Source organism: Solanum stenotomum, chromosome 12, assembly GCF_019186545.1.
Source record: "Solanum stenotomum isolate F172 chromosome 12, ASM1918654v1, whole genome shotgun sequence".
Classification (NCBI taxonomy): domain Eukaryota; kingdom Viridiplantae; phylum Streptophyta; class Magnoliopsida; order Solanales; family Solanaceae; genus Solanum; species Solanum stenotomum.
Genome location: NC_064293.1, coordinates 15,115,466 through 15,187,554, shown reverse-complemented (window position 1 = coordinate 15,187,554; position 72,089 = coordinate 15,115,466). Strand labels below are relative to the sequence as shown.

General features: G+C 34.3%; 6 protein-coding genes across 6 annotated transcripts; 2 read left to right on the top strand and 4 right to left on the bottom strand.

The window, feature by feature from the left end:
- Positions 1-1,569: 1,569 nt before the first annotated feature.
- Positions 1,570-4,002, bottom strand: LOC125849332 (uncharacterized). Its single transcript, XM_049529403.1, has 2 exons — positions 3,867-4,002; positions 1,570-2,564 (listed from the first exon to the last, which is right to left on the bottom strand). Exons 1-2 carry the CDS (start codon positions 3,881-3,883, stop codon positions 1,787-1,789), a joined length of 795 nt encoding a protein of 264 aa, XP_049385360.1. The 5' UTR covers positions 3,884-4,002; the 3' UTR covers positions 1,570-1,786.
- A 1,341-nt stretch (positions 4,003-5,343) lies between these two features.
- LOC125849343 (protein GET1-like) lies at positions 5,344-11,781 on the bottom strand. The gene is made up of 7 exons (XM_049529415.1): positions 11,540-11,781; positions 10,687-10,766; positions 9,828-9,898; positions 6,684-6,754; positions 6,518-6,599; positions 6,249-6,298; positions 5,344-5,719 (listed from the first exon to the last, which is right to left on the bottom strand). The coding sequence occupies exons 1-7, from the start codon at positions 11,636-11,638 to the stop codon at positions 5,648-5,650; spliced, it is 525 nt and encodes a 174-aa protein (XP_049385372.1). The 5' UTR covers positions 11,639-11,781; the 3' UTR covers positions 5,344-5,647.
- Positions 11,782-17,388: 5,607 nt separating this feature from the next.
- Positions 17,389-21,205, top strand: LOC125849341 (uncharacterized). Its single transcript, XM_049529412.1, has 5 exons — positions 17,389-17,689; positions 18,203-18,287; positions 19,974-20,028; positions 20,524-20,662; positions 20,925-21,205. The coding sequence occupies exons 1-5, from the start codon at positions 17,507-17,509 to the stop codon at positions 21,015-21,017; spliced, it is 555 nt and encodes a 184-aa protein (XP_049385369.1). The 5' UTR covers positions 17,389-17,506; the 3' UTR covers positions 21,018-21,205.
- Positions 21,206-23,586: 2,381 nt separating this feature from the next.
- Positions 23,587-27,833, bottom strand: LOC125849319 (uncharacterized). Its single transcript, XM_049529387.1, has 4 exons — positions 27,425-27,833; positions 25,000-25,788; positions 24,614-24,661; positions 23,587-24,517 (listed from the first exon to the last, which is right to left on the bottom strand). Exons 1-4 carry the CDS (start codon positions 27,611-27,613, stop codon positions 24,197-24,199), a joined length of 1,347 nt encoding a protein of 448 aa, XP_049385344.1. The 5' UTR covers positions 27,614-27,833; the 3' UTR covers positions 23,587-24,196.
- Positions 27,834-32,715: 4,882 nt separating this feature from the next.
- On the top strand, positions 32,716-56,612 carry LOC125849306 (uncharacterized). The gene is made up of 13 exons (XM_049529369.1): positions 32,716-33,136; positions 36,840-37,950; positions 42,897-43,115; positions 49,027-49,253; positions 50,138-50,212; positions 52,718-52,789; positions 52,866-52,964; positions 53,090-53,158; positions 53,234-53,348; positions 54,011-54,079; positions 54,369-54,690; positions 54,861-54,981; positions 55,468-56,612. The coding sequence occupies exons 1-13, from the start codon at positions 32,990-32,992 to the stop codon at positions 56,293-56,295; spliced, it is 3,474 nt and encodes a 1,157-aa protein (XP_049385326.1). The 5' UTR covers positions 32,716-32,989; the 3' UTR covers positions 56,296-56,612.
- A 441-nt stretch (positions 56,613-57,053) lies between these two features.
- LOC125849322 (amino acid transporter AVT3C-like) lies at positions 57,054-58,817 on the bottom strand. The gene has a single exon (XM_049529390.1). It carries the CDS (start codon positions 58,567-58,569, stop codon positions 57,304-57,306), a length of 1,266 nt encoding a protein of 421 aa, XP_049385347.1. The 5' UTR covers positions 58,570-58,817; the 3' UTR covers positions 57,054-57,303.
- Between the last annotated feature and the right edge of the window lie 13,272 nt (positions 58,818-72,089).

Here is a 72,089-nt window from a genome sequence, read left to right as displayed (position 1 = left end):
GGATTTTTGTATTTTAGTAAAAAAGTAGAGAAATATTGAGAATAAGTAAAGTAATGTTGTGTACTTAAGTAATTTGTCCATAAAATTATTTATCAAATCAAACCATGCTTCAGTTATCTAGGTACAACATGAATTAAGCCTCAATTCCAGATTAATTTGAGCTAGACCTATATGTTTTCTTTAAAATACCATCTATACATCTTGGTTACTCTAAACACCACAGGTCATTTGGTACGCGGGATGAAATAAGCATATTCTATGAAATTATTTTATATTATTATTTTAGTACAAATGGTGAGATCTTAGTTAGCTAATACCTCAAATCAAATATGAGATAAAGTTGATCTTAAATTTCATATCGATTGTTATTCTTATTTCACGTACCAAACGACCCTAGCCCACAGGGTTTATTCTCTAAGAGCCACATATTGAAGATTCACCAAAACGGTTGCTTGGTCAAACCATGGGCAGTTCTATCAAATTAAATTGTGTTGTGTAGTGACAGTACAAGTACATATAATTAAAGAAAGATGCAGTCATATCACTTAAAACATAATTCATGCAACTCTCAATAGTAAGCATTAATTAGTACCTAGAAAAAAACCATCAATAAAAACTGCTACAAGCTGATTTATTTCTTAGGAAAACATACAATAGTAATCAAATTCTAGGAGGTTAACCACTAACCATTTTTACCCAAAGATGAGATGAACATATCACACCATTTTTAAAAGGCTCAACACATACAGAACCTCTTTAATTTGAAAATTAAACAATTGAACTATGACTTACTTCATGATAAAGCGTTCATATTATACACTTCCAATTTAATTCTGCACCCAAAGAAGGTAACATTATCGACGTAATGTGCACTTAAGAACACACACAAAAAAAAATTCACAACTTGAACTAAAAATGTCTAATATAAACATTCACAGCTTCATCATGTGTTCAATGAACAAGTTAAAATTCAAGTGCCACAATAAAATTTACTAGCAAATTCAAGGGATTATCATTGTATTAAGCAGTTTTAGAACATACCATTCACTTTAAACTTGTTTCTCAATCTCTTGGAAATTACTGAATCCCCTTCAGCATTTCACTCTAGCAAGACAGATTTAAATCACCCCATTACAATAGCATAAATAATCTCCTATGATAATAGAACATTCAATATCTCTCTCTCTAATCCATCAGTCATCATAATTACTATAACATAACACTAAATATATTTCTCTGTTATACATCAGTCATCATAGTTACTATAATTGACACTTGAAAAGTAGAAATCGAAGACCTCACACCTCACACCTCACACCTCAATCGAGTCAAATCATAATAAAGAGAAAGAAGGAGAAGTGTACTAGGAAGCAAACGAGCAAACGGAATATAAGCATACAAACAGAAGTACCCGGACAAGGAAAATAGTAACCTGGACCTTCCCAACCCTTCTGAGCAAAACCAGAAAGGCTAACAAACTATATAATAAATTGGAGAAAGAAAGAAAGAAAGAAAGGCATATAAACTTGTAAGTAATTGACTTGCAAAGCAAGAATACTCAGCATAACGAAACTACAGAACAAAGAGACAATCAATTGATGGCACAAGAGTTGAAAGTGAGTTGGCCAATACCACAACTAAGACATCCAAGACGGACAGTCCGATAACTTCCACAGGTTCATATATATTGTGTAGAAAACATAGCAAGGGAACGGGGTGAGAGTCTTTAACAGGACTAAACGTCTAAACCCAAAATGAAAAATTCCATACTAGAAAATCTTCTCCATCATCGTCGTGATCTTGATCCAGCTTGTCTTGCTTCATCTGGATATGAAGGAAATAGCTCGATGTACCTTGATCCAATCTCCATATTGTCCTTGCACATAGCTTCCTTTGCCTCCTCAGCCGATGCAAACTCCACATAAGCATCACCAGTAGCTTTTCCATCAGAACGGTAGGTAATGTTTATCTTGTCATCTGTAAGGTTAAATTCCTTACCAAAAAACTTGAGAATATCAGATTTCTTACAGCGGTATGGGAGACCGCGCATCTTCAATATCTCTGTGTACTCCATTTGATCTTTGTTCTGGGCCCTCTTTGGACGAGGTGCAGGGGAAGCACGGTAGTCAGATTCATAACCTCCTTCCTTCACCTCAGCAGCTATAGCTTGGTAATAATCTTGCTTCTTGCAACTGAAAACCTCTACATATCTCCTCCCCATGTTCTGCCTATCCCTCCGAAGAGCATAATCCACTTGAATGTGACCAGCAAAGACAACAAATGCTTCTCCAGAGAACCTACCATCCTTGTTGACCACAAAAATATCCACAATGTCCAGGCCAGCAAAGAACTTGTAAATGTCAATTTCAGTGCAATCAAATGGAAGACCCCTTAAACGAACAACAGGAAAGGCAGAAGGCGGAGATCTGTTATCATAGTCAAAAGCCTGCTGATAGCCACTTGCACTGCTGTTCACTGCGAAGTAGGGATTTGATTCCATCATTCTTGGTCTCTTTGAGCCGATCTCGTACCCGTCTGAAAACCCCCCGCTCCCCAACATTGCCCTTCATTATTGATACCCAGAAAAGAAAAAAAAAACAATTCCCCCACTCAACCTTGTTAATAAGAAACCAAACCCAACCCATATTTTCTCCTACAACCTAGTTTCATATACTACTTTTCTCCAAACAAAAAACAACATTTCATGCATGCTTCCAACCAACAAGCATAATTACAAGAAAATAAAACACGTAAATTGGAGTCATCACGATAAATCAATACCTAAGCATAAACCTGAACCATAAACTTCTCAAGTTTAAAGGGGTTATTTTTTTACCTTCAATAAGTTCTTAATATATCTAGCAACACAAACAAAGTGAGCTAGATAAGACAAATAACCATGCTGAAAAAGACAATCATAACCCAAAAGTTTCCCTACCATCATATAAAAAAAAGGGGGAAATCACCTAAACATTCCAAGCCAGGATAGTCTCAATAAGTCAATCCTAAAGCAAATGTACAGGTCAAGTTTATTGCTAGTAAAAACTTCCTAGAGATCAGTAACTTTACTTTTGAGCCAGAAATCCACAACTCCCTAAAAACATGGTAGTCGTGTACACTGAAAAGGTCTACAGGCAAACCTCTCTATAACGGACATTTCTTGGATGCTATATCGAAATGTTGTTATAAAGAACATAAAACATGAGAAATTGGTTCCAAAAGAAAAAAACTTGGGCGTTATAATGAAGTGTTGTTATATAGGATAACTGTTATAGATACATGTAACTGAAATTTATCCTTAAGTGTTTTTTTTTATGATAAGGGAAACCCGCAGCCGCTATCCTTTGGGTGCGCACGGGGTAAAACCCCAACTCCTATGCAATAGCTCGCAAACCACACACTAGGCAATCCCGGTGCGACGAGCTCGACCCATAAGGAAAACCCCTTGCTTTCGCTAGCAAGGGGTTTCGAATTTGAGACCTCCAACATGGAAGTCCCAAGACCAAATCACTGAGCCACCCAGAAAGGTATTTATCCTTAAGTTATGGTGTTGAAACAATCAAAGGATAATCTTGAAGTAACAGGCATGTTCTAACCCTCAGAAACCCCATGTTATCGAATTCACCCTCCCATATATAGCAAAAGAAAGTGTTTGTTTTACAATCTAAAGGCAAAATCAACCCTTTCAACACCAGAAAAAGATTCAATAATTATTAGTTACTACATGGCACTAACACAAAGCAGCATCGAAATTCGCCAACAGAATTAGAAAACGAACATCAAAATAGAAAAAGAAATACAAGTAAACACACATGAATAGATAGGAGAAGAATGAATTAAGAATTAATCAAGTAAGATAAACTTACCCTCTTGATCCGTACATAGCTCCGCAAGTTTGCAGAAACCCTCTGACGATTCAGATGAAACGAAAATCAAAATCTGCACCGAAACCCTAGCGAACAAGTGTTGTATAAAGGCCCAGAAAACTCTCAATTGTTGTATGAGGAGATTATATACTCATTATTTAGACGCAGAAATTACTTAGGGCAGCTAAATCAAAACGACGTCGTTATTTGTGCCTATAAAATAATTAAGATATAAAGTTTTCAAAATACGGAACTCTTTTTTTACTAACAGCAAAAATAAACTAGTTTAAATATGCCCTTAGAATTTCAAATAACAAGATTGTTATCATTTGACAATAGTATTGTTTTCTTTTTTATAAATACATATGGTCAAATCTACGGTTATTAAAAAGACGTGCTAGATTGATTTATCCTTATGGACTTAAGATATAAAGTTTTCAATACATGAACTCTTTTTTTAGTAACAGCAAAATTTAAATTTGCCCTTGAATTTCAAATAACAAGATTGTCATCATTTGGCAATAGTATTCAAGCCATTAAATAGGTCCTTTTTTTTCTAGCTGAAATTAGCCACCCTCAAACCTCAACTAAATTTTAATTGAACTCAAATAGTACCATCAAATTAAGTTGGACGACATTTTGTGAAAATGGAAACAATTTCATCATCAATCGTTCTCAAATCACCAATTGCGATGTCAAAGCTAGCTATTTATCGACGTCTTAATACTCAAGTACACACTATTCAGCTCCTAAATTTTTTGCGACAAACTGTGGCAGGGGAAAGCACTACTAAGTAAATTCGATGAAATCCATGCAGAATGTTTGTTTTACTTCTAGTCATGCTCAGTTAGGACATGTGTGAAGAAGCCACAAAACACTACCAATTGATCCAAGAGGCATTGCTTGTAGCGCTTATATTAAGTGGTCTTCTGGAGGAGATAAAAAGGTGAATGATAAAAATGAATAGTGTAAGTTTGTATAGAATCTCGTTTGTTATTTCTTCGAGTGTCATGTGGTCTAGATTAATGATGGCTTTTTTAAGAGTGAAGAAAATCAATAGAGATTGGTTTGGAGAATCGAGAGACTGTGAATGAGAAAAATAAAATCTTGACCATTTAAAAGTTTAAGAATAAAATGGATTCATCATTAAAGTTTATATTATATTTTTTATTTTGAAGGTTGAAAAAATAAATAAAGAAAAAGAAAGTACAACGGATTGACTTTCAACTCAAGTATTTGGGGACAGTTTGTTTTTTTTTTTCGAAAAATAAATTAGTAGTATGAATGACTTTTCTCCCCAACATCAATCAAAAGTTCTTCCTTGACTTTATATCATATGATTTTTCTACATTTATTTGTATCGTGTTTAGATCATTTCTCTTCATCATATAAAATCTCATCAATCACTTGAGCAAAAGTATAGCTTCTACTGTAAGTTTTACAAGGCACCTGGATCTGGATATATATTGATAAAAAGAAAAAAATGTTACCTATAACTATGTTTATTTCAGTTACTATTCATGATTCCACACCTCTATAGCTACAGTGAGTATAGCTTTATGCTTTCTGTGGCAATGACACTGTTGGCACTACCATACAAAGGTTTACGAGTTACTCTTCACACTAATGTATCTTGTCAAAAATGATACAGTATTATTCGACTCATTCAGGACAAAATTTCATCTACAGATCGATGTGACTATTAATTGCAATCAAATAAATACACATCAGTAGACTGGCCATCTTCTTTTCGATTGATGTGTATCTAGAGCCTTACTCTCCTATTTGAATATTTTCCGGCAGATAAGTTTGCTGACTCTAGTGGACAATATTAACCATGGAATGACTCCCACCTGCAGTTGCATACACAGAGTTTGTCAAACATTCTTCAATAAAAAGACATTTTTGGAAGTGACGTGATTCATGAATACTGGATTTGGCACACCACTAAAGAAGGACAAGATTTGACATAATAAACGTTACAAATGAATCACAGAAAGTAAGAAATGGTAAACAAGACTGAGATCTTCAAACTCTCAGTCACATTTTTGTAAGTGAACGGACACCAAAATTATCGATCAAGGAATTCTCATAGCTAATTGAACTTGGGATTTCATAGGAAATGAGGACTGATGGAAATACGAGAGAATAAGCAGCCCCCCACCCCCGCGCACACCATCAACAAAAACCAAATTATCTTTTCCTAACGTCTTAAACTTGTCTCAAGATATCAGCAACTATACCCTTCCCAGAAATTGAGTGAGTACTCCCACCAACCTTCAAAGGTTCAAACTCAAGACCTAAGTTCATTACTAGTTCATACAGTCACAGTTTTCCTTAAAAAGAATATTCCAATCAACACTAAATCCTCACAGTAGTTACCATCACATTTTCATTCGATGGACCTCCAGATCGCCAAGACAATATCCTACCTGCAACATGGAAAGTTATAGCAGATCAGTGACACAGTCACACAATGGCGGTGAAAGAAATAAATATATATATTTACTGTCTATCCCATTGAAAGGCATGGCACAGCTAATTAGTGAAATATAAAATCAATATTACTAGAATATATCACAAAAGTCCTAAAGTTGAAAAAATGACGCTCAGTGTCAAGAAACCAAAAATACCAAGGGATAACAGATTACCGAATGGTTGCAGGAGCTGCTTAGGTATGGAAGCTACAGGGATACGCCAAAACCAGATAATCATCAAGAAGTAAGTCAAGACCTGTGTGATCAGTAGCTGATTAAGTATTTTACAATTTTAACAAAGGTTATCAACGTCTTGACTAGCAAAGCTCACATTCATTACCTTTACAACCATTAGGGCCTTTCTGTTTTTATCATATGACGATTTCATCTCTTTCATGAGCTTTTCTTGATCTGTATGGAACTAAATGTAGTTATTAGGAGTAAACGACAACAGGAACACCAAATACACCTCAATCTCATAATATTTGAAACAGGTGTATGAATCCTCGCCTTGATACCCATCTGAGAATCATGTACTCAATAATTTATTTTTACGACAAATTTAAGGGCATTCTAATACTAGAGGATCTCTTTATTCTTTCACTGATGTACAAATCAAAAAGTCAACTAGAATACTTTTTTTTGATAAAAGTTAAAGTTGTATTCTTCAGCATTAAGGGTATGCTGGCTACCTCCAAAAAGTTACAAGCTGAAACCATAATTACATAGATCCTAGGAAATCTACCAACTGTTCTCAACTAGAATACTTTTGGCAAAAATGAGATGAAATGTAAGTATACCAACTGCCAACATGACTAATCTACACTCTCAACTTACAAGAGCGCCACCAATTTGGTTCTTATGCATCCATTAAGTTCTTCTCTTTGCTAAGTCTGCATGGATTCAATGTGTCATATCGGCATCAATCGTACCATTCTTCTAGGAATCTGAATCAAGATTGAATTTGTCTGCACATAGGTGCCACAATCCCATTTAATCTCAGATCACCTTTGTTCTTCTTATGAGGGATGTAACTTGCAGCACACAGATGCAGTTTTACTTCTACACATCCTAATACCCTTATTCTCTAGATTACCTAGCTTCAGTTCCAACTTTCTTGTTGACTCCTTCACTACTTTCATCAATAAACAAAGTCAAATTTGTAAATAGCATGCATCATATGTGTATATTATTGGTTAGTTCTTTTTCAATACATGAGATACTCGTCTACATTTTCTGACTGTTTTTACACTAGCAACCACTCATGTGCACATATCTTTTGTTCCATTTATATTTTCATATGAATTACTTTCTTCTCAAACCACCACCATTAGCTTTTTTGGTACTCAATCATTGCTCCTCCTAAGTGAATGATTATCATGTGGAGATCTTTCTGCATCTTCCTAAAAAAAATCATAAATCGTCTTAATCTATGTTACTTAGACTCTCCAGAAATATTGCCGCACCCGTGTAGGATCCTCCAACAATACACTAGCTTTGGAGGATCCTACACACACCCGTCAACATTTTTGAAGAGTTCGAACAACATAGATCTTAATAGAAAATCACACCAAGTTGTCATTAGTTTTTAACCATAAGAAGGATAGTAGACTTGGTTTCTAACTATTTATGCTCTAACTGGCAGGAAAAAAGTGTCAATAATCAAAGAATTATGGAAACTTGCTACTTAAAAGGATAGTCGCTCAAATAATTTTAAGTCCTAAAAACAGGCTGGTATATTTGGCCCTTTAATATTCCTAGCTTAGTATTCATGGGGTACAACACGTGTTAATGGAACTGACCATTTGTTATGACAGCCATTGAGAACGCCTGTGTTATTTTGGAACTGATGTTAAGTTTTGATGATTTAACAAACTTCAGGATCTAACAAGGGACCAGATCCAGTCAAGACTCAGTCTTCTGGCATTTGGACTGATGATAAAGGGAATGAACGAAACCAAGGGACGAAAGTTGAAGTGGCTAGATATTAGTTTGTCATCATCAAAAAGGGGGAAATTGTTATGTTAAGTTGATTTGAAGTTTTGATGATTTAACAAACTTTCGGATCTAACAAGGGACCTGGTTGAGGAAAGACAAAAGACAGGTTGATGCACGACTTTTTAGAGTAGCAAGCTCTCAGCCAATGGCTTTGTCCCAAGGGTTTGTGTCCATTTGATAATAGTCTTTTCTCCAAACACAAATCCAAGATTTGACAAACGAAGTTTTGTATTTCTGAAAATTCATAAGCTCACTAAGAAAAAGCCATCTTCAAGGAAGAACACTCTCATGCTCAACAAGGGATCAGATGAAGTGTTGAAGCGTCTTTGTTGTATTTTGAGTTGTATCTTATGTTCTTATAATATAAGTCTACTCCTAAGTTATAAAGGATAGTAGATCGGTTGCGGCTTTAGGTTGAGTCGGATTAACTAGACTTAGTTAGTCGAATCATTTATGTTTTAGTCAAGCCTTTTTACATTATTGTTTTGATGTTTTCTTGGGTAGAGTTGCCTAGGAGTGTCAACTAGAGTTAGTTGATGTTTGGGTGCAGCAGAGCTGCTGCTTGTTTAGCTCTTATCTTCAAGATCCGAGTTGGTGGCTAGAGTTAGCCTTGTTGGGTTCTTAAAGTCTAGATCAACTAGAGTTAGTTGGTTTAGTGGGCAACACAATTATTGCTTAGTTTCCTTTGTAGTAGAGTTGCTACAATAAGGGGGAAGGGATTAAAGAGTTTTAATTCCTAGGTTGCAAGAATTTGTAATCTAAAACTTTGCGGAGTTTGGGTTGAAATCCTGTGAGTACAGGTCGTGGTTTTCACCTCCCTTGAGCAAGGGGGTTCCACGTAAAATCCTTATGCCTGATCTACTTTGAGCTATTTATTTTCCGCACTATTATTCTGTCTAGGGACCTGGTCCAGTCATCACTGGTGGACGCATACATTCTAACACCCTGTCCCCCAAGTCCTCCAGAAAATTAGGAAGCAATTTGCTGGATGCGTGCACGCTAATTGTGATGTGCTGAGAGGATATCATGGGTCAGTACGAAAAAAGATAAGATGTTGAAGTAAAACTGTTAGCACGCCAAACCTTGTTCCTTTATTTCTGAACCTAAAAAGACGGATGTTTTGCTCTTAAAGACATCTCTGTTTGGTTGTTTCACCACCCATATACTTTAGGAATATTAGTACAAGACTAATTAGTACTGGCGTAGCTAAATTTGATAGAAGTATCTCCAGGCATTCTTCTATTAGCTTGCTTTCAATGGTAGCCCAAGTACACCAGACAAAATAGAGAATTCGGGACTCTGACTGCCATTTCTAGTGTTTTCTACTATGAGTGCCCTAAGTTTCTTTCTACATGCTATTTTACTTGTCCAACTATACTTTGATGGAGAATTACGAACCTATGTAGAAGCATTCCCATAAATCAAGTCTATAAGAATTATGGATAAACAATAGTATCTATTCTTAGTATGGTAGTATATGCCATACTTTTTGCAAGCTCCTGCTCCTTGACTGCTGCCGTCCTCCTTAGTTTGGCAGCTTGTGCAAATGTTGAAGGCCTGAAATCAATATGAAAACAACATAAGCTTTTACATATCATATATACTGTACAAAATTATTATCACCTACAAAGTGAATTACCAGCCTATGACAACTCTCACTTTCTTAACTAAAATCCCAGAAGGAACAGAAGAAATACAAGTATTTTGGTTGGAAACCTGAACATTTCCTAAGACACATCATAAGTTTTATACAGCATAACAGGGAAATTATTGATATCATGTGTCTACTTAAAAACAGCAACTTTTGTTTTCACCATCTACCATTAACTATCAATATATAGTTTTCCATTCCGTATAGATATGAAGATAAATAATACTCCACCCTCTCCAATGTGACACCCTTCTGGTGTTGTAACATTCAAAAATGTTAGAGATAGTTTCATTTAATTACAATTTTTGCAACCTTCAAGAATTCAGATTCATTAAACTATTCAAGTTTTTAAACTTTGATACATGATTTTCTCTATCAAACTTACTCTAACATTCTAATCCACTATCATTGTTATAATATAAGTCAAACTAACATATTGTTTTAATCAGGTGAGGTAAAAGTCAAATTGACATCTTAAACTCTACCTCGAGTAAAATTAAAGCATATAGAATGTGACAGAGGATTACTAGAAGGATGTAACTTGTCATATTGATAGAGAAATTATCAAAGATAAATATAGATCAAGAGAGCTTTAACAGATAGAGAAAATATAACACTCATGTGCAGAACTCTTGTTGAATTCCTATACAAGATCACATAAAGATTAGTTACTTGAACAATTGGAATCACTTACTGTGACATGGCATTCGCTTCCTTTTGCAGCTGCTTAATTTCTGCACGCAACTTCAACTCTGCAGCATTTACAGCAACTCTCTGACAACAAAGACTGTTATATTAGAGATAAGACAATAGCAAAACAAAACAATTATTGTTTAAGAAAAAAGATTAGAAGAATTGTGATATATCTGAACAGGAAGAAAAAAAAGACTTTGACCTACAAACAATATGACTTCATTTGTGTTAAAACTCTTGACAAATGGATATTCAAATAACAGAGAAGATCAATAGTAAGCAATCGGTTGTCTGTGTGTATACGTGTGTGTGTATATCTATATATTGGTAGTACAGATAAATAACTCAACATTCAACCAAGTGCAACATTTAGCTTACTTGTAGCATGACTGCCAACAGATAATATTATATCAATTTTAGAAAATATAAACATAAAATATCCAGTTTCTCAGAGAGACCACGGGTTCACATGCTACATATTTTAGCCATATATTCATCTAGGAGGGGCGCATGGTTTAAACCACTACACCAATTAGTTTAAGTGTTTTTAAAGTGCCTAATGAAATATATCTCATATCTCAAGCTAAATATACACATACATACATAATTTTTCCCAAAGTTACACCTCATACGTACACACATAGGTCCGCCTCTGTCTGGATATGATATGCAAGTATAAATTATTGTATATGTGTACGTACACAGTTTCTCTCTCAAAAACAGATAAATGAGGTGACAAAATCAACAACGTATCGGATGAGAAATAAAAACACAGAGGTACATGAATCCAAATATCATACACATTGTGAAGTTAATATAAATTTTTGATAAGAGGTGGGAAATGGAGAAAATACACTGGTATTGAGTTCGACATAACGGGAAAGGTACTGAACGGCGACGACGATAAGGAATATAATCGGCGCGGCAACGGATCCTTCCATTGATTTCTCCATTTTCTTCTCCAACCCTTTCTCCTGCTTACTTTATGGATTCCTCATCTTCCTTGCGGAACCAATATCTCCGCACATCTTTCGTGTTTTCTTCTCCTTTCTCTGATTTCTGATGCAAAGTTTTGAAATTTTCACTCTTTTTCTTTTATCCTCGCTTATATTTTGGGATCAAAAAAGTTGCCATTAAAACTCATTTTTTCAATTATAAAAGGAAAAAATGACAAATATATCCCTGAATTATCGTAAATGGTATGCAAATACCCTCCGTCATATTTTTGAGACATTGGTGTCCTTGCCGTCTAAAAACTAGAGCATATATACCTTTTATAACGGACATACACGTGTCATAGTCTTATCCACCGATTTGATATTTATCGACGGATAAGATTGCGCCACGTGTCCTTATTTAGTCTTCCATTAGAGTGAAGGGCATATATGCTCTAGTTTTTGGATGGCAGGGGCATCAATGTCCCAAAAGCATGACGGATGGTATCTGCATATCATTTACGATAGTTTTGGGGTATATTGATCCTTTTTCCCATTAAAAAATATGGCAACTAATTTTTGGTTATGACCTAGGTCAAGTCTAAAATTAATATAGATCTACAATAATATTATTACAAAAAGCACTAAAGTTACTCCTCAACTCAATGTTTTATTGTACATTTTATGTATTTAAATATGACATAAAAATAAAACAAATAGTATCTTCAAATGCCTCCTCAGTCGACGTTATTTGTGATTTTTAAAAAATAATATCCCTGTTATAAAGAAAAAAATATAAAATCATTTTTATAATCTAATGATGAAAATTAATGAAAATATTTAGTAGCGACATTTTGGAATTTTGTGGTGACTTATGTCACTGCTAAAGATCCAATTTTTTGTAGTGAATTCTAGTTAGGAACGCTTTGGTGGATGGGTGGGTTAGTTCTACGTGGCTTGTCAAGGCGATAAAAATTTGGGTTGTTAACTCTTGAGAATACATTTTTGATCTCTTGAGATAAAGGCTGAGGCATTTTTTATCCCAAAATATAATAGAGGATATAAGTAATCTATTTCATATAGTTTAGGAAATTTTGACCCTTTTCCATTTTTATTTTTAAAAGTAATGCTAGTATAATCTTTAAAGACTATTCTTTTAGATAACATCATACTCAAAAGTCAAATCTAGTATTTGTGTAAGAATTAAACAATACTCGGTACAAATTTGTGTAGATTTGATTGTTACAGTGGAATGAACTTTTGAGCCTTAAAATTGAATATGAATTTTATGGTTCGCAGAAACTTATACTGTAATGACTCTTTCGAAATAATATAAGCCAATAACTCACGAGATTTTTATGCATATATTATCCTCACTAGTAAAAATGACATAAAAAAAATATTACCAACTGCCGAGTATCCAAACTAGGTCGTTCATGCTTCACACAATCATTCAAAATTAGTGGTAATTTAATATATTACAAAACTTGGGCTTACACACCCCAAAAGAACAAAACATAAAGTCATACTTATATCACAACCATGATGACATGATCAAATTAGTCCTCAAAATTTCATGTAAATATACAACACATAGATCATGTACAACTCTCAAGGTTTATACAAAATATAGATGCCTATATGCAAATGTGATCTTCCTTAAAGCTCTCAAAATCTCCATCTCCAATGGTTGGCCCGCTTCATGCATCCACTCAATCATTCCCTACGATAGAAACAATATCTCTAAGCATATAGCTTAGTGGTGTAAAAACTATAGGTTCAGAGCCATAAGATTCACCAAGTTAACTTTCTCAAGCCATGAGCAGCACTATTGAAACATAATAATTAAATCAAGTAAACAATATAATAAGAGTATCAAGTTCGATAATTAAAGATCCAAATGTCAAAAACGCTCATAGCACCAATTTTCAAGAGATTCAATAACAAGGCTCGCCCAATATATACATCATGTCGTCACACCAAGCACAAACATGTATCAAGACGGGCCGACGCCCTGTATCAAGAAGGGTCAAAGCCCAATAATCAAGAGAACCAAGAACCATATTAAAAATGGCTTTCTAGTTCGTACTTAAAATGGACAACTTCCATTCTTAAGACGGACTAAAAATCCAGAGTCAAGATGGCAAATGATCTGAATCAAGAGGTATGCCAATAGTGACAAAGTCACAGCCACAAGAAGGACAAGGTCCCAACAAGAGTGCCAAGTGATCAAACAATCCGTACAAGTGGGAGACACAAGCGTCTTTAACATCTTAAAGGATACCAACACGACAATACAAAGTGATAAGAGGTAACCAAGGTACCAAGATCAACTTTAAGATATACCAGCAGTTAAAAGAGTGCAAGTAAAAGTTTATACACAAACCTCAGTGCTTTAGCATAGAAACAGTCCAACACAACTTCACGAGTTCAAACCGTAAACCAACCAACGTATCAAGGTCCTCAACTTGTTCACGAGTATATAAAACCTTAAAAATATAATTAAATAAATTCTTTCATTCCTAGCAGCTCAATAATGTTGATGTAAAACATGATTATCATCACAAGTAAGCTTTGCCTATACAAAAACGACTATGCTCCCAAAACAGTAATTTTTACCAGCCTAGTACCTCATGTCGCAACTTAGATTTGGAAAGGAAAACGTCAAAACTAGACTTTATAACCTTCATGAAAGATGTAGCTAAATCTCTTAGGGTTGCAAACAAACAAGAATCACTGCAAAATGTATTTTGTATAAAAAGATATATTCAAAACACTAACAGCTGTTCATACAGGATTTCTAATTTAGAAATCTGGACAAAATTTGTCCTATGTTGCGTCCCATATTTCGAATCCATAACAGCTAAATTAGAGTTTTACATAAACATAAGAGTCGTAAGTGTTCGAATTAGCTTTCCAAATCATATTTATTCACTGTAAACTAAGTTCTATAGAAAGAGATATCCATAAAATACCAAACACTACCTAACTCAGAAACAAATTTCGTCACTTACCAAAAAAAAGTGTGTGTTCTCGAATTCCAGCCAATAGGGCTAAGTTTTTCTCTTGTGATTTTGAAGAACAACTTACTAGATAATGTTCTAAGGTTCTTATACTTCAGGTGAGACAAATTTGACTAGAAGAGGTGTCAAAATATAGTCTCACAAGTGAAGTTTATCACAATGCACAACTGTCTCCAAAAGGTGGTTGCCCAAAATGCATACATACACACTTATATATATATATATATATATATATATCCCTCACCTCCTTTTGAAGTTATACATAATTCTAATTAGAATATTACGGAAATACCCCAATACGATACCTTAAATTACGATCACAATTTATGTTAAGCAAGTTAGCAATTATCACAACATTTCAAGTTCCCAAAATGAGAGTAAAACATATTGTAGTAATTAAGCAACGGTAAATCGACATGCGACTCTTGGTTAATATTTAGGGGTGTTACATATATGGATCGTAGTTTAGACCCGTGGAATGAAATTTGAGCCTTAAAATTTAGTATGAATTCCAAGGATGGGATCTACGGTTCGTAGAATAAACCACGAACCATAGATGACCTCGTGAAAGGTTTGTATTTCAAAATTTTCTCACCCATTCCAAGCCTAAAATCCGACTTGTTACTCTAAGTTAAGGTTTAAAACAATGTTAGCTGCTCTTTTACGTTCATTAATACTCCAAGTCATTAGAGAAAGGTTCTCCGAAGACATGATATGCATTACCAAGCATACATAGTAAAAACCTTTAAATAGAATTATAATCATAAACATGATCAATGCATCTTGAAATCATAAGAGGAAGCTTCATAAAACATTTGAAAATAACTTAGTTCGTTTTGTGGGATATTTATCGTTAACCGACATAGACCATGTGAGCTATAACATAGAATTTGGTGTCTTGCTCTCACACTGAAAAGAGATGGCATTGCTGGCCAAGACAACAACTTTAAACTTCTAATTTAGGTGGATCCAGTAGTTATGTCACTTAATACAACCTATGGAGGAACATAGTTAGGGACAAGAAGATTGCTAGTAGAGACCCGATCTCTACTAACGGGAGATCCTCCATCTCAATATCCTCTCGGTGCTAAGTAAAAATCCCAATAGAATAGTCATGAGCATAAAATCATCATCATCCATGAAAAAACACAATTAAGATACTAATCCAAGCTAGAAAACATCACAGTATAGCTCCTTAAACCATGTATGAGAAAACCTTTCACCATTCATGATTTCTTATGTATGTGAGAAAACCTATCACAAATTTATGCATATGTGAGAAAGTCTTTCACAATTTCATAGATGCTTATCTTAAAGTAACCTAATCATAAATCATTCTTTGTCATAAATCATGCACAAGTTCATGAAAACATATTCATAGATTCATGACTTTTTTTCAAATTCATGCAATTAAGGTTTATAGCCAAAAATCATTATTAATGCATGGGTTCACATTGAATTGATTGAAAAACATGTAATTGAGTCTAAATAGTCATAATATGGTCAAAATCAAACAAATGAATCCATACAAATAGAACCCATGAGGAATTGAATGAAAATCTAATCAATTGAGTTGGAGAATCTTAGAATCTTTAGAGACTCAATGGGTGAATGAAACTCATTGATGAACTCCCTACATACCTTGATGTTGAAGCCCTAGAATCAATGGTGAACAAGGAGACTTGACCTTGAAGAACCCTAACTTCTTTTTCCTTGATCTAGAGAAAGAATTTTAGAGAACACCTTAGAGAGAATTTAGGAATTTGATTAAATGAGGAGTTGGAGAATTTTCTAAGGGGGAAGGATAGTTATAGGGCTTAGAATCAGGGTCAAAACGACGTAGTATAATCATTAAATGCATAGAAAAAAACCCAAAAAAATACCCTCCAAAAATAACGGTTGGACAGACCTATGGTTGCGACCTACGGTCTGTAGGTATTTCTACGGCTCGTACTGGTCAATCGTAGAACCAACTTCAGAATCCCAAATATTCAATCATTTTCCATGAGACCATTCGACGGTGTGTCAAACTTTCTACGGTCCATAGATTATCCGTGGAACTCAATTTTCACTTTAAAATTTCGCTAAGTTTGGAACCTTACTACGGGACCTTCGTACGACCCGTAGAACAAATAGCGGCCCATCAAATCCTTTTGTAGGACTGAGGTCCTAAATCAAATCTATGAATCAATCCTACGAGTGTCATCTACAGCCTATCAACCAACATACGGTTCGTCCTGTTCATCTGTAGTCAAACTTTAGAAACTTAATTTTCTAAAATCTCATCTCCAAGTCTACGACTCCTTTCATACTGCCCATTGGACTTTCTACGTCTGTTGGTTGAACTCGTAGAACCTCACTTCAGTCAATTTTTCTACATTTTTCCTTCCTTTTCGACATTCCAACTTCCGGGATATCACAATAACTTTATCTTGTTTTGAATGTGTATGATCTATATCAATCGTGTGCGTTATTTTCATTATTAACGTGCATAAAAAGTCAATGAATAAAAAAACATCGTGTTGATATAAAATTTGGTCAGTTATTTCAATATCAACTTGAAATAATAATTTGAAGTTAAAAAATTAATTTAAAGAGTATTTAAGTGAAATAATAATTTCATTTGCCAAGCTAAATTAAATGTGCAAATTCAATTTCTAACTTCCAAAATTCCATTTTTAACTTTAATCACTTTTTTATTCCTTTTCAAATGCCTAGTATTTACTAATAATAGTTATTATTGAGTTTAAACAGCATATCTCTGTTTTCTTTGATGGGTCCGGATCAACCCGTTGAGAGTTATCTTCTTGAATCCCTGATCAAATCTGCAATTCGTCGACGTTGATGCCGGAGTAACAGTGGCATGGCGGAGGCATTGGCCATTGCAGTAGGAAAATACACATACGTACACGAAGTGGGTAAAGGCCCACCTGAAGCCATTGACGCTCACCATATTGTGGTTCGAAGGAGTAGAGAAAAGGGTTTCAATTTGTGCCTATTTACTCTTCTCCTTTTTGCCTATCCCACCTTTCTGTTATTCTGGCAGGTAAATTATACTTTCATCTTCCTTGCCAAGCCAATCTCATTGTTTTTTCCAACGTCAATCATTTCATTTCAAATTAGAGTTCTTTAAACCTAGAAATGAAAATCTCTAATGGAACTCTTAGTTCACGTAATGCTGGTATTTATGATATAAGTAATAATAGTACCAATTTATGTAAAGTGTAATTTTTTTTCCAATTTATACTGCCTCTCTTGCTAGTTCTGAAGAATTTATTATCTGGCTTGAGAATTGCAATTAGGGGTTTTCGTTTTCCTGTAATTAGAAGGAAGAGGGTAGGATAATACTCACTTTTTCCATCCTCAGTAGCTTTAGCAATGATAATAGTTTGTAGTTTGTGGTGGTTAATCATTTGGGGTTTTAAGTCTGTTAAATGTCGTACGAAGATGTAGCTGGGGTCAAAACTTGGTTCATCTCAATTATGTAGTAAGAACATGGTTCATCTCAATTGTGTAGTAAGAACATTGTGTTTAATTTGATGAAGGTCTTTTAATGCAGGGAAAGCTAGATACTCTTCATATTTGGAGCTTAGTTATCATGGCATTGCTTATGCGGTTATTTCTAAAGAAGCCAGTTAAGAAAGGTGAGGATGTTTAACTTCTATGAATTTACTTAATGTACATCTTATATTGTGCATTTTCCAGATTTAATCACACCCACTGTTATATGGGTCGGTATGAAATCCCTTCAGCTGGAAATCACTGCCGTTGCACTTTGTATTGATGCACATTGTGTGAGAAGGTCAAAATCTGAGACCAAAACTAATTAAATATTCTATGTCCTTCTCACTCAGTAACTTCAGTTAGTACCTTGGATATAATACCTTTCACTTTAGAATTGTCTGTCAATAGGAACTGAAGTATTATCTACTATAGAAGGTAAAAGTTCTTGACAAAGTTTTAATATGGTTGTGGGTATAGCTTAACCTCTAATCAGGTTTAAACCCAACATATGCAGTGCTAAAAATTGATTGTTGTATGGTATCATAGAAATGCATATACTAATATTTGCTGTATTTTTGTAGTTATAATGTTCTAGTTTCTTGCAAACGATTGATTCAAGTTTGATAATCAGTGTCTGACGATCTGGGGATCATTATTCATTCCCCTTATCCTTGTATATATATGTGTGTGTGCACGGATTTGTATGTACGTATTTGTTTCCAATCTACTAGGATTTCGGGACCTTAGCATCCAAAGCCAGCAAAAGGAGCTGGGTAAATATAAATAATGTGTGTGAGTTTGTTTGTGCGTGTAATTCTGGCTTGTTTCCGGCATCAAAAAGTTTGCTGGAACACAGAAATTATATGCTAAGAGGAAATTTTACTGGGAACCAAGATGATGGGACATTCATTTGTGGTTCATGTACAATCTATCAATCAACTACATCTCGGTCACAAGTTAGTTGGTTGCCCGTAATCATTTGTTATTCTGCTCTATTTGGGACAATTTTGTTAAATCTGGTAAAGAGATTTTCTTCCAACTCAAATTACAGGCTCTCTTGAAAGTTGAAACTAAAGGTTTTCTGAATCACCCTTACCCCTGCCAGGACATAATGTTAAGTGTAATAAGAGCAACTAAACCTTAATCTTAATTTGTTGTTATTGCTTATATAGATCCATTACTATTACTATGTTCTTATTTGTTAAGTTCAAACTGGTCCTAGAGATTGTAGGTCATGTGAAGACAACTTCACTCCATGTAGTTCTAGGTATACCTTGTCCTTCTTAGCACCTTCAAGCAACATAGTGTCGCACCGATGGACAAGTGCATTTTGAGGTTGACGTAAGACATGCCTAAACTATCTCAAACAATATTCTTTCGTTTTATACTCTATTTGTGCATTTGCGGTCTGTGTGTAATCATTTCTGGTCTTTATCTTATATGGCCCCACATCTATCTAGAAATCGTTATTTCTACCGTGCTCTTCTAGTGGATATATTTGGCCTTGCTGCCCAATATATCACCTCAATGACACATTGCTGGTCTCACAGTTTTTTTACAAAACTTGCCTTTTACTTTGTTAGGAATATTCATATCACATTGCAGTTCATGTACCACATCTTCTTAAGTCTTAACTCCACCACTCCACGGAAGTATCAAATTAACGACCGTCTCTTAAGATAATGCTCAAATATTTTGTGGATGCTTTATTGATTTAACTTCTTCCCTTATAAAAGATAGTATAATGAATACACTAGTATCATTTGGTTCTGGGATGTATTCACCAACTTATATTTCATTCTGTATCTTGTGTTTGTTTATGACAGAGTCTGTTCTAATTCTGCCAGCTTTTGGAGTTCAACTTGAGACTCAGTATGGAAGGTACTTACTGCTCCTGTATAGAGGTGAATGTTTTGCTAGTTGCTTAAAGTGAATTGTAAAATAATTTTTCAACACTGTTAAAAGATGCTTTTAAAATCAAATAACTTGTCATATATTCTGGCATGGATTTATTATTTTGTTTATGTTTCCTTAAAGATTGTTGTGCATACAGCCACTTGTTTCTTAGTCTCTTTTCTGAGATGAGTAACTATGTTACATAAACAAGTAGATGTATTTAGTGTATTACTTTTGTTCTGTACCTACCTTCTCTGTGTGCACTGCTCAAGTTATTTTCCTATATGAAATTGGACAGATGAAGTTCTTATTGGATCCAAGTTGAAAAATGATTAATTTCTTAGAATCACTTGAATATATTTTGATGAGGGGTACCATTTTACACTTCTTGTATCTGATCTGAGAAACTTCTAATTCTGCCTGTTGTTTTCATTTTTATGTTTATCAAAATAAAATTCTAATTCAGCCCTTTGTATATAGTGGGAAAACAGTTCGCCAGTTTGTCCCCATTAGCAGGATTTTGAAACCAGTGCTGACAGAATGTGTCACACCAGTCACCTGTTATTGGAGTCTATCTTTGATTATTCGAGGAGAGGAAGAACTTATGCTAGTATTCAAGGTGAAATTCATATCCCTGCTATATTTGTCTAGCAAATCCTTAGCAATCTTCATACTTGTATCTTTGTGGTAGAAAAACAGTTTCCCGTCAAAATGAGATGTCCACTCTCTAGCTTCGAAATTTGTTTGCTTTCTGGTTGGAATTTAAGATAGAACAAACAACGGAAAGGACTTTTAATCAACACAAAGGACTTAGTAGAGAATATAACTCCAGTTTTTTTCTCTTGCTTACACAATTTGCTGTATCCAAATATAATTTCCAGGAATTGCGTCCACCAGTGAAAATGCTAGCGCCCATCTGGAAGGCTTTATGTGCTGCCATTGAATGTGGAGAATGCACGGAGACGATTACATAGATTGTAATAGTATAATATCAACCAATTCAATTTCTAGTATAAATTTTTTTTCAGCATTTGTATTCTTTAGATTTGAAGTTGTAAATGGCATTGATATAGTCCTCCATATTATCATCACACATGCTTCCTGCAAATGGCTAAATCATATGAGCCTGTTACTGCATTGGAACCACTTTTCATACAGGATACTTCCTTTCTAGAAAGTTTCGTTACCCTTTTCGATTACCTTGTAATTAAACCAGGTGCAGATACCACAAAGCTGTAGTTCCATTTCTTTTTCAGATCTAACATGAATGTGATTTTGATAATTTGATATCAGTATGTTGTCAATCCTAAACACCAGCACAACAGGAATTCACTATTAAATTTTATCTAGTATACATAGTTGCCAACAATAGTACAAAGTATGGTTCTGCAAGGTAATTTCTATTGACTGAGGAGTAAGCTGATCAAATATTTGCATCTTTCAACTATTTCAACAATTGTTATAAAGTACAGTTATGACAAATGTAATTTATGCTAACCATCCCAGGCTTTGGTTCAGTTATAAGATTATTCAATATGCGAGTTAGACAGACATTGCGAGTTTGAACCTTGCTGAGAAAAATCTTCTAATATATCTAATTGAAATATGAAGATAAATTGATCTATTATTCATCGAGCATCGAACCATTGGAAGCTGGTCCTATGAGATTTCGTAGTTATAGAACAAATTTATGTTTTACCAATAGATTATCAAATTATTCCTACTTTTTAATTGCAGGAGAGCAGCTGGAGCCATAATGTGATAGGTGTAAGGAGTACTAAAATAGTTAAATGTGTGTTGTATGTAGGTTGACATGTTTATTGTTGACGAATAAACAGGAGACAATATTTTGTTTCATCGTAGAAAATTATTTGATGGTCTAATGAAATGAATTAAGAATCAGAAGAACTCAGATTTAAATCTTATTAGAGGAAAAAATATACTTATGTTGGTAGAAGATAACAAATCTAAAAGTAGACCAACAATTCACAAATGATTTTGAGTTGAATGAGTTTAGTTTTATTAATTAACCTAAACGATTTATTTATCCTAATTTAAACAAACTGAGGTTGAATTATAGCTCAATTAATTTTATAATTCAACATATTTGAATTGATTTTTTTTTTGTTTTTCACCCAATACTCTGTATTTATTTTAGGATCCCGACTAATTAAATTCATGCTACATAAAGTCAATTAAAGAGGAAAACATTTTTTATTGTAATTTTTTTCATTTTCGAAAAATTTTATTTCACTAGCGAACGTCAATTATCATGACGTTTTAAGTTAAACTACACAAGTAGTTTGTAGCAACAACTGATACGATTGAAGTTGGATGCAACTGAAAAATCTTAGTAGCTCATTTGGTTAGTTACCTAAACTTTCACCCTATTGATGAGAATTCAATTCTCTCTTCCTCATTTTCCCTTACCCGACGCTCATTATTTTTAAAAGGAAAAAAAAGTTGGATGCAGCTTGCGAAGCTTGTACCTTGAGCTTAAAGAGGGTAAACATAGGGTAATTTAGTTGAAGTGGATTATAGTTTGGGTGATAGTGTCACTTAAGTCTACCTTTATGGTGTGGTCGGTATGAAGGAAACATTTTTCGAAAAATGTATTTTAATTTTCTCGTATCTGATTGGCTTAAATGTTATGAAAAATAATTTTCAAATGAACTTATTTTCTCCAATTTAAATAAAAATGACTTTTCTACCACAAAATAAGGAAAATACTTTTGAAACTCCTCTTTCAACCTTGCCACCAAACTCCAATCTGGGATACCCTGACCCCGACTTGGGACCCAACTCTCGACTTCCAACCTCGACCTCAATTTGAGACTAGACTCATGACTCTAACACAAGTTCCAAATCCTGATCCCGGTTTAAGATCAAACTCCTAACATGAAATTCAACTCTCGACTCCGTTCTGGGACACGACCCTAGATCACAATACAAGATAAATCTCTGACCTCAACCCCAATTCAGGATCTAGGATTCGACTCCCGACCCCAACATGGTACACAACTCCCAAACCTATGTTTCAAATTTGAAGAGTGATTTTGATATTGAATAATTGAAATTTAAGAATAAAATAAATTCAGAGGCATATGATTGAAAGCTGATATTTATGCACTTCACACATGTGCTAAAAGCCCAGAAGTCTTGCAACGAAATTGGGTTGGCACGTGGTCCCTGTAGCGGTATTTGGTGACATTGGGTCTTTTTCACGTCAGATCCCATCAATTTCTATTATTCCTCAAGGCCAGGTAGGTGCATCTTCTTCTCTATCACTTTCACCAATTGTACATTTTGCATTTATTTTTTTTGTTCTTGCACAAAATTAAAGAGGGAACGAATACCCAACTAGGTCACTAGGATTTGAACTGGTGACAGTGTAATTGACAATTCACCTCTTAGCAACTAAAATTGTCCCTTATAGACATCTTATAATATAACAGTGGTTGAGTATGTAAGTTTGACAAAAAGAAAGAACCAATACAATCCATTAAGACACAACAAGACAAAAAGGGAAGGGCGTTCTTTGTAAAATAATAAGTGGCAACTAATATACTTCAGAGTGATGTATACAAAAAATTATATATCAGTTGTTACAAAGACTTCAACCTGAGTTAAAATCAAAAAAGAAAGAATTCTTTCCTACCTGCGGAAATGGAGAATAAACTTCCTCCACAGAATCCAAATCTTTTGATGTTTAATGTACATAACACACTCCATATCAAGAGGCTCCCATTAATGTAATGTTCTCTACAGGCTGCTAAAGATTCTTTCCTAGATTGATAATGCTGAGTCCAAATGAAGCCATAGACTACTAACGCTGTAGAGCTTGCTTTGTTCCTCCAGGCCTTCAATAGAACATGGCCAACTTATTTGTTAGCGGAATGAAGGATAGTTTCTTTGGTGAATGTCAACATCATTAAAACAAGTGGAAGCTTCACCTAGGAATATTTCAGGGACTAATGCCAATTTCTCCTTTTGGCGGTCGTTTCCTCGTGATAATCAATCAAAATAATACATCTAAGTCTACCAATGATTAAATCTTAAAACAATCCAAAATTAATTCACAAGTAATCTGATATAGGGGAGAGAGGGCAATGGAGCGGTGCTGCAGTGAGAAGACCAACCATTCATTCATACATCACTTACCGGCCTTCATTTGTAGGTTTCTCATCCCAACATTAACCTTTTCCATACCAGATTCACTCTTCACCTCTGTTTGGTTTTGACTTGTAATGTTGAGCCATGGGTGTTGCGAGCACTGCTGAGCAGTTGGTCGATTCTCTGGCTCAAAATCAAGAAGGGGACAAAGAAATTTGGCAAATTCAAGAGCATCAGTTTCAGAAAACCTGAACTTGTCGATAAGTAATTTTTCTAAAGACCCATACTTCAGCCTCCGGATCCTCTTCAAATCTCCATATCTGTCAAAGTAATCTTTAGATCGAGCCCCACCATTGGCTATCTGCTTCACCATCATTTTTTATAAGATATAATGTAAAGAATAACATCTAAATAATAATTTCTTAAAGGCTCACGCAAGCCAAAAAAAACTGCTTACCTTCCGAGGTATCTTTCCTAGAAGCTCCATCATCATAGCAAGGTGATCCTGGAACCAAAAAAGATACTAAGAAATGCATTCAAGTGCAGTTTTTAAAAATCTTTTGATGGTGCAATAAGATGCATCTGATAGAAAACTTTTAATGGCAAATTTGGATAACTCCACATCACATGTGCAAAAAAGCCTGATTGTAAATCAGCAAAATAAACTTCGTAAACATCTCTAAACATAAATGAGAACCTTCCCCACACTGCGAACATCCAGTGGCCCCCAGAGTCTAAGTTGCAAGAAAAAGGATGATATTCAAATGAAAGGCACTTATCACAACAGTTACATAGTGCATATCAAAAGAACTGGATCAAAAAGCATAGATGAAATTATTTTACCTCATCTTCACTGAACCCTTGTCCACCTTTGGGTGTGAACATCATCTCACCAGTGGCAAGCTCAAATGCAATACAAGCAAAAGACCACATGTCAGCAGAGAATGAATATCCAGACTGAAGTATAACTTCTGGAGATCTATACTGTCGTGTCTGAATTTCTTGTGCAAACTGCTTGTCAGCCCAGCATGCACTTCCAAAATCCACAACCTTGCACTTCAAGTCAATACCATCAAGACTTCTATTTGTTTTCGCACCTCCTCCCACCCCACCCATTGAAGCCCGTCTACCGGATATCCTGGCTGCTGCCCTCCTTGCCCTTTGTTTTAGTTTTTTCTCAATAATATTCATAGTTGCTCCTCCATTTGGGATCCCTTCAGGCCTTTCAAGTATGGGCGGTGTTCCCGATCTAATTGGATCCTGTGTCGCATTAATCGTGGAAAGTAAAAGAACATTTTCAAGTTTTAGGTCTGTATGAATAATTCCAAGTTCCCTGTGCAAATAATCTAGACCAATTAGAATGCACTTGCATATTTCCCTAACTTTGTCCAGCTCAAGGCCTTTATAACGATTATATTTGATGAGACGCAATAAGCTGTCACCAAGAAATTCAAGGACCATGCATGAATGCTGTCCATTTGGTCCTGTATGCTTAAAATGGTCAATAAGTCTAACAACATATTTACTATTAGAGGGATCACCGTCGGCAATAGCAGAAAGGACTTCAATTTCGTGAAGAGCAGCTTGAGCAAATTGTGGTGCACTTTTCTGGATCTTCAAGGCTACAAATTCCTACCCAAACAAAGTTAAGTACAATAAGCTCCAGATTCCAAGAAAACAATTCACAAAATTCTATAAATTTCATAACCATCCACAATGAGAACACAGAACAAGAAATCTAATGTGCATGCTTGTTGGAATAAGTTTTGAAACAAGATGTTTTTGAATCTTTTCAGTGCTTACTAGGTGGCTTACAACCAGTTACATAATGAATAAACATTCTCCAAAGAGGAGCAAATTCCATGTGCTTATTCTGCATAACAAGAAAGTATCCTTGAACTTCCCTGATGATGCCAGCTAATTAATGCATTGATATTTTAGCTCAGCAATCATTCTAGTATCACCAGTTGACTCCAAATCAGGTCAAATTCCCCCCTAGACAAATGCTTTGACATGGAAACGTTCAAACCCCTAATTCTCTATGGAGCTCAGAATATATCCTAAGGCATTTGGAGATGAAAGGCATCCCAAACATTTTTTACACTTTATTATGGCATATAGGTCTTCAAACAATGTTTTAACCCCATACATAAAGTTATCCTCAGCACCAAGGACTTAAAACTGCTATTTGGGTCACGGATCTCGCAACTTGAAAAAGAAACCTCGTATATGCATATTATTCATAACAAACATAAGTAATATATGCCAAGTCTGACACCATAAAGAAATGGTTAGAATGGTAATGACTAAAACTAAATGGAGACTATTTCAGTCTGTAAGCAGTAAGAGACATATTTTACTTGCTTGAGATGGTCGGATATAGACAAGATTAGTGAACTAAAAGAGAAGAAAAGAAAAGGAACCCTCACTTCAAATTGTGTTAGGGAAATTCTTGGAAGGGTGTGAGCTGTCGAGCAAAAATCAGTATATAACTATCATCAACCATATAGATATGCAGAAACATAAATTATCATTCAAATACACAAGGAGATAGGTAAGGCTGAACCTTATCAGTATTCAGTGGGAGAAAAACAGAAATAGGTGTCCGAATATGTTCAAGTACAGCATAAGGTATCAGATAAGAATCTGTTTCCATTATTAGACAAGTCTATGATTTCTCTTAGTGTCATTTTTAATGGGGAAATATTGCCCTCAGAGATCCTGACAAAAGTCTTGTGCAACAACTTAGTAGCCAGGATGCTATAAATTCAATCTGAACCGTCCAACTTCAAAATCCATGCTGCTGCCAATAAATCAATAGATCAATGAACTACTTTGGGATTTTCTATACGAATCCCGTACAACACTCCACTCTATTTCAGGATCCTAAATCAGTATTCATCATATTTAGACTAGGCTATCAATCTACAACGACACTCCTTTATATAGGTCTAGGACTAAGCTGGCATCCCTCAATATAAACAACATACTGACTCTTCTCATTTCAACTTAGTCAAATAGAATCCTCAGTGACAAAAAATTATTGATTACCATGTGCCAATCAGTATCCACCAATTGGACAGTAGAGTTACTTAATCAAGGTGTGATCTAATCTAAACAATCACCGACAACTTAGCCACAAACAAAGATGATATTCATCAATTAAGTATAAGCTTTTCACAAATAATGAAATAACGATCTCAAATAAGCATAAACAACAAAATCAAAGGAAATGAAGGAAGTTATTGATGAATAACAAGAAAGTTACGGATGATCGAGTATCATAAGCGAGCCAAACAGTAGAGAATTCTCCCCAGCCGAGTTTTCGCTGAGCGATATATCGTCCACCGGAAAATGAATCACCGATTCTGACGGCATGATATCCTCCTTTTCTGTATGAATCGATTCCTTCATCTTCATCTTCGGATGCCGACGATGAGGACGGTGAACCTGACATGATCGATGAATGGATCAAAGGTGATTCGCACAGTGTGATCTACAAAAAATGAATTAGAGAAGAAGCAAAGTGGAAAATGTCGGGGTGGGAAGAAACGGAGGAAAAAGCTTTATGGAAGCAAAGAATGAATGGGACAGTGCGTTATTGAGGGGTTATATGTGCCCTTCAATACCATGTTTTCTCCACTTTTTCCTCTTTTCCTCTTTTTTCCCATTCCTATAATTTTCCTCTTTTATTCAATCAAAATAAATTGTCACTTTCTTTTTTCAATTGACTTGGAAAATCACTCTTAATTTGTCACTATTCATTAACTTAGGTAAGTCCTTTAGCACAAAAATATTAGGATATAATTTACTTCACGGTCCACTTTTATTTTTCTATTATATTAATAAAAAATAAATGTTCAATTTTACTTAATTCGTTTTTAAAAATTATAGATAATTTATCACTTAAGTTTTAAACTTAATCTTATTATTAACTATAATTATGTCTCAATACATTTTTCAGAATATTAAAAAAATGATACAGTATATTGGTTATTTTATTTATCACTTTTTAAGAGGAGTGTTAAATTAATACTGAACAAGTAAAAACTGGATAGATGAGATTGTTTTTCCTTCTACTTTTTTTTTTGGATGTAATTTTGGTTTACCTTATTTTTCTTTTAACATTTTCAATTATCGTGATTTTACATGTACGAATTTATTCTTCTTAAAGGTTTTACATAAATAAATAATCTCAGATAATTTTATTTTATTTATACGTAATTGATAAATAAAAAATACCATGTGTTTATTATTGTAAATGGAATATTTTTGGCTTCCTTGCAACGGTTCCCCACAATAACAAATGGGGATTCAGAACTTTCCGTCCAGTGGCGGATCCAGGATTTCCATCAAGGGGGATCGGAAAAAAAAAAGTAGTGCCTAAGATTTGATTTTGGAGCCTCAAGATGAGTTGTGAACCCCTCCACCACTAAGTCAACCTCTAATCTTACATTTAGGAGGTTCAAAATCAATATATAAACTTAAAAATTCTTAAAAATACCATAATTATACAATGTAATTTTTTGTTGAGGTGAACCCCCTCATCAACCTCTGGTCCGCCCATGTTTCCGTCTATCCATCTATGAATTTTGAATAGATTATTTATTTATATTAAGTAATTTATTTTATATAAATAAAGATTTAAAGTAAAAAATATTCAATTTTGTTGAATTTGTGAACTATAACCGTAATTCCGTCCTAAGTGGAAATTTGTATATAATGGATTTTTAATTTTTTTTTTGAGTAACTTTCACATATAGCAAACATAAAAATTATATTTGTATAATATAGCTATAGTTTGCATAATTGCGCTCCATAGCAAACATAAATATGTATATTTCGCTATACATATACAAAAGAAAGCAGTTGTATAATTTTGCTATACATATACAAAAGAAAGCAATTGTATAATCTGTTTTGGTATGCATATACAAAAGATCAATTGTATAATATGTGTTTGTATAAAGAGAGAAAGACAAAGGAAAAATGGGCAGGGGAAGATAATCATAAGTGTATAGGATGAAAATATATGCATTTGTATTTGTATATACAATTTTCTCTCACTTTATACAAACACAAACACAATGCATACATTTATGTTTGTATAAAGTGAGAGAGGCGAGTGAACGAACGAGATCTAGGAGAGTGGCGAGCGAGATTTGGGAGAGGGGAGAGAGGGGAATGAAAATATATGTATATATACAATTTTCTCTCGCTTTATACAAACAGAAACGCATTTTATACATTTGCGTTTATATAAAAAGCGAGAGAGGCGAGGGAGAGAACGAGAGTGGCGAGCGAGATTCACCTGGAGAGAGGCGAAATAGCAACAATTTGTTATGGGGTACAATTAAATCAAACTAACTATATTTATAGTATTTAATTTGAATTAATAATTTGCTATTATATACAATTTTCCCTTTTATATTTTCCTACTTCTATTTGTGGATTAGGTATTTGGGTTAAAATTAGTTGAGTTAGAGTAATCATTTGTTTGGTGGGGAAGTTTAGATTTGAGAACTAAGCCAAGTACCAAATTGGGCATTAATCTAATGTGAGGAAAATGATGTTCATCATCTCATTAATCCCATGCGAGACTTGGTACACTTTATAATTTGCTCCACGCAACATCCAAATTATACAAATTAATTATTGTTTATCTGTATTAGTGGCATTACTTTTTATTTTATCACATCATTTATAGTTGCGTTGACACTTTTATAATGTCATTATTTTATATAAATATATTGCTTTCTTTATATTGAAGAAAAAATAAAATCCAATTGCAACTTTTTATCAATTTATATATTATGATGTGTCAATTCTTGTCTTGATACACTAATAAAATATTAGGAATTAAAAACTGATAATGAGAAAATTCTTTTATTGGCTTTTACTTTTTTAGTATTAATTTGTCATATCAACTAAGCCAACACATATTTGTTGCGGATCTACTATTAAGACACTTGAATTTATGCCACCGTCAAATTAATTCAACTTTCAAATATACTTTTAAATCTATTTTAAATACTATTTTATTTGTTCTATTATCCTATTATTGTTTTTCAAACAAAAAAAAAAAAACACTCAACTTCACCTGAGTATTGTGGGAGTGATTGTACAACTAAATTATTCTAAATATCTTATAACTTTGCTAAATATTACTTTCTCCATTTCATATTAATTGAATTGTTGAGGTATTTCACATTCTTTAAGAAAAGAAGATTAAGACATAAATTAGGTATAAATTTCCATTTTAATTCTTATTAATTATTGTCAAATTTATGCTTAAAATAACTAAATATTAATTAATAACTAATTTCAATACAAGGGTAAAGTTGAAAGAACAATTTAAAAGTAATCTAAAAAATTGAAAAATTAAGTTAATTTGAAAAATAAAAAATATCTCAACAATTCAATTAGTATAAAATGGAGGAAATACAAAAAGTTATTAAAAGGAAACGAAAGAAATCTCCTACATGATAGTAATTACGTAAAGTTAATTAATGAGTTTCTGTTACAAATAATATAGTGTAGTCGCTTTTTGTGATACCTAGGCAATTCATAATACTTTCGTTACCTTAAATGGTTTAGTAACTTTTTTTTTTTCATACTTAGGGTCGTTTGATATGGATTAGAGACAATAATTTTAAAATAAAATGTATAATTATTTTATTGTGCGTTTAATTTGAAGTATTAATCAATTATGAAATGAGATAAGTTACCTCATATAAAAATTATGAGATAACTAATCTTATAAGATATCTTAATTCAGGAGATAACTTTGTTTATCTCATCTTCATACCGAACAATTCTTAGTGGTGGGTTAAAACAACCCAAAAATATTCATAACATGGTGTAATTTTTCGCTTTAAGTTAAGCCTACACAATTTTTTCAAAATGTCTCACACTATTGAGTGGATCAAACACTTCATAATTATCATTTTTTTTTAACTACCACTACGAAGCTTTGTTCAAACATGTCCAACAATTTCATACTTCCGTTAAGTTTTTCATGACCTATCAATTGAGTGTTTGTGGTCATCATGACCCACTAATTTCTTTGTGTATGCATGTTCAAAGCTAAAGTTAGTTGTATACGAGTAAAGACATTAACTTGGGTTGTTCTATTATCTTTATACTTATCTCGCTGATTCATTAACTCTAATATTAATTGTTGGATAAGAAGTTCAAAAATCTTTTTCAAAGACCTTATATCATCAAAAATATCCTAATACCTTATATTTTTTTTATAACTATCCATGTAAGATTTTATTTATACATATCCAATACTTAGATGAAGAATTGAGTGATTTTTATCATAAAAATAGTTTCGTACATAATTTTTGTATGATACAATAAAATAAAAATTGACTAACCAAGCATCCATGAAAAACGTATTACCCCAATAGCAAAGGAAAGGTAAGAAGAGGGTTAAGGCTATAGGCGAGAGTGGATACCACCATCGAGGTAGTGTAGTAGATGAGGTTGTTCCTCTCTTAATCAAAGATCTCAAATTTGACCTTTGTATATGATAACAATCTTGATAAGAAATGTGTCTCCTCCAATGAGGGCTTACACGGAAATCCAAATAAATCGAATTCACTATCGGTACCAAATATCGAATAAAGAAAAAAAATGCCCAACACCAAACATACCAATACACAAATAAAAAAGATGAAGAGGTATATCCTTTTTAACATAAACACAATTTTTTATTATAATACTATACCATTTGCAAGTTTATTTTGAAAAGTTAAACTCAGTTTCCAAACTTCAATAGCAGCAAATCTGGCTTTTGATAAGGTCATAAATCGTTGATATTTTTTTTTAATTCTACCCGCCAGCTTCTCTAAGCTATAGCTGTTCATGATAATTATATCTTAATAATCTAAAATATATCGTTATTTATCAGCTTGATAAATTTACATTTGTTTCATATAAGATTTTGAAAGGAAAACCTTACTTATTAAGAAATTTTTGCTTTAAAAATTGGGGTTCAAAATTTTTAATTAGTGATGGAATAAGTTATTTTCAATATTATGGGAGACATTAATTAGTCTATGCTATAGCCTATTATATTAATTGTTTGGGTAGATAAGTCCGATGTCTCTTCATCTTTTTCTAATTAATTATTAAAGTCTATGCTATGCTATAGTATTTTTCAACTGTGTGTAATTCTGTTTGCTCATCCAGAAACCATCTAATTTTGACCTTTTATCCATTAAGGATCATTTAATTTTCATGATAAATCTGCAAAGGTCCATAATCATATCATGTCATATTAACCTTCAATAATTTTACTACTCCCATAGCAGCAATAGGCACGTTCTTATGTCTTTAATTTGAGGCCTTTATTTTAATACTATTAATAGGCGTTGATTTTAAATATATTGTAAAAATAATTAATTTTTTAAAATATAACAATTAATATAGGATGGAGGAAGTAGTAGTATTTTACAACTTTACAAAAGCTTGGGAAGGGGAAAATAAATAAATATATCAGAAAAAAATGAACATTTATGGCAAAAAGGAGAAAAATGAATAAATTTGAGCAATAATTTAATTAATGAAGAACAACATTCATTGAAATGAAAACCCATGCTTTGATCACAACACATAAAACAACCACGGCGAATGCACTCTGTTTTTTCACTTTACCCCATTCATTCTCTTTAGCCCCGGCACCGGCAAGTCGCCGTCGGCGGACATTCTAAAACCCTTCGAGTTTTTAGATCAAACTTTGCTATAAATGATTCGATAACGATTGCTTTACTCACAGATCTAATTCAGAACCGCAATCAATCGGGGACGATTTCTCAATTGACTAATGGCTGCACAGAATCAGACTCCGAATATGGATCAATTCGACGTCTATTTTCGGCGAGCTGATTTGGATCAGGATGGTCGGATCAGTGGCCCTGAGGCCGTTGCCTTTCTCAAAGGCTCAAATTTGCCCCAACCAGTCCTTGCTCAGGTTATTTTATTTCTGCATTTGTTTCTTTTCCCTCTCTATTATATTACCTGCCGGTAATTCCTTAGCGCCAATGAGAAGAAATAGAATCCGTTTAATTTTCTCTCATACTAAGTTTTCATTTTCCCACAAGCTGGTCCTGTTTCAATTCGCTTAAATTTTGGATGTAGCTTGAAGTTCACGTGATTGCAATGTACTTCAATTCATTTTTCTTGCTCTATTTTTTGTAGTCCATTAGGTGTATTGGTTTGAGTTACGTGGGCTTAGTAGGAACTAGGAAGATTTGGAATATTCAGTATCATTTGATGTTCTAAACTGCAATCCCAAACTAGTGGTGTCAGCTGTATGAATTTTCTATGCCAATTCCACTATGTTTGGGCACAGTTCAGTCTCAGTTGAAATTTTTGAAAGGGAGTTTTGAAATCATTCAAAGGCTGTTTAATACTGTTTTCGCTTAAACCAAATGATGGATTCAATCTTAACCAGTAGCAGATCGCCCATGTCTTCTGACTCTAGTTTCCCTCTCTATCTTTCAGAGAGGAGCCTATTTGCTGTCCTTTTCTCTCTTTACCATGTGTTTCTCCTTCCCGGTTCTTCCAGTAACTGCAAGCTTTGGTTCTACAGTCGTTGTTGGCAATGGTCATCATCACGGGACACCTTTATAGGAATTGAACAACCTGTTCTAATCTTTTGAGATTTGTGCTTCAGATGTTGGTTCCCCTACATGATGTTGGCTGCTTCGTTTTGTCGTTGCAATGCTAGCTGTAGTTTTTTAAGATCATTTTAGCTGCAAATTTTGTTGCACAATTATAGTATATGGATTATGGGGTGGGGTGGGGTGTCCTGAGATGGAATACATGGTTGTTCAGAAAAAAGTAAGTTTTGGCAGTTATTATACTGAACCCCAGTTTTCAGGAGCTTGAGAATTAACATTATGAATGCGGGGTAATAGATACTGAAAAGTTTCCTGAAGTGGTGAGATGAAAATATTTACATGAACTGACACAACCATAGGCCATAAGTTGCTTAGACTCGGGTGTGGGTCTCCGATATCGGTGCACATCTAGAGGTCGGATCCTTCATGATCTAAATTTTAAAATTTGGGGATATGAATCCAGGTACGGATACGGGTGCGGGATTCGATTAAAAATAATTCAAATATCTAAAAATAGAGTTATAAAATATGCGTAAATTTTGGTGGACTATTTGGAAGGAAACAAATGCGCAAATTTTTTAGATCAAGTTTGAGTATGTTATTATTGTTAAGTACAGATGCATAACCTTACTGTTTTTTTTTTTTTGTAACATGGCTATAACAAATGATATGGAGGACATGATAGACTTCTTGATTTCATTGCACATTCAACATTAATGTTAACCTGTAAATATCTTTAAAGTACCTTGTGGTTGTTGACTTTTTTTAATGCAAATATCTTTTAATGATAAAAAAGACATATGCCTAAATTATGATTTAATCCTAGCTTTTGTTTTGATTTAAAAACTCATTGTATGTGGCACTAAAGTGACGAGTCCGAGCACCTTAAACCATCGCTATGTTTTGATAATTTGGTACCTTCAGTTTCAATTCTTATAATGCATGCAAAAGAATAGTGGTACACAAACTGATATTGAAGGAAGAGATCACTGATGTATTGAACCCAGGAACTAGTTAGTAAAATATATTGGAGCTACTCAAACAGGGAAGGTTGGTTAAGAGGATTTGAGGTTGCTAGAGCTGGAAGGGATAGCTTGAAGATAACTCATCTTCAGTATGCAGATGACACACTTATATTCTGTGATGCTGAAGAAGAGCATCTACTGAGACTGATCTTGGTACTATTTGAAGGAATGTCAGGTTTACATGTTAACTGGAGGAAAAGCTTCTTATACCCGGTTAATGAAGTGCCAAACATGGAGATCTTAAAGACAATCTTAGGGTGTGAAGTGGGTGCTCTACCAACTATCTACCTTGGATTGCCTTTGGGGGCCAAGTCTATGTCTATGGAAATCTGGAATGGGGTGATTGAGAAATGTGAGAAGAAGTTAGCAAGGTGGAAGTCCCAATATCTCTCCATGGGTGGAAGATTGACCTTGCTAAACTCTGTGCTTGATGCACTTCCAACGTATATGATGTCATTATTTCCTATCCCACCAGGAATCATAGGTTGGATAGCATCAGGAGGAAATTTCTATGGCAAGGGAACAAAGACAAGAAGGGTTACCACCTAGTCAAATGGAAGGCAGTGATCAATGAGAAAAGATTTGGGGGATTGGGGATCAAAAATCTGAAGAATCAGAGTAAAGCTTTAAGAATGAGATGGCTATGGAAATATTCAAATGAAAATCGAAGTCTATGGGTTAGAGTCATTAAAGATAAATATGAGGAGAACGATAATTGGATGACAAAGGAGATCACTACTCCTTATGGTGTCAGCTTATGGAAATCTATCAGAATTTTGTGGAATGAATTCAAAGTTAATACCATAGTCAAAGTGGCAGATGGAGTTAAAACTGTCTTCTGGAAGGATGACATGAAGCAGGCAACATGGAGACATTATTCCTAGATATTTAAACTTAGTTTTACATCAACAGAGCACAATAGCAGAATTGTGGACACCTCAAGGGTGGAATTTTGTGTTCAGGAGACACCTCAATGATTGGGAAATACCAAGAGTAGCAAAATTCTTCAGCACCATTGACCAATTCAGTGGTTTGAAGGCTGGACAAGACATCCTACAGTGGCAGGGAAATAGTAACGGGACTTTTAAAGTAAATGCAGCCTACAGGAAGATGAACCAACCAAACCAGCAAATACTTCGATGGCCTTGGAAACACATTTGGAAAGCCAAAATCCCACACAAAGTAGCTTGCTTTGTCTGGTTATTGGCTAAGGAAGTAGTGCTGACACAAGATAACTTGATGAAAAAGGGGATCCCTTTATGTTTGAGATGTTTTTTTTGTGGGGAAACTGTAGAAACAGTGGTTCATCTATTTATACATTGCAAGGTCACAAGTCAACTATGGAGATTATTCCTATGTCTCAAAAACATATCTTGGTCCATGCCAGGGAAAATCACAGAAGCATTACACAGTTGGGAAGAAGCAGGAGTTCACGCTAAAAACAGAAACAATTGGAGAATTGTACCTGCAGCTATATGGTGGACAATATGGAAGGAGAGGAACCTTAGAGTCTTTGAGAATATGGAGAATACTATAGAACAAGTCAAAATGAATTGTATTTTAACTTTATGTTTTTGGTGTAACCAGATATACATACTGTCTCTATCATTGATGTCTTAGACTCATTACAAGGATAGGATAGTAGATTTTGAGTTTTTTTGTAAATATGGTTTTAGTACAACCCATATATTGTGTTCAGAAATAGAAACAATTACCTATGTCAAAAAAAATAAAATATATTGGAGCTACTTCAGAAGAGGAAAAAGAGTAGAAAATAACTTTATGGTTCGGCCTGTGCTTGATGAACCATGCCTTAATATGACAGCAGGTGATGTATTAATTAGCTCTATAATAAATATGCTGCTTGCCAAAAGTCAGGTATAGATATCAAGTTCAACATAGTCAAGATGGGGAAGAAGTAGTTTATGTAGTCTCCGTGACCCGTGTTAGATATCTGGAGCTATTGATCTCCTATTATTTTCTTAATAGTTAATACTAAAATTCACATTTCTTTTCCATTATGTAGATATGGACATATGCTGATCAAAGTCGTACTGGCTACCTTAGTCGCCAAGAATTTTATAATGCTCTCAAGCTTGTTACGGTAGCACAAAAACGAGAGTTGACTCCTGAAATAGTGAAGGCTGCACTATTCACTCCAGCTTCAGCCAAAATTCCTGCTCCCCAAATAAACCTTGCAGTCATACCAGGTCCTCAACCAACTAATAAGGTTGGTTCTACAGTTCCTCCAGTTGGTGGTGCTACTCCAACAGCAGCTCAAACTTTTGGCGTTAGGGGTCAACAAGGCTTACCAGCTCAGCAAAGTTATGTGGGGCCTCCTAGGCCCTCAAATCCTAGCCCTGGTTTCCAATCTCAACCAAATGTTTCCGGTCAAGGAATGCTAGTTGGAAGTACTATTGCAGCTTCTCGCCCTCCCAGTTCCACTGATTTGTTTGCTGGTCAGAATGGTGGCTCACAAGCAGGTGCTAATTCCCAAGCTCCTAATACAAGTGTCAGTTCTAGAAGTCAGGATGCATTTGGTCTTGCTGTATTAACACCTTCTGCACAACAAACACAACAAACAACCACGTCATCAGTGCAACCAGATCTATCAAAATCAAATAATGCAACATTGTCGCATGGTAACCTGCCTGATGCCAAGGTTACTAAAGCTGTTTCAGTCGCAGGAAATGGATTTCCATCGGATTCACTCTTTGGAGATGTTTTTTCAGTTGCATCAGTTCAACCAAATCAAAGCTCCACACCAACTATATCTTCAGCTAGCAGCTTAGCAGTTTCATCAGCCACAGACCGAGCATCTATAGATGCCCAACCTCCTGTAAAGGCTAACTCAGTTAATTTGCAGACTACGCTTCCTCAGCAGCTGGTACACCAGCATCAGCAAGCTCATTTGACTGCGAGGCCGAACCAACAGGTCCCAGTGCAGAGTTCTTCTGCAAATTCTAGTGCAGGCAGAAATTCTCTTCCTGGTCAACCTCAGCTTCTGTGGCCAAGGATTACGCAGTCTGATTATCAGAAGTATAGCAAAGTATTTATGGCAGTGGACACAGATAGGGATGGAAAAATTACTGGCACAGAGGCACGTAGCTTGTTTCTAAGTTGGAAGCTTCCCCGAGGTGCGATTTTCTGTCTCTGATTTAGCTTTGAGATTCCATGTACCTTCTGTTAGTGCCTTCTTGTAACAAAGAGTAAGCACTTAGGTTTGCTATACGCATCTTGAACTTTTTTCTTGAATTCAAAATGCCAGCTTAAATGAATACAAGATACACCTATTAGGTGTCAAAAATATTACACAAAAATGTTTAAGCTGAAAGAATACCTAAGTTATTAACTTAACTCTTCTAATATTCTTTTTTTTAAAAATGTTTATTTATCTATTTTCTATTTCTAACAGTAACACTATACTTCTAACACACCTCTCAAAGTCAAGGTTATGGAAATTAACTTGAGTTTGCTTTTTTTAGATGAAGTAATTGATTCTATTCATGGCATCAAGAAGATGCAAAGTAGTTACAAAAGAGTGAGCACATAGTATGTTATCTCTAGTACACTATCATAGAGTAAGCAAAATCTAAAAATCTATCAGGGGAATCCATTGGGGACAAAAAAACCCAACTATATAAATACAAAAAGACTTTTAGCTTTGAGCATAGATTGTCTAGTTGAGAGGCCATCAAAACATCTTCTATTTCTTTCATTCCAGATAGTCCATAAGATGGCAGTTGTATCATCTTCAAATCTTTTTGATGGTGCCGTCAATTTTCCAGTGGCTCCAGCATTCAAAAACTTTCCTGATAGTGTTAGGCATTGCCCATCTGAGGCCAAAAATGTGATAAATATTGAAAAAGAATATTATTGAATTGTTGTTGTCTACATTATTACAGAGAAACCCTGTTTATGGACACCACAATAGACACCTTTTCCAACTAGGACACTGCAATACAATCCTTTTCTAAGTAGGACACTATATATTATTCTTATTACTATTACTATTCCCATTTCTATTCTAAGTAGGATTGTATATACCTATTACTATTCTAACACTCCCCCTCAAGCTAGTGCATACAAATCATATGTATCTAGCTTGTTACAAATATAATTAATACAAGGACTGATGAGAAGCTTGGTGAGATATCTGCAAGTTGATCACTCAGCTTCACAAAATTGACATTCAATCTCAATGTGCTTAGTCTTCTCATGAAATACCGGATTTGATGCATAATGCCGATAACACACAGAGTGATAAATTACAGTGTTGAACTTTCCAAACCAAGCTTGCACAGGCTATTTTAGGCCATAGAGTGACTAACACAATCGACATACAAGACTATTAAATTCCCCCTGAGTAACAAAATTAGGTGGTTGCTCCATATAGACTTCTTCACAATGCAACGGTCGCCGAAAGTGCTCAAAATCTAGTATAAAGTGTATGGATCATGTTGGAATCAATAGATGAGTCGATATTAAACAAGAAAGTCACCGAAAAACTGGCCGAAACATGCTCATATGTCGGAGTATTAGAATTGATAGTTGAAAATGACCACAATCTAAGAAATAAAATTATATAGGTAGGGTCCGAATGATGGCACGACCCAACTGGAAAATAGAAATTGTATAGGAAAGATTGGATTGACTACACGATCCTATTGAAAAAGAGAAATAATATGAGTAGGGTCGGAATGATGGCACAACCCTACTGAAAAAAAAGAAATTATATGGGTAAGGTCGGATTGATGGCACAACCCTATTGAAAAAGAGAAATAATATGGGTAAGGTCGGAATGATGGCACAACCCTACGCAAATCAGATTTGAGGAGTCACCGGAAAGATGAATGGAACTATGCAAATCAAATCTGAGGAGTAACTGAAAAGACACACGGTGCTATGCAACTCAGACATGAGAAAGTACTTCGGAAAAATCCACGGTACTACGCAAATTAAATATGAAAAGTAGTCCGGAGAGATGCACGGTGCTACACAAATCAAATATGCAAAAAAGGTAGTCACCGGAAGGATGACACGGTGCTACACAAATTAAATATGAAAAAGTAGTCACCAAAAAAATGGCACGGTGCTACGCAAGCCAGATATGAAAAAGTAGTCACCGGAAAGATTGCACGATGCTACATAAATTAAATATGAAAAAGTAGTCACCGGAATGATGGTATGGTGCTACACAAATTAAATATGAAAAAGTAGTCACCGGAATGATGGCACGGTGCTACACAAATTAGATATAAGAAAGTAGTCACCGGAATGATGGCACGGTGCTACACAAATTAGATATGAGAAAATAGTCACCAGAATACGGTGACCCAACTTTTCCTAACATAATCATTGGCTAGACGGGCAACATATATGGGTGCCACCCTCCGGCAGCGGAACCTCTTTGATTTTCTACCAAGATCGTAGAGGCTCTGATACCATGTGAGAAATATTGAAAAAGAATATTATTGAATTGTTGTTGTCTACATTATTACAGAGAAACCCTATTTATAGACACTACAATAGACACCTTTTCCAACTAGGACACTGCAATACAATTCTTTTCTAAGTAGGCCACTATATATTATTCTTATTACTATTACTATTCCCATTTCTATTCTAAGTAGGATTGTATATACCTATTATTATTCTAACTAGGGTGAGGAACATGTACCATAAGTCTGTGGCAGCCGGGCATTGGAGAAACAGATGGCTATGAGTTTTTGCTTCTCTGTTACACATGTGGCAAAGTTGTCCTGTGTTAGACAGGCTTCATGCATTGCTGTCCAGCTAAAACAAACAATTTTGGGTGGAAGTTTGACCTTCCAGATTAGCTTCCAAGGCCAGTTGTCAGTGATGACATTCAGGTCCATTGGTATCTTGTAGGCTGCCTTCACTCTGAACTTCCATCCATCAGTATGCCCCCACCTAAACTGGTCTGGTGCAATGTCATTTCCTATGAACCCATTTAGAGCTTGTAATAGTTTGAGAAAATCCTCTATTTCCCAATCTTGCAAGTTCCTTCTGAAAGTTTAGATTAAAAAAATTCCATTTCTACAAATGTTGCACTGTTGCATCTGGCTCCCAAGAAATCACCCTTTAGAGTGGTGTTTCCTAGCCATCTGTCCTTCCAAAACTTGACATGCTGACCATTTCCAACAATGAGTTGATGATTCCGTGAGAATTCATCCCAAAGCCTACTTAGGCACTTCCAAATTCCTACTCCACGTGGGCCAATTGCTTGTTTAGTACTCCAGTGGTCTTGGCTTCCATGCTTTTCCCTAACCACTTCCTTCCAAAGACTTTGGTCCTCCTGTGTATGTCTCCACAACCATTTCATTAGAAGACATCTATTGTGCTTGACCTGATCCTTGATGCCCAGCCCACTTTGGTACTTTGGCAGTATCACCTTATCCCATTCAACTAAATGGAATTTGTGCTCAGTACTGTTCCCTTCCTGCAAGAAGTTCCTCCTGATTTGATCCAGTTGCTCCAAAGTTTTGCCTGGAAGGGGAAATAGTGACATGGAGTTGGTAGGAATGCTGCCAAGCACACTGTTTATTTTTGTTAACCTACCATCCATTGAGAGATATTGCATTCTCCAGGATGCAAGCTTCTTCTCAAACTCTTCTAATACTCCACTCCATATGGAAGACGATTTAAAGTTATCCCCAAGTGGGAGGCCTTGGTAGGTGGTTGAGAAAGATCCAATACCACAGCCTAGGATCTCTGTTAGTTCCTCCATATTGTTCACCACATTAATAGGATACATTATTCTTTTGAACATGTTAATGTGAAGACCTGAAATTGCTTCAAAATAAACAAAGTTAGATTTAAAAAAAAAAACTTGATTCCTGTCTGCCCCACAGAAAATGAGAGTGTCATCTGCATAAAGCAGTCGAGAGATGTTCACTGGATTAACTCTTCCCACATCAAAACCACTTATCCATTGCATTTGTTTGGCCTTGTCTAGCATTCTGCTCAATTCCTTCATTGCTAAAATAAAGAGCAAAGGAGAGAGTGGTTCTCCCTGCCTTAATCCTCTTTGAGGTGAGGAAAAATCAATTGGACTTTTATCGATGAGAATGGAATATTTCACAGTTGAAATAGTGAACTTGATCCATTTAATCCATCTTTCACCAAGACCCGTTTGTCTGTGTATGGAAATGAGATAGGACTAGTTCATTGGTCAAAAACTTTCTCTACATCCAATTTGCATATTTTATAGGATAAAAAAAACAATTGTTTTACTTTGTATATAGAGTTGGTTCTGTAGACACTGCATAGTTACTTGTTATAAGTTTGAAGCATTTAACAAGTTGTTGACTTATCACTGGTTAATTTTATAGACAACCTGGTGTAATTCACACTGTTGAGCACCTTACTGTGGGTGCATTTGAAAATAAGCTGCAAATGAATTTCGAATAAACGTGGGGCTTGAGGATAACAACCTTGATCTTAAGTTACTAAAGACAGATTTGGACCTTGTATGCTATTCAAGTGACTAACGATCTGAAACTTACTGCAACTACCATAATTACTTCTAATACCATAAAAAACACATATGAAATATAACTTATGATAATAAGATAGTTGTCCATAGAGTATAAACGGGCAAATTATGGAATTCACCAATCACATTTCTTCCTTGAACAGAGAGGTTTCATAGTTGGAGTTATGACTTTAGGCTTCCAAAGACAACATTTTCCATTCTACAGCTAGTAGCTTTTGTAACAAATACTGACAATGATGGTGAATTGTAGTCATAGAGCAAACAGTATCGAAAAGGAAAGAGAACAGAGTAGTGGTAGAGAATATCATTCTCACTTCTTTGAGAATTGTGGCTACAATTGTTTTGAGGCATCGTATTTACTTTGTCACAATGCTAAGCTGTTGGTCACTTGGTGCTTTGAGACATTGTTTGTACAACCTACTTAGAGTGTGATAGCATATCTCTTTACTCTTTTGAGAATCTTTCCTATAATTATCTTAGATTATCTTGTTTTCTATCTTAAATTCAAGCTGGTATTTACTTGGTCCTATGAGACATTAATGCAGTTTGTTTTTCACTTCCCAGAGGTCTTAAAACAGGTGTGGGATTTATCAGATCAAGATAATGACAGCATGCTTTCTTTGAGGGAATTCTGCATTGCACTCTACCTGATGGAGCGACACAGGGAAGGTCGCTCTCTTCCTTCAGTCCTTCCAGCTAATCTTATCTTTGACGAGTCACCGTTGCCTGCTTCTGGCCAGCCTACAGGATCTCATGGTTCGACAGCTTGGAGAGAGACACCAGGTATGTTTCACCCTTTTTACACTATGCACATACATGCCTTGGACATGGCTTGTGAGCCAATCATGTACACGTGCATATGGAAAAGTTATTCATTAACTAACATAGTACTTTGGCCTTCTCACTTTATATACAGTTACAGATAATATATTCATATTGGTTTGGATTATTATTAATTTACTTAAATTTGAATAACTAATATGAGTAAATATACAGTGATCTTTTCAGTATTACTAGGAGAGAAACTAATTTGGGGCTAAAATTCCTTGATTGAATGGGGAGCTTGTTCTCAGTTTTGTGGCAGTGTAGTTGTATTTATCTTTTTTCTGTACCATTAGTTTTAGGCCTCATCCAGTGATGGAAAAATGGATAGAAATGCAAGTATCCTGTCCAGCTTGCCCAATTAAAAATGGGTGGAATTTGGATAAATGATTATGAAAACACAGTAAATAATGCAGTTGTATTATTAGGGATGCTTCTAACTGGAGCGTGCATCATAGACATAATATATATGAGTGTGCTATTAAAATCTGGCACGACAGTGATTGCCTTTAGTTGTTCATGAGAGACTGTTAACCCCAACTTTTCAATTGGAGCCTGATACAACATGACACCTCATCAGCTCTCTTCCTGTTGAACAGAGGAGTCAAATATTTGAGTATGCATCCTCAAGAGCAAGAAAAGGAACTTTGCCCTGATCTAATTGTACTCTTAGTTCAAACCAGCCAGAAAATCATAGATTTTTTTCTATTTCATCAATTGTTGAAAGGGAATTGCATCATCAGTATGATTCGCATGGAGATCTTGGTAATTGTCAATCTCCTGCCATAACCATTTAACTCGGAATAATAGTAATAATAATAATAATAATGATAATGATAATGATAATGATAATGATAATCATAAGTGATAGTGAACTACTTTGCATAGTGGCATGAATTTTATTTCAGATCTCAAAGATCTGGGCATCACTACCTTGCATGAATAAATTTTGCTCTCAGCAAGAGAAGGAAAATGAGCTTTGCTAAGAACTTGAACCCTAATATGATGCTCTTGGTTCAAACCTGCCAAAAAATTATATATTCTTTCCTTTTCAATTAATTGTTGAAAGAAAATTGCATCATCGGTACACTTTGCTTGGAGATCCTGGTAATAGTCAATCTCCTGCTGTAACCCATTAACTCGGAATAATGAACAGTGATAATCAACTCAGCTGGCTAAGTGGCATGAATTTTATTTCAAATCTCAGAGATCTTGGCATCATTACCCTTGCGTGAGTAAGTTCGCTTAGTTCTTTGTCAAAAAAAAAAGTAAGTTTACTTAGTTGTATTCCAGATATTTTCAGCAGTATCAAGCAATAGATATTGGTTAGGGATTCGGGGATGCATAGTATTTAAAAGCCATGTCATAACAACAGAATTATTAAAATCCCATTGACCATTCCCAAGGATCCGGGGGACATCACCCTATTCTTAGATAGTTTATGAGGGAGATAGGTGTTTAGATTCTTTTTGACAAACCCTCTAATACTTTGGATGCAATTACTACAGAAGTACACCAATTGACCATTGTTAGTGTTAGTCACAATAGGTGCTTTCTTTTCTCCAGAAAATCTAACCTATGTAGTATTTTAGATTTAACTAAAAGCAAACACGATTTGACCATGCAAGGCACGTATCAACCCAAGACCGCTATGCACCTTGACTTTTGGTTTTTCGTTCTTTCTAATGCAGCTGTTTATCAATATTCGTATCCTTTTACAACACTAATTTGTGAGAGTTATTATCTACCACCTTTTTGTGTTCCCATAGTTTAAATAGGACTCTAGATCAGAAAATAGACTTTCCTCGAATTTAGAAGGAACTTATCTTCAAACTAGTGAAAAAGAAAAAAATGGAAAAAATCGCCGAATGGGTCTCTCACCAGAAAACCAGGTTTTCCTCGACGGAACCCTAGTTCCGATGATCGAAAAAATCCAAAACTTGGTGGGTAGGCTTGGAATTGACAGGCAAAGCCAAGCAAGAAAGAATCTCGAAAAAGTCCGTCGAAAGTAGCCTCGCGCATCGACACGTGATGGTTACGCATCATGGGAGCCAAATCTTCTGGTGGTGCGTGATGGCATGTCCAGCGTCGATTTTGGCTGTAGACAATTGAGGTTTGGTCTTCGTTGTTAGCTGGAACCTATGGTGGTGTTAGATTTATAGAACACTGACAAAAATAGAGTTTTAGTTGTGGACAACTTCAAGGAAGGAGAAAACTCGACCTCTTTTTGAAAGAAAAGGAATCCTAATGCTGCAAGGGAGAAAAGCTCACTTCAGACGACAACAATGACTTTGATGCCATGTATTATTTGAGAAAGAGGAAAACGCTTCTTTGTATTTTAGTACTCCCTCCATCCCATTTTGTGTGGCACCATTTGATTTGGCACGGTGTTTAAGAAAAAACGGAAGACTTTTGAAACTTGTGATCTACAACAATCCTTAGATATTTATGTGGCTGAGAAACATTTCATTAATGGTAAAAGTAGAATTTTAAAGTTAAATTGTTTCTAATCATAGTAAGGTGATATTCTTTTTGGGATGGACTAAAAAGGAAAGGGTGCCACATAAAATGACAAATGGAGTATATCTTTACATCCCATGAGAAGAAGTATTTGTACAAGTGACTCCTAAGGGGTCGTTTGGTTACTGGTTAAAGTTATGCAGGTATTAGTTAAGTAGGTATTAGGTATGTAGGTATTAGTTGAAAAATTTTATTATGGTAGAGGCCCAACCAACCAAAGTTGTGTGAGGCTCCACCCATTTTTTGACATGTGGATCGTGGGGCCCAAGCTATCAGTTAAGGCTGAAAAATGAAACCAAAAGGAGAGAGAATGTAAAGTTTGAGTGAGAATTGCAAGACAATTGTGGGGTCCACGTCAACTTCAATTAAATAAATTAAAATATTTTATTGAAAGTGGAAAAGTGCACAGTGAAAAAGGTAAGGAAGGGAATAAAAAGTCATATTATTAGCTGATCAATATTTTTATTTTCTTTAAACTTTTATTTTATAATTTGGTATTTGACGTTAATAGTAAATTAGTTTGAAGACAATAAAATATACACAAATCTTATTTTATCTTGTAATATAGAACTATTTTTAAAAGTAACGCGAGTTTAAAGAAAATAGAGTGTAAACAAATTTCAATATAAGAATGATATTTTTTAATAGATATTCAATTCAACACGTTAAATAAGTGTTAAATAGAGTTCAACATGGGTGGTTTTAATAAATAATAACACCCATCGTTTATAATTTGGATTGAGTTTCAGTCGTAGTTTTTTGTATAAAACTTATATAGTTATATATATATATATATATATATATATATTATACAATTTTCATTTAGGCTTGTTATCCGATGTGACTTTCAATAACAAGTATTAATAATACTTTTTCATATAAAAATTAATGATATTTTTCTTTTGTTTTTTTTTTTCCTTTTAAATTCATATTAATTATATTTGTTGTCATGCATTTTCATAAAATGATTATACAAAATTACGGATATTTTTAATAGTTTTTAGAATCTAGAAATATAAATCATATTTCTTTAAAAAGTTGAATATTTGTCTCAAAATCTATGATAAAACACATGATGAAACTTCACGCAAAAATAACTTGACAAAAGTATTTGAAAATCTATAGTCAACCGCTAGCTTAGTAATAGAGTATGACATATATATAAATTATTATTATTTCTTAAAAAACATGCAAAGTTTATTATTATCAAATAAAGTAGTGGTCAATTGAAATTGTATCTAAACCATAATTTTTATTTTATAAAATAGAAAATAAAAATATTGATCAGCTAATAGTATGACGTTTTATTCCCTTCCTTACCTTTTTTACTGTGCACTTTTCCACTTTCAATATAATATTTTAATTTATTTAATTGAAGTTGACGTGGACCCCACAATTGTCTTGCAATTCCCACTCAAACTTTACATTCTCTCTCCTTTTGGTTTCATTTTTCAGCCTTAATTGATAGCTTGGGCCCCACGATCCACAAGTCAAAAAATGGGTGGAACCTCACACAACTTTGGTTGGTTGGGCCTCTACCATAATAAAATTTTTTGGTATTAGTTATGCAGGTATTAGTTATGTAGGTATTAGTAATGGATGTATTAGTTATGCATGTATTAGTTATGTAGGTTTAATTATGCAAATAATAGTTATATCGGTATTATTATGTATGATTTAGTTATGTAGAAATTACAACAGATAAATTATTACTTATTAAATATTTAACTTGTTGTAAATGAATATATTTCTTTTTTTTTTTTTTAACAAAATTGGAAATTTTAAAATCTAAAAAATGATAGCAGTATACTTGATAAACAAGCCAAAATGCAGCAAAGTATCACCTGTCCACTAACTATAAACTATGATGCAGAAATAATAAAAAGCAACAGTTCTGGTGTGTGGGGTGCGTGGGGGTGGGGATGACAAAACTGAAAAAAAATGAGGTACAGAAATAGCTTAGTCTTTTTTCAAAAAAATAATTAAGAAATAGTTTAGTCGACTCCTTAATCTTGTAAATTAATACACATTATTTACAAACAAATTAAGGGTAGATATGTAATTTTATTAATTTAATCCATGTATAACTAATACTCTCATACGTCATAACTTATACCTTCTTACCCACATAAAATTATACATAGCTTTCCTCATAAGTTATTTGAGTATTAGCTATGTAGAATTACAAAAACACAACCAAACACCACATAAAATCAATACATGAATAGCTTTTATACAATATTTGGAAACACACCAACCAAACATTGTATAAAATTTAATACATGAATAACTTTTATTCTATTTTCAAACCAAACATGGTATAAAATTAATACATGAATTTATTCATGTATTAACTTTGTCCTTATCCAGTAACCAAATGGTCCCTAACTAATTAAGGAAAGACGACCAATTACAATAAAATGAAATATTAAATTCCTATAATTACGTTAGGAAAAGGAATGATAAAGTATCCTAAAATCATGCCTAATTATTTAACACAATCGGAGATATAAAATAGAAGTTCAACAAAGGAAGGAGAATTTGAAGGGATGTTGGGGTGCATTTAGGAGTTGTCATAGTTTTAGAGTTTGTAGGAGCAAGATAATTCTATGTTTTCATTTTTTATAAACAATATTAATCCTAAAAGGTACAAGTTCCCGAAATGGGATGCTAATTTTTTTTTTGAAGTTTGACTAATAAACTCTCTTCTTTGATCTAATGTGGTTAATATCATTATTGTGGTTTAGACTTGTAAAAGAAATATTATTTTTGTGGTTTTGAATTTTAGATTTTGTTAATATAAAACCTTCCATTGAGCAAGTACGAAATTTATGAGATTTTATATTCCTTACATTTTTTGTTCATATTAACTTATTTAAGTACATGATAAGCACACATGTATTTGTATTTGCTGTTAGTGTACTATATCATGTGGATGGAATCAAGCAGAAAGTTTATGGGGACATTTTTGTTTGTACTAGAGCAATGCTCTGTCATCTGTTAAAGGAACATAGTAGATGAATGTCTAAAGAGAATGCAGTAGATGAATGTGGTAGATGATTTTTTTTTATTATAGAAACTTGCCATATTCTTTAAGGGAGGTAAGAATTTCAGATCAATCTCTATGTTATTGAATTTGAGAAGGAAGGTAAACCTTAAATAGTATTTTCAGATTCCTTTTGCATGGTGAAAAATTGATATTACAATTTAAAGGCATTACAAGAGTGAGCTAACTAATATGTCAATCGCCAAGGCCTTCAGTATTTCTTATGCAGTATCTATATCATGAATCTCACTTGCGACTTCCAACTTTTCACTAATGTGTTAGTCTCGTCATTTCTTCCTCCCACAGGTTTCCAGCAAACACAGGGGCCAAGTGGTGCAAGACAAGCTGCTTTTGGTGCTCCAAGGAGGCCTCCACGTCCAGTACCCATTCCCCAGCCCGATGAAGCTGTGCAGCCTAGTAAACAGAAGCCTAAAGTTCCAGTATTGGAGAAGCATCTGATTGACCAACTTAGCACAGAGGAACAGGATTCATTGAACACAAAATTCCAGGAAGCAACTGATGCAGAGAAGAAGGTCGACTATAAATGTTCTTTCAAATGCTGTTACCAGTTTTAAAAATGTTCTTTCAAATGTTTTCTCTGCTCGCCTTTATTTGTCTGAAACCCCCTTTCTTCTCTTCTTTCCCATGATTACTGCCTGAATTATGAACAGAAGTGAGAGAAACAATATTTGGGATGGATGTTTTTCACTAGGTAATAGAGTAGTGGTCATTTTGTTGAATCTCGTATCAAATGTCTACTTATTGACATGTGTAATCTGTAATGTACACAGATGTGGTATGATGTAGTTTTTGCCTTGCAATAAATTAATAGCGGACATGACTCACATATGAACATCATATTTGGGTAGATCTTCCAAGAGATTGTCTGGTGTCTTCCATGTTCTTTTGTTTCGACATTTGTTTGTATTTACCTTTTCTTTTTGCATCTGATGTATCGGAAGACCATCAAGTAATTCTGATTAGAAACTTAAGGATAGAAAGATTGTTTATTGGTGTAGCAACACTGTGACTTTGCTGAGCAAAGCATTTATACTTGCTTCAGATTGTGAAAAATATATATGCTACTGGCATGGTGTATGGTCCATCATAGTTTCATAAGCAGAATTTTTAGATACTTCTCACATGCTCATGATATCTTCTGGACTTTGTGGAATTGCAAATGCTACTTTGATGCTATGAAGACATTGGTAATAATCTTTACCAGTTATTATCTCCTCTGCTATTAAGGATTAATGATGATCTTCATTTTTGACTTATAAGAAGTTGATTTAACTTGATGCTTAAGATTCCAATTTCATTTGTCAGTTAAAGCTTGATTTATTGGTGAGTACTTGTAAAAGCCATTAATAATTGACATATATTCCTTTTATCTGATATACTATAATGCCAATCACAGGTCATGGAACTGGAGAAGGAAATTTTAGAGGCCAAAGAAAAGAATCAGTTCTACCATGCAAAGATGCAAGAAATAGTGAGTATTTTGATTATTACATACCTAAAGTCCTCTCGGTTTTATTCAGATATCTCTCAATGTTTTGAACCTGGAGTATAAATCCTGAAATTAGGCCCTCTACTCCATGCCCCTTGGGGGATAGATTAGGTGTTATTCCCATGGTTGAATTTCCTGGTTATGTACTACAGATTGTGTTCAGTTTGTATAACTTGTTATCTCATTACTGACCTAATCAGTGACAGACTAGAAGCTACATAGCAACCAATTTCGTCTGTCCTAGCAATAATTCAGTTTCTTTCTTTTGATGACTTTGCATGTCAGCTTGGATTCTTGGTAAAGTTTGCGCTAAACATAGCTCAAACACAGATTAGTGCTTGTACCTGTGTCTCTCTTGTGCAATGTTCCGAGGGTGTGAATAAAGCACGATCTGAGAGTTGGAACTTTTCACCGTTCTGTTTTTCATGTCAATATGTTTTTTCGCATTGTGTTATGGCATCATCTTCAAAAATCAAGTATAATTTACTAGGCTAGTTGTTTGTGAAATTTTAAAGGTAAAGTTCTGCTATATTGATTGAAAGTGGCATCTATACCTGATTCAGAATCAGCAGCAATTATTATTATAAACTTGTTTTTGCATTGCTCTTGCTGCTCTTGCATAATTTTATCGATAAATTTAACTATGCTTTTTGAATAAGGTTCTTGATACTTGTTCTGCGCAAAAAGGAAAAAAAAAGGAATTGCTAGGGAGGGGGAGAAGTAGAGGGAAAAGAAGGGGAATCGGAGAAATGGACCGAAATTTCAGTGGCTGAAATGATCGTCATGTGTCGGAATCCCATACGCGGTTTGATCTGGTCTACTTATGTGATAAACTATTTCATAAGTCTGTCTAACCATAACCATTTTTTTGTTGGGTATATTATGGTCAACATTGAGATGGAGGAAACTAGGAATACTTTACACATTTCTTCTATGATGGTATGTGGTTTTTTAGTGCTTAAGCGCCTAGCATATATAGGACTTTAAAACTGGGATTGCATGCTGAGTTTGCATTTTCCTCATTTTTGCTAGGTGAGCAATATCATCCAATAGATGGAGATGGTTGTGTTTACTGGGTGTATAGTGTCGCTAAGCATTGAAACTGTAGTGATTGTAATGCTCCCTCATATTTTCATTAATTTGCTTCATTTTAAAGATGTGTTAGAACTTTCATACTTCTCAAGTTAAGATATGCGAGTCCAAATGCTCAATCAGTGAATCACTTATTGAACACGAAACAGAAGTTGAGGTTAGGAAATAAATTTGAAAGTGCATGGAAACTAACTCTACATACCTTTTTTATGCGAATGAATTAACTAATTCATGGTGAACCCAAGGAAAGGGTAATGAAGTTCAAACACAATATGAAAGAAAGCAATACATTTAAACGAAAAATAAACAAAAAATTTAGAAGCTGCGAAGTCTTAAAAGAGGGGGAGAGGCAGAGACAAAGTATGCAATTTAAGAAGTCAGTTGGCACATAACTCAGAAGCATAGCATCAGACTAGCAGACAGCAGAACGATGGATGGACAGGCAGCATCTGTTACTTTTTCTTCTTTGAACTTTTCACTGCTGCAATATTCTGGCATGCTGTTCTAACAACAGGAACCTTTAAATACTAAATAGTTGTGGGTGATAAGCAGGCCCTTTCCGTTGTCTAGTGCTAGATTGAGATAAACTTTGCAAAGAAAAATGGAAGCAGAAAGAGAAGCTGGGTCAAATGTGACTAGACTAGATCTGGCTGAATATAGAATTATGACCCATAAGATGCAGCGAGATCTTGGATTATAAGATCCAGCTGAGATTAAGAGTGCAGGTCACCGTTTGATAAGAAATGGACTTAGGGCCTAACTCAATCCCAATAGCTAGCTCATGAGGTGAGGATAGCCAAAAACTTTTAAGTAAACAAATCACTACATCCCAAGCTGATGTGGGAAACGCAGGTCTGAACATTTGGAGCGTGGACAATATAATAACATGAGGGCCTAACATTGGGCAAACCAAGAATACCATGATAAGAAATGGACTTAGGGAATAACTCAATCCCAAATGCCAGCTTATAAGATGAGGATTGACCAAGACCATTAAGGAAACAAATTACCACATCCTACACTGATGTGGGACTCTAACACCACTATCTCTACTTGTCTCCTTAACTATTCTTGAATTTTGAGTCTGAAATTCACTTACCATTTGAATCTTTTATTATTCATATTTCATACAACAGCTTGATGTTGTTCCATTTCATTCAGGCACGACTTAACAGATTTTGTCCTGTGGCTTACTGAGTTCTGAGTAATTAGTGAATATATATTTATATGCTCTAGGGTATCATGTCATACATTCATTCATAGCCTTGGTCTAAAGTTGTTCTTCCTGAAGCTGTGAATTTCCGTTCAGTAACTGATTGGTGGGTTTCCTTGATGGATATCTGAAGTTGAAGCACATCACTAAAACTGTCATTTTGTGTTGGCCTTTTTCACCAGATTCTATACAAAAGCCGATGTGATAATAGACTAAATGAGATAAGTGCAAGAACTTCTGCTGACAAAAGAGAGGTAAAACTTATTTGAGCATAACAAATTTGCACACGTCCAATGATTTGTGATGTAATAAATATTGACAATTTTACAGGTCGAAGTACTGGCTAAAAAATATGAACAGAAATACAAGCAGGCTGGAGATGTTGCTTCTAAATTGACAATTGAGGAGGCCACGTTTCGGGATATTCAAGTACTACTGTGGCTCTTTCTAGCCCACTGTTCTGATACTAACTCTTATGTTCTATTAGCGTCTAGTAAATTGTGCAAATTTAGTAGAGCTTTTGTTGTGATAGTGTTCTGCTGAAACTTTTGCAGGAGAAAAAAATGGAGCTGTATAAAACAATTGTCAAAATGGATCAAGATGGTAAAACTGATGGTATCCAGGTAGTATGTTTTACCACTAATCGATTCGCTGGAGATATCTAGAACTTATCTAAATCGAGTCTCTGGTTTTTGTAGGACCGTGCTAATCAGATTCAGGCTGACCTCGAGGGGCAAGTGAAAACTTTGAATGAACGCTGCAAAACTTATGGGCTACGGGCCAAACCAACTACTCTGCTTGAGCTTCCATTTGGTACTGGCGCTTGTATTTTTGTTGCACTTATATGTGCTTTCATTTAGTTATTTTATGTGTTCTTTATTCTTGATATCATAAAATCCAGATTAAAAACATTGGTGTAAATTTATTTCTAGCATTTCCTGTTTTTTTTGGTTTTGAGTTGACCCTATTTGAGTCATTGTTATTTGCGACAAATTTTTGTTCTACTGGCCTGTTTATTTGTTCTTTAAAGTGCCATTTATGTTTTGTTTTTGTTGGCCTTCCTTTTGGCACCTGAGTTCTGTGTAGTACTTAAGTAGGGGTATCTTGCTGGCTGCATTAGGATTTGTTCCAGTTCTGTAGTTTTCTAATCTTGTTGTTTATAAAGATAAAATAGCACCTATTGATCATATGAGGATGTAATCTGTGGCACGTATACTAAAAAGGAGTATTTACATATTTTAGTTTCTTTAATGAAACCTATTCCTTTATATTTAAATCTTGTGTATCTGGATCATGAGTTGGGACTAATTCTGATGTTCAAGAGATGTGTGTGTTCATCTAATGGTCAGGACGTCGGTTGGAAAAATGGGATAGCATGCCATTTTGATGACTCTTGTATTTTCTTACTTGAGCTGTCTGGTTTTTAATTGCTTTACTTTTTTAATGTTTCTGACATATTAGTAATAATTTTAAAGGTTGGCAACCTGGCATCCAAGAGGGGGCAGCAGACTGGGATGGAGAGTGGGATAAATTTGACGATGAAGGTACGTCGTAAGATATATATTTAATCAAAAGACAGATATTCTCCCTGAAAAGGAGGTGATCCAGCCCCACCTTCCAGTACGGCTACCTTGTTACGATCAAAGTGCCTCCAGAGACCACCTGATCAGCTTCTGTCATTTTTAGATAAAAAAACTTAACTTTCATAGTGCCTTCAGAGATGACTGAATCAACTTTTTCTCCTCCCTAAACTTTGAGCAATTCTATTATTAACTTTTTCAAGTGTTTCAAAAATTTAAACTCATTGCATTGTTTAATAATTGTCCTCCGCAGAATTCACATTTGTGAAAGAGCTCAATCTTGACGTACAAAATGTCATTGCCCCTCCTAAACCAAAATCTTCACTGGTTCGGGAGAAAGCATCTTCTTTAAATGACCATGATACTGCAAAATCATCTGCTGATGCTGTCACTGATGCAAAGTCAGAGAAGTTGCCAAGCCCTGTAATGAGTGATGTGGAGACTGCCCATACAGCAATAAGTTCAACTAATAGTCCAACCAGGAGTAATGCAGTTGAGAGTCCATCAAAGGAATTTGAAGAATCACTCAATAGGAAGGACGGTACTTTTGATGGTTCTCCCCATGCTGCCCAAAGGTAATGTGGTTGTTTTCATCCTTCTTTTTTGGTGATTTAATCTACAGTGTTGTTATGCTCTCCAAATAATGAAAGATCTTTTCTGTTATTCAATTGTATTCTTTGATGGATTCAGTTTCTCTTAACTGTTAAATGTTCTAGAAATTTGAACTTCTGTATTACTAGTGCAGTGAACACTGGGGAGCTGAATCTGTGTTCTCTGGGGACAAAAGTTTTGATGAATCTGGTTGGGGTACATTTGATACAGACCATGATGCAGATGCTGCGTGGGACATCAATTCTGCTGCTAAGGTAAATGGATACATCTTCATTTTAGTTTAAAAAAAGAAAGAAAGAAGAAGAAGAGTGTTGTGGATGCGTTGGAAGCCCTTAAATTAAGTATTTAATTATATTTTTAGTTGTTTTATTTATTATTCTAGAANTGCTAAGGTAAATGGATACATCTTCATTTTAGTTAAAAAAAAAAAAGAAAAAAAGAAGAAGAAGAGGCAAATGGATACATTTACATGTTCATGTATTCACTTTTTCGATTACTATGCTATAGGAAAATAATTGTCAGGGTCCATCATCAATGGTTCTTTGAACTACAACCTTTTCTGTAGCATCTCTTTGCCATTTTTTTTAATTTTTTTTGGCGGCCGGGGGTCACTGCATCTTCTGGTGCATCTTGGTCTAGGCAATTGTCTAATTATCGGTGATATGATTAGAATAATTTGTTTCTCATTGGCTCAGTTGAAGGAGCATTTCATATTTTGCTTCTTTTCTGTGATTTTGCAGGATTCTCGTGATGAGAAGCACAAGGAAACTTCTCTTTTTGATGATGACGACTGGGGCCTAAAGCCCATAAAAACGGGAACCACAAATTCCAGCAACTCATTCCCGAAGCAAGCCCCATTTTTCGATTCTGTTCCTAGCACCCCTAGTTATAATACTGGGTTTAGTTACTCAGAGAACCAGTTCCCAAAGCAAAGCCCATTATTTGATTCTGTTCCAAGCACACCAAGTAACAACTCTGGATTCCCACAGGGAGACAACTTGTTCTCTAGACCAAGTCCCTTCTTTGATTCTGTTCCCAGCACACCGGCCTACAACGCAGGTGGCTTGCCTGTTGCTGACAACATGTTCCAGAAAAAGAGTCCATTTTCCTTTGCGGACTCGGTTCCAGGCACACCTATGTTTAGCTCTACCAACTCACCTCGAAGATCTAATGAATTGTCTGAAGATCACTTGAACAGCTTTTCCAGATATGATTCATTCAACATGCAAGATGGTGGCCTCTTTGGTAGTCGTGAATTTTCAAGATTTGATTCCATGCGCAGCACCAGAGACTCTGAATACGATAATGGTTCATTCCAGCGGCCTGATTCCTTTGCTCGGTTTGATTCATTCCGCAGCACAGCTGATTCTGATTATAATTTTGGAGCCTTTCCAGCTCGCGAGTCACTATCAAGGTTTGATTCCATCCGTAGCAGCAGGGACTCAGATTATGGTCATGGTTTCCCATCTTTTGATGATGCTGATCCATTTGGGTCTCATGAGCCATTTAAGACATCTGCGGAGAATCAGACACCAAAGAGAGATTCTGATAATTGGAAAGCATTTTAATATGATAATGGATTTCCTTACTCTGGATGCCGTCTCTTTCTTTTTTCTTTTTTCCCTCCATTTAAAACTATTTTTGGCCAGGTTTTTAGGTTGTAGGGATAGTGAATTGGTTGTGATTAGATAGTCTTTCTGTGTGGAATGAGGTAGCATTATGATAAGTTGTACTCCCTAATATTATTTCATTAGCTAATTTTTTTTTGTTTTTAGCCAGGGGGTTTATTTTGACCTTTTCCTTTCTTGCATTAATTCTTCGAACGTCAAGGTGAACAGAACTTATGTTGTGTTCACCCATACCCATTCAATGTATAAAAACTTGTGAAATGGTCTTTTCATTTTTGTTAACTGCTATAATCTAGTCGAGAGTGATTTGTTCCCACTTGACTGTCAGTTATTATGATATAGTTGATTGAGGATTGTAGTAGGATCATATATAAATCACATGTATTCATTTCACATAATTTGGCATTCAAATGATTTTTGACTGTTGTAATATGATTATGTTAGCCGAGGGTCTTCCGGAAACAACCTTTCTACCTGGTAAGGTTTGTATACATTCTACCATTCCTACATTCCACTTGTGGAATTTCACTCTGAGTATGTTGTTGTTATATGTCAATGTTGATTGCCTATCACAACCTTGTCTTTTGTTCGACTTGGAACTGGTTCAAGAAATTTACAGAGACTACTACTAACCCTCACTAAATATTTCTTGGATAACTAGTAGAATCCCTGATGGAACAATCAAATTCAATACAAGCAGGTCGGAACTTGAGGAAAACTTATTCTCATAGGAGAATCAGTCTGATCTTATTATACATACACATTTTATAATTATTTTTTCCTGCATATGCAACGAGTTCTATTGAACCCACGATTCATCTCTGCTGACATGACAAAAGTAAATATGTCCTTGGGAGTAACTTGAACTCAACCTAAGCCAGAGAGAGTACGCGATATATGTCTAAGGATTCAATTAAATTGTAATGTGAAGCAAGTAGCCAGCCATCTTCAAGCTTTGACTCCAAAAATCTCCAACAGGGAAGAGTAAGTTCCATAGACAGCAAGAACTGCACCAATTAAAACAAGTGCAGCATCAAAAGCCAAACCATGCCAGCTTAGCTCTTTGTTGAACACAATTAAGTGAAACATAGCAGGCAACACAATGCCAAGAACAATACACACACTGCTCCCAACTAGTGACAAGAAATCAGCAAAATTTGGCACCTTAAATGCCACTAAAGTGACTGCCAAAACCATAATCCATCTCAGCCAAAAACAGTATCTTCCTTCACAAAATCTTCTTTCCATCACTTCATAAACAGGGTTCATCATAAGTGGGAAAGATAAAAATAGATTTATGCATAGTCCAATCTGCACTAAGGTGCTTAACAATCCCCTCCCAAGATTAGTAGTGATTATATCTTTGGTCTCTTCACCAAAGGCAAAATAACCCAATACTCCAAAAGAACCATACATCAAAGAAATGAAAACCATGGACAAACCCAAAATTTTCCCAAATTTGTCCTTGTCTTTCATCTCTGCTTCCAAAGGTAAAACCATTCCAACACCTTCAAAAGCATAGATAGATACACCAAGACCATAGAAGAAAACACTAAACCCACCAAATGCTTCAAGAACTGGTCTATTCTTGAGAAAAATCAACACATCCTCAACCATAACAACCCCCATAGCACCCAAATCAACAACATCAGCAAATATACTCAAAGGGGCTAAATGGGTGAGTGTAGGAATTGAATTCAACCCCAACTGAAATGGGAAACAACTCCAAATATACACCTTTTTAGGTGACAAACCCAAGATTTTGGGATTTGAATAATTGAACAAGTGTGCTAAAGTATTGGCTATAAAAATCAAGTAACTGATGCAAAAACCAGCTTGGGAAAGAACAATCATAGCATCAACAGTACATCTACCTATGGATCCACAAACAGCATATCCCAAATCACCAAAAGATGAAATCTTGATAACTTTGTAATGGGATTCAAGCTTACGCCTCGAATAGATCAGGAGCATCATACAATAGTAAGTAAGAGAGGATACTGATAAAAGCATTAGAGAACCCATAACCCATCCTGTTTTCTTGAAGCTATAAGGAAGGCCAAGAACTCCAGCTCCAACTACTGCTATGAAAACATTAGCAAAAGTTTTGGAGGATGAAGAAAGGTGTTGGGTGTTTGCTAAAAGTGGTGTATCTTCTCTTGGGATTCGCAGAACATGGGAAGATGAACTTGCTCTGTTTTTACCAAACCCCATTGTACCAAATGAAATCAAGAATCCAATTTTAAGTTGAAAAAACCAGAAAAGATCAAAACTTTATTGATTTTAACTACTCAATAGTAGATTTGCAGATGAAATAGTAGTGTTAGAAAATGTTTGAGTTTGTTTGACAGTTAGAAAATAGTGTGTAGTGGAGTTGAGAGGGAGTTTTAAAGATGAGAAAATGGCTGGCGGATTTTACAGTTTCGAGAAAATTGCAGAAGACCAGATTTTTAAACGGAAAAATCTGTGAAAACAAGACAGATGGTCGGTTGTAAGAGGTTGTTTTGAAGGGTTTAAGTGTTTTTAATTTTTTTTTTTTTTTGTGTTAATAGAGTTTAAGTTTAGTTAGTTGGGTTTAAGCGTCTCATGCGTTAGAATTTTCATTTTGAGAAAATATTAAATAATCAAATAACTGTAAAGCATGCTAAATATTTTTCTGAAAATAAAAAGTAAGTTTTACAACAACAAAAAAAGAAATCAGAATAGCTAAAGAGTTGCTCACTAGAATTGTGTAGAACACACATTTTCTCAAAGTAGCTACTCAATTGTTGTTGCCACATCAATCCTTTTCATTATTTAGATAAATGAAAATTGTCATCTTTATTCTTCAGAATGGTTGCTATTTTTGTATTTGTTTTCGTCCTCTTCAATATCTGTCATTTATTTCTGTATTTGGACAAAATTATTAGTTCTTCCGTCCCAATTTATGTGACACTTTTCATTTTTCGAGAATTAAATAATTTAAGCGCCCGTTTGGCCATGCGATATGGAATCATGATATGGAATCATGAGATGAAATTGAAGTTTTGTTTGGACATGCGATGTGAAATTTTTGTGTTGTATATTTTCTCATAAACATAAAAATTCCATTAGTTGTAAAACTATTAAAATAGCCCCAATTGTTTATTCAATCTTATCAAATAAACAAAAAATTATAAAATCGCATAATAAATTATTACAAAGCTATTTGTTCTCCACTTAAGTAATTGTTTCATCTAACTTTAATTTCATAAAAAAAATTGAACATAAATTGTAGTGTACTAGTCTTTAATATAATCCTCCCACATAGTACGGACAATTTCCTCACGTTGAACTTGTATTTCTCGATCATGTGACCGAAAAGACGAACTAACATTGTTACTTTGAGCCATTTGTTGGTCAATATCATCCGCAACTATATCTTCATGCTCATAGACCATAAATATTTCACCAGTACTTTGGTATTCTCACAAATAATTATGTAACACTGCATAAGCTATGACATTTTTCACTTGTGTATCAATATCATAATGATTCATGCCTTATTTCAGTATTCCAAATCTATTATTCCAAGCTCCAAAAGTCCGTTCAATCACATTGCGCAGAGATGAATGCCTATAATTAAACAGTTCTTTGGCATTTTGATGCTCTCTTTCATTTCTTCAGTAATCTTGCAAATGATAGCGTAGTCCTTTATATGGAGCTAAAAATCTTTTTGTGTTTCAGAAACCAGCATCAACAACATAATATTTATCTACCAACAAACATTTTAAAAAGAATTACTAAAAGCATATGTGACGTATATGAGACAACTTTGTGTAAATAAATAATATTTATTCTAAGGACGTAATTTAAAGTTACCATGTGGCGGAAATGAAAATTGTGACGTTGGTTCAACAAGTGCATTCTCAAGTATTTTACTATCATGTGCAGTACCTTCCCAATCAACAGCAACAAATGTAAATCGCGATTAAAATCACAAGCACATAAGACATTTTGTGATGTTCTTCCTTTGCGATTACGATATGCTTGTTGCACCGCTTTAGGAAGCTCCCCTTCTATATATGTTCCATCAATCGAATCAACACTATATGTTGGTGAGAATAATAAATTTTATGTCGGTGAGAATAATAAATTTTAAAAAGTAATGTTGTGATTATAAATTTTATTTACATATGAAATAAATGGTTAGTATTTATAAATGTGGGGTTGTTTTAACAAAATATAAACTCGTGGATCAATTTTTGTATTAAAATATATCAAATCATGATATGGAATTCCCATATAATTCCATATCATGGTTTTTGGGGAATATGGTATCACATCTCATGATGTGGAATCATGAGATGGAATCAGTGTAAAATTGCATGTCCAAACGATGATTCCATCTCATGATACCATATCGTGATATGGTATCGCATGGCCAAACGCCTATTAAGTTTGATCAAGAATTTACCCCTGGAATCTTCAAATTTTTGAAATGAAATTTATATATGTGTGAACTACGTAAAAAGTACTATAATTAATAATTTAAAATGTTTAAAAGATGTATAAAAAATTTATGATTAAAGATAGACTTGTTTGAATCTCGAAAGCTGAAAGTGCCACCTAAAATGGGACAGAGAAAGTAGTTCTTTTATTTTTTGAGAGAGAGATGTAAGCAGAAGGTATAACATATGAGTGATCTTGACCACACTCCTTTTTTTTCCATCTAGAAATGAGTATTGAGAAGTACCCTTTGAATTAGTTTAAGTTTGTTGAGAATGAGTAGATAATTATGTATGTTTGGGAATTTATCTTATAATATCATTTTTGTTTTTTAGGATCATAATATCACCTGATTATTTCAACTTTTCCTCAAAATATAGTGCTCTTTCCTAATGAAATATCATGAAAAAACAGAGCAACAATGTAACTAAGAAGGGTTTTTCCTTTTACTATAATATATTCTTATCTTTGAAATCCTCTCTTTCAACTGCTAAAGTTCAAGATTCGTAATACCTGATTGAAATAAGGAAATGTCATTGCTAATACCCTAACTCTTCATCAGACTGCAACAAAAAAGAGAGCTAAGATTGGGTACACTCATGAAGGGTGTCCATATATTACATAAGTAATTTTTTTTCGATGAATGGATGCATTGAAGAAATTAAAATTGAACTACATAATATTAATATTACTTTTTTTTACAAATAAATGTTCCAAAATTTTGAAAATCAAACTGCATATTATTTAGCTTAATATTTGTGTTTAATTTTGTAACACCCTAGAAAAAAATTTCGAATTAAGACTCGAACCGTTCTTCGTAGTGAATGAGATTTTACCAAGGAATTAAAAATTTCTTAAGTGTTAAGGTCACTAGATGTAGCACCTTGAGTTCCAAAAAGAATTAAATTGGAAATAGCAAAATCTGAAATTTTGCAAGTTAAGTATGAGTTTTGGGTCGACTTCAAACGACCATAACTTCTAGATCAATATGAGTTACGTGTGATGCCAGATACCGTAGGGAAAATCTTTGAATTATCTTTCCAACGCCACTGAGTTTTCTCAGTTTCGAGTTCGTATGAGGGAGATATGTCCATTCGAAGTTGGGCTGTCTAGATAAGGAAAGTCAAAACCGGATTTTAGAGGGGTATTTTGGTCTTTTCCTTACCTAATCAGATTTAATTCATTTTTAGTAATATATATTTTAGGGGTCTAATATGATTAGGTTCAGTTTTAAAATCCTAATATACGCCTAGGTTTTTAGTTGAGAGTTCAAGAAGAGAAAAGAAGAAGAGAGAAGAGGATAAAAGAGAAAGGATCGAAGTGTTCGTCGAAATTCTTGAGAGTTGTTGCGGATTGTCGCCATGGGTTTGATCCCTAAGAGGTATGTAGCTTCCATAGTGATGAGTTTCTTCACCCACATGCCAAACATATTATTTTCAGCGAAGTTTCATTCTCAAAAAAAGTTGAAGGATTTAAGTTCTTGATAGGTGTTCTTGAAGTTCATTTTAAATCTTGTTTTATTGGGGTTTTGATGATATCTTGAGGTTAAAGTGATTGTTTTGAGTGGATTAGTGTGTACTTAGGTTGGGTGATTGAATCTAAGGAAAACTTGAGAGAAGAAATCTATTAAAATCGATTTAATATCAGAAAATGAGACCAAAAGTTCGTCAGATTTTTGCCTAAGGAATAGGTAGCGCGACGCGCCCCCATAGCGCCAGGAAGGCTGGGGTGGCGCGCCAGCAGTGCGCCAGATTTGAGCCCCAGTAAGCTGGGACTGGCGCGGCGCGCCCAAGATGCGCCCAGATCGTCGTTTTTCACCAGTTTTTCATCATTCAGTTCGTTTAAGTCTTTCTAAAGTGTTTTAGCACTTCCTATTGATTCTAACTACTCTAAATGACTTCTAAACATATAGAAATCATCCAGAAACATGAATCATAACCTTGAATTCATAATTCAAATTCAAGGTAGAGTTGAGAGTTAAGTTTTGAGAATTCTTTCGAACATTTTAAGAAAGTCCCTTTGAGTCATTTTGTGGAGTCTTCTACAACTTCTAGTAACTTGTTTCAAGACTCGAGTAAGTGAGTATGAGAGTGAGAATAATGTATTCACGAGTCTACCTTGTCCTCATGAGATCTTTCTTATCATGAACTATAACTCTTGAATTCATAATTCACATTCAAGAGAGAGTTAAGAGCAGAGTTCAAGAAAACATTTAAGTTCAATTGTGAATCCTTTGAGATCAACTATCATTTGAACTAAGTTTTGAGGAAGTAAGTCAGAGAATAAGAAGAGTCGTATACATGAGTTTCATATAGTTATGTAGACCATCGAGTCGAGTTGTTTCATGCCCATAATTTCGCATAAACTTCGTAAGTTGAGCATCTTTCAGAGAAGTGGTATCTTCAAGTTCTAAGCCTTTAAGTGTTGAGTTCCTAATCCCTTTTGAGAAGCATCTTTGAGTACTTGAGTTGAATATTTCATGCTCATAATTCCGCATGAACACTATAAGTCGAAAAATCTTGAGATGAGTAGTATCATTGAAGTTCTTGAGTTCCAAGTATTGAGTTCTATCTATGGTTATTGAAAATCTTGCATTGAGTCGTTCATGTCCATCATTCGGCAAGAACCATATTTTAAGAAGTCTTTTACAAATGTTTAAACTTTGTTTTAAGACTTAAGCTTTGAAATTGAGTAATGAGTAAGAGTAAAGTTCATTTTCTTTAAAATGATAGATGGGAACTAAGTATTCCCAAGAGTAAATGTTTTCACATTTAAGATGAGAGGAAATTGAGATTTCCAAAAGAGTTTTGAGTAAGAAAAAGGAACATCGATTCCAAGAGAGCTTTAAGCTAAGTTTGAGTAATTATCTCAAACCAGAGAAGAAGTTGTTTTAAAAACAGATGAGCTAAGTATATTTTGGGAGTAGTATTGAGCACTGATATGGGGATGTGAGTTCATATTAACTCAATCCCCCATAAACCATGTAGCCATCATTGGTAGAAAAGGGTCATACTTTTTAGATGAATCCTTTTTGCATAGACTAGTGGATTCACTAAGTTCAGTTAGGTCCTATACTGATGGCAAGGTATATGATGGTCCTTGGCAGCGTGAGGTAAAGTTCCGTATCATCACTATAGCTCTTAAGTGATGGTTGTCGGTTAGAGAAACTCCCACAAAAATTATATTACTTTATTATATAAGTAAAATTGAGTTTGTTATTGCATTTTCTTTAACGAACTAAGTTGTTTTACTGTTTTATAAAGCTTTCCATATATTGCAAGCGTATTGTTGCTTTATATTGAGTTGAGTATCCAGAGTTGAGTACCCAGAGTCGAATATCATATTCTTTGAATTGAGTATCTATTCTCTGAGTTGAGTATCTTATCCTTGAATACTTCTGAGTTGAGTAAGTTGAGTAGTTTTGAGTATTCCTTGAGTTGAGTAAGTTTGAGAAGAGGTAAGTATGTTTCCTTGTTATCAAAGTTCAAGCTTATGTTTATGCTTTAAAATTCCTCTTACATGCTCGTACATTCCACGTACTGAGCCATTTGGCCTGCATTTTTTCATGATGCAGACACAGGTATTCAGGATCATCAATAGGAGCTTTGTTGATACATATGAGAGTTCGAGTTAGCTATGGTGAGTCTCCTTGCTTCCGGAGGATTTCATTTACTTTTCAGTTCAGTCAATATGTCGTGAGTCTTGTCCCGACTTCCATCGTTATCAGTTAGAGGCTTCATAGATAGTCAGTATAGTTGAGAAGTCTGTATTATTCATTTATTTTATTAAATGTTTTAAAGACTTAATTTGCCTATTTTATGGCGAGTTGAATATATTATTTTATTCTAAGTTGTTCATTTGAGTTGAAGTTTTGAAAAGTTGAGTTTATTGAATTTTATTCAGTTTTAAGCTTTTGCATGCTTAAGTTAGTCTTCCGCTTGTAGTTATCCAGAATGAGGGTTCGCTTGGGGACCATCAATGGTTCTTGAGTGCCGGTCACGTCCAGGGTGTAGACTCGGGTCTTGACAAATTTAATATAAAGCGAACGAAAAAAGAAAAAAATAAANGGGGGGGGGGAGGATTAAGCTTAAAATGAAATCATTTTTACGTTTCAAGCTTTCACTAATCTACGGTGATGACAACAATAACGAGACATGAATAATGGAAGCAGCATCAAATGAGGTGTTCTTTTGTTCGCTTTTAGTAGTTTTATAGTAGTTTAAAATTTGTTTATTAACTTTAATTAAATAATTACATTTAAGTTTTATTTCAAATTTTAATGAAGAGAAATAAAAAATCACATTCATTGAAAATTCAAGTAGCTACTAAACTTAAATGTCTAATTAAGAATGTAATTTAATTAGCTTAGACAATTAAAAAAATAAGTTAATGAATAATAAAATAAGAGTGTTCTATTTAAAATGATTATAAATTGCAGTTGTGGATTGGATACCCTCGGGACACTGTAGCTCCGCCACTGCTCTCATGTCACCATTCCTTCTTGGCTTAGTGATGGAATATTAGTTAAACAAGACTTGTGAAGAATCTGAATATTCACAGTAGCTTTAAGTTTCATCCTAGGTGCTCTGTTGTAAGAAGCAAATTATTATGGATTTTTAAAATTAATTTGGGTGGATCTTTTAATAAATATCGGGTAGGTTGTTTAAGAATGTGACACGTGTCTCACTTTTTGTTAATAAAAAGGGTATATATGCTTCAAAATTTGGACTGTAAGAATATCAATGTCCTAAAAGTATACAGACGATAGATCGGATGTATATTTGTCCTTTCCCTCTTTAATAAAGGGAAAATTGTATATAATAGCAAACTATTAATTCAAATTAAATGCTATAAATATAGTTTGATTTACTTGTACCTCATAGCAAACTGTTGTTATTTCACCTCTCTCCTAGTGAATCTCGCTCGCTACTCTCGTTCTCTCCCTCGCCTCTCTCATTTTTTTATACAAACGCAAGTGTATAAAGTGCGTTTGTGTTTGTATAAAGCGAGAAAAAATTGTATATATACATATATTTTCGTTCCCCTCTCTCCCCTCTCCCAGATCTCGCTCGCCACTCTCCCAGATCTCGCTCTCTCACTCGCCTCTCTCACTTTATACAAAAAAACACAAATTGTATAAAATGCGTTTGTGTTTGTATAAAACGAGATAAAATTGTATTTATACATATATTTTTGTTCCCCTCTCTCCCCTCTCCCAGATCTCGCTCTCTCACTTGCCTCTCTCACTTTATACAAAAACGCAAATGTATAAAATGCGTGAAAATTGTATATATACATATATTTTCGTTTCTCTCTCTCCCCTCGGTCAGATCTCGTTCGCCACTCTCCCAGATCTCGCTTGCTCACTCGCCTCTCTCACTTTATACAATTGATCTTTTTGTATATGTATATCAAAGTAGATTATACAACTGCTTTCTTTTGTATATGTATAGCGAAGTATACATATTTATGTTTGCTATGGAGCACAATTATGCAAACTTTGCTATAGCATATAAATATGAATTTTGTGTTTGTTATATGTGAAAGTTAATAAATCATATATTACTAAAAGTGGAACAAATAATCATCATATTATCATTCATTTATTCATATTCATATTCATATATTACTAAAAGTGGGAACAAAAAAAGTTAATAGTTGGATTACTGTTTTACCTTTGTTATAAATTATAAATTAAAATGTTTTAAAAAAGTTAACTATTTTAATTCTATCATTTTAATTAAAATGTTAATGACTTTTAGACTTTCTTAGATTAATTCCTAAATATATTACTAGAAGTGGGAACAAAAAAAGTTAAAAGTTGGATTATAGTTTTACCTTTGTTATAAATTATAAATTAAAATGTTTTAAAAAATTTAACTATTTTAATTGTATCATTTTAATTAAAATGTTAACGACTTTAATAATATTATATAACTATAGGTAAGGAGCGCAATTATCAAAACTATAGTTATAGAGCCTTATTATGCCTACTATAATTGCTATTTCTGATTATTTTTTTTCGTATTCTTCATTTTTTATTTCTTTATTTACTTTAAATATTCACATTCATAACTCATATCTAACTACCTATTCAATTTTTATTCTCTTAATATCCATATTCTTATCTTTTCATATTCATAACCTCGAAATATTTATCTAATACTTTAGATATCTTTTGGTATTCTTTCATTTTTATCTATATAAATTCAACCTTTTTATTTTATTAAAATCCAAAGTTATCATTTTTATTCCATTCTATAGTTAAAGTTGATGAATAAATCTCATGAATTTTGATAGGATATGGGAGAAGGAGTCAATTAGAACTCAATAATTATTTACTAATTTTGTATTTATTTTTCCATCTATATTATTATTGATCAAAGTCTGAAGGATATAAACATTGTATTTTTTCCTTGGAAGTTTGTTGATGTATTTTTTCTCTATTAGACTTCTTAATTTAGTTTTCTATGAATGTTTTATGCATAAATTAGAAAACTAGTCAAAAATGCTAACATAATTATTAAAAACATCTATAGCTTATAAATATTAGTAAAATTTCTCCTTTCTTTCTATTATTAAATAATTGTATTCTTTTGATAAAAATAAATAATATAAATATAACAAACTAAAATTTTGACATTTTTAATAATTATTGAAAGTGTGGCCAAGGGGTCCTTTTAAATGCTAAAATATTGACATTTTGGAATTTTACCCAATTTAAAATAATCTCAATTTGCACCAAAAAAAATAAAATACTACTTATATAAAAGCTATCAAATAAATGTAAAGACGAAATATTCTGGGAAACAAACGGGATCAATCTACTCATACTCAACATCAGCAAGCGGTTCTACAGATACAAGTAGAGTTGTATTAGAAACTATCGGAAGAGCTAACAAACTTTTTATCATTTTTGAACAACCACTGTTCGTTGGCACTATAACCAGTTTCTCCAGATTTTTTGCACGCTCAAGCAAGTACTTCATCACTTTAGTTTGCTCTGTTGTCATGTGATTTATGAAGAGACTCCACTGTAAAATAACCTTTAAGATTTTCAGATTCCTCAAGGAACCTTCAAATATGTCTTCCAACATATCCATGTCTTCACACCAGTAATTTAAGAAAGTAGAGTCCTAAGGATACAGAAGAACCACAAAACAGGATATTATTAAATGAGGGCAATAGCTTAACAACATATATCAGAAATAAATATTAATAGACAAGATCTGTCATTAAATACATTTTTACGAGTAAGATGTTGCAGTATTGAAGTTGTAGGAAATCAATGGGAGTGTAATAGGAACACTTTTATGCCAAACAAAACAGGAACTACTAAGTACTCATTGTAAAAAATAGTCTTCAGTGCAGGTCACACATAAAAATCAGAACCTTAGCTATATCAAACACTATTCTCACTAACTAAACAGAACAGATACATGAAGAAAATGAGTGAAGACGAAACAAAAGTATTTCAAAGCATTAAATCAGTTGAAAACATCATGCATACGTGCCTTTTTAAGATGTATTGTCAAATTCTCTAGACAAGGAGTTGAACTTAATAGTCTGTCGATGCCAAAGAAGGTATATTTGCTAGTCCAAGAATTTATCGTCAATCGTTTGCACTCTAACAACGGTAATGGAACATCTTCTTTTTGCAGTATCAACATGGAAATCATCTATACATGAGATAAAAGTAGATTCATCTAAGTGTCTTGAGTAACAAAATATCAAATTTATAAGGCTTAAAAACATACCAAACTATATATATAGTACTACTCCCTCCGACCTCTAGTTTTACTCTCATGCAATTTAGTGTGTGATTTACTACTTTGCACCTTGCCGGAAAGGGCTAAAGGCAGATGCCGGCTGAGGATTGATAGGAAAATCGAGTTACCAGAGAAAGGAATATCTGTAAAACCCCAGTAACAGCAGCAAATGTGATAGGTGTTAAAGGACCTGTTGATGATTTTACCAAATTGAAGTCCCATACCTATTAGCAATATATACTAAGAAGCTAGAGCTGGCATGTGCGGGAAGTACTGCACAATCCACCCCCACTCCTACTACTATAATCACTATGTCAAGGCACCCGACCGCAGGCAGGCAGGCCAGCATCCCCAAGCTAAAGGACAATCAAAATTGGGCTAGTCTGTTTACTGGTAACAGATTAGCATTGCAAGGAATGAATTTTGAGTATGTCACATCTCAAAAGAAATTTCAAAGAATTTAGGCCAATATCTTGTTGAACTGTCTTGTAAAAGACAGTATCTAAAATCATGAGAAGAGATGGCAAGGAGTGATACATTGACAATGAGACTGATATATAGTAGTCAAGGACATTTTGTGCCTAGGAGGATCATTAATGAGTCAACTGATGGTAAAAGGATATCATAGGAAAGGCATATCGCCTAGTTACATGTTTGAAGATAGAACAATTTCTAACTAGCTTGAGCTTCCCTGAAGAATCTGAATACTCCTAGGACATCATCTTTTTTTGTTAATACCATGACTAGTGAATATAAGTTAATCTCAAGCACCAAAAGGTTGTCTGAAAGACCATGACTAGTGAAGTATATTATCTCTTGCAAGAAAGAAATTATAGTCTTCCAAAATTAGCAAAGAACAACACAAACTGACTAGTCTGTTATATGAGGAAACAGGTGTAAGGTGGTCAATCTGTTGTTGGTACCTATACATTTTTGGTAATAAAGATGATGTTTACCAACAAAAATATTACTTAACACCACTCGATAGGTCATCTACAAACTAGTATAAATAAAAAAGAGATGAGCTATATATATTCATGTTTGCATAAAAAGACATGGTAGAGTAAACTGACCTCGATATACAAGGATGAGATGATTAAGTCATTAGCACATGCTACACTTGTCAAGTGATCTTTCACTATGCTTTTGTTAATTACATCATCTGATCCATGTAAGTCATACCAGTGGTAAGTAAGATCAGCGTGGATCAAAGACGACAGGTCTCCAAGCCTAATTTCCGCACCAACAAAATCCCCAGAAATCTTTAAATGTTGAACATATGGAGCAACAATTTCAAAGTAACACTCATCTCCCATATAGTTAAGAGGATGTGTGTGGTTACTCAATTCAAGTCTCGTACAATTTGGGGAAGTTAAATGCAAACGATGAAAACCACAAAAATCACACAGCTTCAAAGATTCCAGCTGATGACAATTTGATGTTATTTGTTTCATGTGTTCGTCACTGAGAAGCAGAGATGTTAGTGTTAAACTCTTTAGGGATGTCCAATTGAGTATACGATCTTCTGGTATTCTGCAATATTGGCATTTAAGGTTTAGCTGCAAAGATCTTGTGGCAAGCTATAGCGATCACCATTGAAACACAAGTACATGGAATCATGGTAATACCATAAATCTAGGTGAAGATTCTCCACGTTTTTCTTCAATACAATTTGAAGCCATTTGTTGAGTTTGGAACTATAATTTGATAGAGCAATGATAGATCTGAAATGTAGAGTGAAGCCTTCAATTTTAGATGAGGTAAGAAGAGGGAGTGCATTGTCGATGAAGGAAATAAACCTCTTAGCAGACCAACCAATCGAAGTCTTCGAGCGGTAACAATTCAGGTCGTGGATACAAGTCCACATGTTTTGCCAACGTTTAGAGAGAATAGTTGTTGTGCAGGCATCTGTAATAGGGATTTTACAAAGAATTTCAACAATAAGAGAGTTCGGCAACGCACTGATCCAATCAGTTCCAGTTTCTACCTCAATCTTGTCTGTTTTTGCACAATTGCGAGGGGATCGGTCCATCATCCTGCGTAGACAGTAGTAGTGTCAAAATCAGCAGCTGTTTCAAGCCTCGTTGAATATACTTTGAGTTGGGACTTTATAGACAGACATTGAAATTTTTTGGGATTCTACTTTGAGTTGGGACTTTATAGGGTTCAATTCCAATTAGGATTCGTGGAGCTATTTAATTCTAAACCCTAATTCATGTATATTTATAAGTTATTATATTTTTATTTAAATTATTTAAATTGTCTGTAAATTTATTTAACCAAATACAGATGCGCAGTTAGGATTTGGATATAAATTATTTAAATACAAGTACTGTATAACTTTTTATATTTTGCCTTTTCTTCCTTCATTTGTTATTTTACTATAAAAAATTTTCGTTTTTAAAATTTATTAAAATATAACAATCATTAAAGAATTTTTTGAGTTGAGAAAATTTTCAAGGAACTTGGTATTTTAAAATTTATCTAAATATAAAGACAATCGTCTAGGAATTGTTAAAAAAATTTCCTCTACTTTAATAATTATAATAACTTTAAGGTTTTGATTCTCATTAATAAAATTGTTACATAACTATGAGTTGTAGACCAACATATATTCTTTGAGTTTTGATTCCCATTAATAAAATTAGTTGTAAGTTTTGGTACTAAAATTGTACAATATTATTCATCCATAGAGATACAAATTCATAGTATAGAAAACCAAACTATCTAGCAATCAAATCCTTTGATTCTGGCAGATTTGAGAATCAATGGATGATTTTATTGGATCTAATATCCTAACCTATTCAATAGCGTATCAGATATAATTTTATAACATCAATTTAAATCCTACAAAATCATATCTGATCACACTTAGATATTTTACAAATCAACACTCCCTCTCAAGTTGGCATGTAAATATATGTCATGCCTAACTTGCTTACAAAAATTTCAAACTTTGGTTTAAACAAGCTTTTTGTGAAAATATCTGCAATTTGCTTATTTGTTGTGACAAAAGGCATGCACACGTTTCCTTCTTCAATCCTCTCTTTTATGAAGTGTCTATCCACTTCAACATGCTTTGTTCTGTCATGTTGAACTGGATTGTGAGCAATACTTATGGCAGCTTTGTTGTCATAGTACAACTTCATTGGTAACACAAACAATTTTTTTAGTTCTTCCATCATCTTCTTGAGCCAAATCATTTCACAGATCCCATGGGCCATAGATCGATATTCAGCTTCAGCACTGCTACGGGTTACAACATTTTGCTTTTTACTCCTCCAAGTCACTAGATTTCCCCATATAAAAGTACAATATCCTGATGTAGACCCCCTATCAATAGTAGAACCTGTCCAATCTGCATCTGCAAAGCTTTCAATGCCCCTATCTTGTCCCTTTTTGAAAAACAAACCTTTCCTTGGTGAACTTTTCAAATATCTTAGAATCTTGTAGACTGCTTCTTGGTGTTCTTCCTTTGGAGAGTGCATAAATTGACTC

Excerpts from the sequence above, each read along its gene's own strand:
- LOC125849306 (XM_049529369.1), top strand. The coding sequence starts at position 32,990 with ATGGCTGCACAGAATCAGACTCCGAATATGGATCAATTCGACGTCTAT. Across the intron at positions 43,116-49,026 it reads AGCTTGGAGAGAGACACCAG|GTTTCCAGCAAACACAGGGG; the intron begins GTATGTTTCACC and ends TTCCTCCCACAG. Across the intron at positions 50,213-52,717 it reads ATGCAAAGATGCAAGAAATA|ATTCTATACAAAAGCCGATG; the intron begins GTGAGTATTTTG and ends CTTTTTCACCAG.
- LOC125849319 (XM_049529387.1), bottom strand. The coding sequence starts at position 27,613 with ATGTCAGGTTCACCGTCCTCATCGTCGGCATCCGAAGATGAAGATGAA. Across the intron at positions 25,789-27,424 it reads CTTATGATACTCGATCATCC|GAATTTGTAGCCTTGAAGAT; the intron begins GTAACTTTCTTG and ends TTGTTTGGGTAG. Across the intron at positions 24,662-24,999 it reads AAGGGTTCAGTGAAGATGAG|GATCACCTTGCTATGATGAT; the intron begins GTAAAATAATTT and ends TTTTGGTTCCAG.
- LOC125849322 (XM_049529390.1), bottom strand. The coding sequence starts at position 58,569 with ATGGGGTTTGGTAAAAACAGAGCAAGTTCATCTTCCCATGTTCTGCGA.
- LOC125849343 (XM_049529415.1), bottom strand. The coding sequence starts at position 11,638 with ATGGAGAAATCAATGGAAGGATCCGTTGCCGCGCCGATTATATTCCTT. Across the intron at positions 10,767-11,539 it reads ATGTCGAACTCAATACCAGT|AGAGTTGCTGTAAATGCTGC; the intron begins GTATTTTCTCCA and ends CTTTGTTGTCAG. Across the intron at positions 9,899-10,686 it reads GAAGCGAATGCCATGTCACA|GCCTTCAACATTTGCACAAG; the intron begins GTAAGTGATTCC and ends TATTGATTTCAG.
- LOC125849341 (XM_049529412.1), top strand. The coding sequence starts at position 17,507 with ATGGCGGAGGCATTGGCCATTGCAGTAGGAAAATACACATACGTACAC. Across the intron at positions 18,288-19,973 it reads AAAGAAGCCAGTTAAGAAAG|AGTCTGTTCTAATTCTGCCA; the intron begins GTGAGGATGTTT and ends TGTTTATGACAG. Across the intron at positions 20,029-20,523 it reads CTTGAGACTCAGTATGGAAG|TGGGAAAACAGTTCGCCAGT; the intron begins GTACTTACTGCT and ends CTTTGTATATAG.